At 40.6% G+C, this 71675-nt stretch overlaps 3 protein-coding genes across 5 annotated transcripts; 2 read left to right on the plus strand and 1 right to left on the minus strand.

The window, feature by feature from the left end:
- Window positions 1-6931: 6931 nt before the first annotated feature.
- USP12 (ubiquitin specific peptidase 12) lies at window positions 6932-45493 on the minus strand. 3 transcript variants are annotated; one of them, XM_082770941.1, is made up of 9 exons: window positions 45267-45493; window positions 34296-34376; window positions 28219-28432; window positions 24942-25168; window positions 20003-20079; window positions 19714-19797; window positions 15996-16193; window positions 13917-13995; window positions 6936-11941 (listed from the first exon to the last, which is right to left on the minus strand). In XM_082770941.1, the coding sequence occupies exons 1-9, from the start codon at window positions 45312-45314 to the stop codon at window positions 11840-11842; spliced, it is 1110 nt and encodes a 369-aa protein (XP_082627067.1). In that variant the 5' UTR covers window positions 45315-45493; the 3' UTR covers window positions 6936-11839. The 3 variants fall into 3 exon arrangements, with proteins under 3 accessions (XP_082627068.1, XP_082627066.1, XP_082627067.1); XM_082770940.1 differs by lacking the exon at window positions 19714-19797 and having other exon boundaries at window positions 6934-11941; window positions 45267-45458; XM_082770942.1 differs by lacking the exons at window positions 24942-25168; window positions 28219-28432 and having other exon boundaries at window positions 6932-11941; window positions 45267-45458.
- A 14544-nt stretch (window positions 45494-60037) lies between these two features.
- Window positions 60038-64568, plus strand: RPL21 (ribosomal protein L21). Its single transcript, XM_082758242.1, has 6 exons — window positions 60038-60117; window positions 61125-61203; window positions 61793-61854; window positions 62803-62915; window positions 63561-63711; window positions 64430-64568. The coding sequence occupies exons 2-6, from the start codon at window positions 61137-61139 to the stop codon at window positions 64517-64519; spliced, it is 483 nt and encodes a 160-aa protein (XP_082614368.1). The 5' UTR covers window positions 60038-60117; window positions 61125-61136; the 3' UTR covers window positions 64520-64568.
- A 4222-nt stretch (window positions 64569-68790) lies between these two features.
- RASL11A (RAS like family 11 member A) lies at window positions 68791-70674 on the plus strand. Its single transcript, XM_082751581.1, has 3 exons — window positions 68791-68997; window positions 69113-69249; window positions 69696-70674. Exons 1-3 carry the CDS (start codon window positions 68877-68879, stop codon window positions 70146-70148), a joined length of 711 nt encoding a protein of 236 aa, XP_082607707.1. The 5' UTR covers window positions 68791-68876; the 3' UTR covers window positions 70149-70674.
- The last annotated feature ends 1001 nt before the right edge of the window (window positions 70675-71675 follow it).

The raw sequence follows: 71675 nt of genomic DNA on the forward strand, positions 1-71675 counted from the left end.
ACATGGCTCAGTGGGTGACATTGGTGGTAGGGGGATGGTTGGACCAGATGGTCTTGGAGGGCTTGTCCAACCCTAATGATTCTATGATTCTACAGCGGCCAGTATTCCTCTTTGCTTACTAGTTCTAATCCAGCAGAAACACTAAATTTCATTTTAATCTTGGGGCTCTTTGAAAAGAGCACAAGAAAGGCATTAGGAAAGGCCAATATTTACATCTGGCAACCAAAACAATTTACAGAACCAAACCAAACACCAAACCCTCCAGCCAGCCAGCCATGCTGTAGCTCAGAATTGCACTTTATTAAATCAACATCATAAATGTTTATTTCAATAATTTTTCAAAGATATATACAGTTTCACAGAATTATATAAATTATTATATATTAAATTATTATAATTTGTAATCTAGTTTATTATATGGGGTTACGTGTGTGTGTGGGGAGGGGAGGGATTTTCTTCTCTAGTACCATGTATATGTACCAAAACAAACAAAAAAGGTCAACTGTATAACAAAACAGAATCAGCACAGTTCGCCAAGTACTATTAATTCAGTTCTGAAGATTTGAATTTCTATATGTAATGAACAAACTATTGGTGAGCTGTGAATGAACTAATCATGACTATGTTTGGCTGCATTCTTCAACTCAGTTTTAGTTTGAAAAATTGTTCATTTGAATTTATAAAGGAATAAAAAATGTTTTTAAAAGACTATTTAAAGAAGATAGAACTTGTCTCCCACACTTAGTATGTGAAAGCTCTTGCTGTTGATGTTGATATTTCTGTATGAATAGCATTAATCATCCATAAACACAAATCTGTGCCCACATAGGTTTGAATGCACTGTGTTATTATGGCACACTTGGAACATTTTTAAAGCTTTGACCATTGCTATTATTAGCTCCACTGATTTTAAGATGACTGGGATTTAATTATGTGAAAACTTCTTTTCTGTTATATGTAGCTGTGCATTGTCATTGCAATCTATGACATGGATCCTTTACCATATGTGAAGCTATTGAAAAATTCTTTCAATAAATCGAGCCCAAATTGTCAGGTCTATGTAAAAAGTTACACTTTCAAATTTGAATTAGACACCTATATTAAAATAACCTACGACCTTTCCAGAGACACTGAAAGTATGTAGCTACTTTTTTTTTTTTTTTTTTAAATTTTTTCTGTTAATAGTGAAAAATATTTAGCAGACAAATAGAATTTTAATTCATAGTGAGACAATTGGCTCCAGGCACTTGCATTTCAAAAGCTTTTGTTTTTAAATACATAGCCTGCTTGCCAGCATAAGAGTAGCAGTCTGAAAACATCCATGCTTAGACACTGCAGAGTTGAAGCATTTCCATGTCTGCATTCAACTTCCATTGGCACGAATGTGTCAAAATGTTTTTCAATTCCTCCTCCTGCTCTAGGAGAAACATTCAGGAACTGACAAATTTGTAGTAAATAACCCTCAAGGTGGCCATTAGCAAGAGTTGGGATTTACATATAATTATCTAAACATCCACAACAGACCAATCTGCCAAAGAAATGGAGTGCCAAATGTGAAAGCTGACTTCTAATCTCCAGATCTCCCGTCCTATAATTAAAAAAGTAGCAGCAACAATGGAAAGCCAGCACTGATCTAAGTAGACCTAGAACTTTATTCACCAAATGTAGTAATTTGTGAGAAGTATTTCATTAAATTATTAATCACGTAACTTCAAACTAATTTTAAACGAGAAAGAACTTCAGCCTCAAAATTTATGCAGACCCTGCTCGCAGAATGAGAAAAATGCTTCATTGCTCCTCATTTCACCAGAAAATGTTGCTATTTGCATAGAATCAGCTTCTCAAGGACAATGCACTGGGAGAGCTGCTGTTTTTTGAGGGTCCGTGTGCTTTTATGGAGCATTTGAAAGGTTTGAAATATTCAAGAGCACAAGCCTTCAGTACTCCTTGCTTCTGCAGCTTTTACAGTATCCTATCTGTGTTCCATATCAACAAAGGTATTTAAAATCCACAACTCCTATTAAATGTAATGATTAATTGGATTTTTCTAGTCTCTCTGCATGTTGACCCCTACAATCTTGGCTAGCCCTCGAGGGAGCTAAGCAGAAAATGCCGTGCTGCTCTTGGCACTTAAGTAAATAGCTACAAAATGTCAGAAAGTCTTTCCTATCCATGCACTGCCAGCGATGGAAATCAGAGTCAGATCACGATTTAATGAGATTATCTCCATGAGCAGATGCTAAATGCCCCTCAGTTTGAAACCACCAAATTGAGCGTGTCACAATAAGGATGACTCAAATATAAAAACCAACAAGGTTACACTTCAGTCCTAAAAGCTGCTGTACCTGTTGCACACAAGCAGAAGAACAAGCAACCAGTTTATGTAGCGTTTTACCCAGTCTTGCTGCCAACTTTGCAAGGATTTTTTTTTTTTTTGAGATTCAGTTTTTATGTGCACTTCATGTCTGGGCACAATGCCAAATGCAACAGTGATTGCAATGTCAGACTATAGGCAGGAGTCCTCCACAGGAGATTTTTGACAGCTCTCTGAAACACACACATTTTCTTGAAGGGAAACACCGAAGCAGGACTGGATTATCCAGGACTCCACAGTGACGCTCTCAGTGACTTGAAAAGGGGAAACATAACCCCCATTTTTAAAAGGAGAAAAAAGGAAGACCTGGAGAACAACAGGCCAGTCAGTCTCACCTATGTGACAGGCAAGATCATGGAGCAGATCCTCCTGGAAACTGCGCTAAGGCACATGGAAAATTAGGAGGTGGTTGGTGACAGCCAACATGGCTTTGAAAGGCTCTGGGGAGACCTTATGGTGACCCTCCAGTACCTAAAGGGGGCTACAGGAAAGCTGGGGAGGGACTCTTGGTTGGGGGGTGTAATGACAGGACAAAGGGTAACAGCTTTAAACTAAAAGAGGGTAGATTTAGACAGAATATTAGGAAGAAATTCTTATCTCAGAGGGTGGTGAGGCCCTGGCACAGGCTGCCCAGAGAAGCTGTGGATGCCCCATCCCTGGAGGTGCTCAAGGCCAGGTTGGAACTGAATGGTCATTAAGGTCCTTTCCAACCCAAACCATTCTATGAGTCTATGACACCAAGCATCCCCAGGAGGCCACATTTCTCATTTTTAAGGACATGTGGCAGCTGTTTTTTCACATTATTCCCTTTCAAAGCATTTCTAATATTGAAGATGACATTGCTGTAGTTGAATATTCACATGCTGTAGCTATTACCACAGGTATGTTAAGAAAGTTTTCCATTGAATGGCAAGCTGTGTCTTCTGATGGATTTGAATATATCTGACATACAGCACAAACATTAGAAGATGCCATTTTTGGACTTGGAGGCTCATAGTGCAGGCTGGTAGGAGGCAGCATGTTATACAGACTATCAGCCTGCACAGCTTTTTTTCTTTTGTTTTATTCTTTGCACACCCCCTCCCTCTCCCCCCAGTCTAGCAGGATGCTCATTGTTTTCAGATTTCAAGTGTAGGACTTTTTTCGTCTCCCTCTAATCCTTATTAAAAAGCTTACAACATTCCAGTTAGTTTTACTTTTAAAAGTTACCAAATTTAGCCCAAAGCAGTGTTTTGCTGCTTTATATTCTTTAACAATTACTGTTACTCACTGAAGCACGAAATTATCATGCACTGTAATTTTTCTAAATGCTGAAGTTCTTTTTTAATATATATTTGGGGAAAGAAAAGGTTGTCTTGCACACAATCCCATAATGTAAAAAGACTATAGACAGCTTAGAAACTGTAGTCATTTTTGTCTCAATTCTCCTCTGGTGAATTATGATTTTTTTCGGTTTGTAATATAAGAGGCTAATTGGTGTTTCAATATATGTGTGGAAAACAGCTCGTGGTCTCAGGCTGGGGTCCCTACCACTAATGCTTTGCAATTCAGAAAAAAAATACCAGAATCTTACATCAGAAATCTGAATATCAAAATGTAGTCTTCGATGTGGTGTTCCTGTTGTCCAAAAAAAGGGAATGCAGAGGAGCCACAGGCGGTCTCAAAGCCTTGTGTAGACCTAGCAAGCCCAGAACTGCTGAATGCAGTTGTTTTCCCAGTGTTTACTGCAGGCTCTTGGTAGCTGCTCTGGAAATATCATAGAATCATAGAATTGGGACTTTAAAGCCCACCCAGTTCCAACCCCCTGCCATGGGCAGGGACACCTCCCACCACACCAGGTTGCCCAAAGCCCCATCCAGCCTGGCCTTGAGCACCTCCAGGGATGGGGCATCCACAGCTTCTCTAGGCAGCCTGTGCCAGGGCCTCACCACCCTCATAGTCAAGATTTTCTTCCTAATAAAGTCCAAACCTCCCGTCTTTTTGTTTAAAGCCATTCCCCCTTGTCCTGTCACTGCACACCCTGAGGGAGTCAGTCCCTCCCCAGCTTTCCTGTAGGCCCCTTTAGGTACTGGAAGGCTGCTGTAAGGGTGCTGCTCTCCCCAGAGCCTTCTCTCCTCCAGGCTGAACAACCCCAGCTCCCTCAGCCTGATTTGTTAAGAGAGGTGCTGCAGCCCTCTGATAATCCTCATGGCCCTCCTCTGGACTCGCTCTTAACAATCCAGACGCTGCCCCATGTTAGATAAAGGCCCTGCTGCTGGCCAGAGCCGGGCTTATAAGAAATGTTGTTTGTGCCTCCGTGAGAGCATATTTAATAAAGGGAAAAAAAAAAAAAAAAAAAAAAAAAACCCTGCAGCTCAACAGCAGGAGGTGCTCCAGGCAGGCAGCAGCAGTTCCCCTGCGGCCCGTGGAGAGGCCCCTGGTGGAGCAGGCTGTCCCCCTGCAGCCCATGGGTCCCACATGGAGCAGATCTCCACGCTGCAGCCCCCCATGGGTGGAGGAGCCCCCGGTGGAGCAGGTGGATGTGGCCTGGAGGAGGCTGCGGCCCATGGAGAGCCCCCGCAGGAGCAGGCCCCGGGCCGGAGCTGCAGCCCGTGGAGAGGAGCCCACGCAGGAGCAGGGGGCTGGGGGGAGCTGCCGCCCACCCGTGGGGGACCCGTGCTGGAGCAGTTTGCTCCTGGGGGATGGACCCCGTGGGACGGAGCCGTGTGGGAGCAGTTCCTGAAGAGCTGCAGCCTGTGGGCAGCCCCCGCAGGCTCAGTTCGGGAAGGACGGCATCCATGGGAGGGACCCCACGGGGAGCAGGGGCAGAGAGGGACCCTGAGGGAGAGGAGAGGAAGCATCTTGGACTGACCGCAGCCCCCATTCCCCTGCGCTGGTCAGGGGGAAGAGGTTAGATGGGGGGAAGGTGTTTTTTTTTCTTTGCTTTGTTTCTCGCTTCTCTAGCTTGTTAGTAATAGGCAATAAATCTTACTCTCTCCCTACTCTGACTCTCTTTTTCTTGTCACAGTAATTGTTGAGCAATCTCCCTGTCCTATCTCAACCCTTGAGCCCTTTGTATCGTATTTTCTCCCCTTTCCCTTTAAGGAGGGGGAGTGAGAGAATGACTAAGGTGGAGCTCCACTGCCCACCCAAGTAAAACCGCACCGTGCCACCAACAAAGATGTTAAATATTGCCAGTCCCACTATTGACCCCAGAGGAACACCACTCATTACTGATCTCCACTTGGACATTGAGCTGTTGACAGCAACAGTTTGAGTGTGGCCATCCAGCCAACTCCTTACCCACCAAGTGGTCCATCCATCAAATCCATTCCTCTCCAATTAGGAGACAAGGATATCATGCCGGACAGGGTCAAATGCTGTGCACAAGTCTGGGTAGATGATACCATGGATAGAGATATCCCTCAGTAAAATTTTTGTCCTATTAGAATACACTGGGATTCCCAAATAGAGTAAGGTATCAAAGAAATCTTGGTATCTAGCTCCTAATGGATCTGTTGCTCATTCTGATAGATCCCTGATGTAATAGGGCCATGTCACCACACTGAACTCAAGCAATCTCAAAATAATTTGAAGCTACCTTCTGTAAAAGCATATCTTTCAATTTTCAGATATATTTCATGTTCTATAACAATGTTAAGGACTGCTTCCACAGTTTTTAAAAATAGGAAGAAAGGGGTACATCACGGTTGTCACATTTGTTCAATCCCATGACTTCAAAAAATCATTTTTGCTGTTGGAGAACCTTCACCACAGATGCATAGGGATTAGAAGACAAAAAACCTCCAGCTCTTTTCAATGCAAAAAAAAATCTTAAATATTGATCTAATCTCTGAAATACTGTTCACTAATTTAGCAGACATTGCCTGTATCTATGCACCTGCAGTCTTGCTTGACATGAAAGATGCAGAGAGAGGACTGACATAACGTTAGGATAATCAGTTCCTAGAAACACAAATAAATGTGCTCACATGGAAGTATAACTTGAGTTGAATGTCATTAGCACAACTCGTAACAAGACGATTAAAACAGCCTTTACAATAAAGCAACATTTAGTGAGAGTTGAAATAACATAATAATCACACTCGAAGCAGCTGATACATGATTGCTTTATGACGTGATGACATTCAGACTCTTAAGAGTCAACGCTTGACAGCAGCGAGACTTTTAGGCATTCGTGGATATTGCATCACTGAATAATATAGCATGCTAGTAAAGTATTTAGAGATCTTGAGATTTTTATTTTTTTTTCTACCTTAAAAACAGTAACAGGAAATACAAAAATGAAAAATACTCCTAGCGAAAAGCTGAAAATGCTTTCTGGATCAGACCGCTGCAAGATTATACTCCATTCAGCTGAAACATACACATAAACTGTTTCTGGAAGAGCACTAAGTAATGTAGTCATATCGACCTCACAAATATGTGTACAAGTAGAAAATTTTGAATTTAGATTTAACAAATTTTAACAAAGCACACACATATAGGCATGACTAATTAAAGCAACAGAAGCCGAGAGTATGGCTGGATGTTTTGGATACACCCTCAGCACCTGAGATCTTCATTAAATTTAATATTTTACCTTTTGGGAAATGTTGCTTTTCTATCTAGTATTGTAGGGAATAATTGCAAAGTTACTTCTCCATTTTCTCTGTAAGATCTCCACTCCGCATACTCTCTCCTGAATTGCATAACCTGTGGAATGCAGATCAAGGGCATGACTGATGATCCTTCTGTAATTAAAGCTCCCTAATGCTGCCAGCACAAGCTCTATACAAAGAGCTAGGGAGGCAGTACCTCTGCCCTTTTCTGAACCCTTAAAATCTCTTGTGAAGGCAGCAATCACAAGCTGTTAGAGGGAAAGGAAGAATATAATCATTTGAACTTTTGGGAAGAAACTGGGAGATATCCTTTAGTTCATTTCAAAGCTGATGATGTCTGCAAACAATCCTTCTTACGTATCCAAAACACACTTATACAAGCTCCCCCAAAAGGAACTCAATGACCATAATAACAGATTTCTGAGTGTTAGCCTGAAAATTAACTCACTAAAAGAAAAAAAAGAAAAAAGAAAAAGGCAGACAATTTTGCAGATGTTTTTGAACATAAGCCAAACAAAGTTTATTTCTGCCTCACCAGACTCCATCATTAAAACGGGAAACAACAGATTTCAGAGATCTCCATAGTAAAAAGATGAAGCCAGTGTTTGTTTGCATGGTAGTTGACCTGCATAGTTCAGTTATAACAACTGATCAGCAATGCTGCTGCAAAATGAACAGCCCTTGAATACAGATGATGTAGAATATTAATTTTGGCAATAATTGAGTACTTGGAGGCTTGCATATGAAGAGACAAATGTATTATACATCTCACATTACACTGTGAGAGGTTAGAGGATTTTTGAAGCCTTACAGGACAGAAACCATAAAATGTGCACATTGTATTATCAAGAGGGAAGACAAAGACTGAATTTCAAAGACATACAATCTTGAGATCAACCCAGACAAACATGGGGGGAGGGAGTGAACAACTCAGACTATAAAGCCACTCTATGAGAGCAAACAAACCACATCTGGATTATTTAAACTTCTGGAAAAAAAGTCACATAAACATTTGCAATGTAACGCTGCAACCCACAGATTTAACCCATAGTAAGATTTCTCTTGTACAGGCAATAGGAAATTTCTGTGCGAAAAGATAAGAAATAAAGCTAAGGAAGTTCTGTTAAATGAAGATTGAACATTTCACATAACAACATTTCTTTTTAAAGGGTAATCTTAATAATAACTGATCATCTTAAACCCACAGCTGAAAGACTGGACCAAATAGAACATAAAATTCTTTTCATTTTAATAAGGGAATTAAAAAAGTAACCAGAGGCCTCAGAAAAGTAACGAAGTGATAGAAACTTTCATCTTTATATGCACCAAGGAGGGCATATGCAACAGTGCTTGTGAAAATGCTGAGACAAAGACATGGGAAACAAGCCGGGATGTCCTGTCCAGCCTTAAGCTGCTGCTCCAGAAGGATGCAGATCTTTTGCAGGTCTTGTGTTAGATCTGCCAGTCCTACGCAGATGTCTCAGGGTATGGCAGTAGATCTGAAACGGCATCACATCTCTATGGACTAGCATCTGAACGTCACCTAAACCTGATTTATGAGTAACTTCTCCCAACAGAGTTCATTTTAGTCATCCATACATGAACCTGAACACCTTAAAGTCACAATTTCTGTACACTGAAAGACCATGGATGTGGTATGGTTGTCACAACTACAAATACGGCAGGGTATGATCTTTATGATTTGTTTGTAAAAAGTACATACATTCATTGCAAACAGCGGCGTATACTCCAAGTGAAAATTAACCTGATACCAAATCACACATAGATAACAAAAAGAGATTTTTACTAAAGTAATGCACCTTTTTCTGCTGATGGTGGACTCCAGTTCTTTGGTCAGTCTCTCTCTTATGCTAATACTGTAAGCACCCCTATTTTTCTTTCTGTTTCCCCTCCCACAAAGTGGCAACCGAAGAAATCAATTAGGTAACTTGAATGCACATTTTGTAGTAACATAAAGATTTTCAGAGGAAATGGAAGTCAAGAAAAAATGGTATTTCAAAACTTTCCCTCTTCTCTGCCTCAGAGATCAACAACCGACTTAAAAACTAGTTTTAGAGAAGTAAGTGCACCACCAAAAACATTACTGCCACCAAACCATTATTTGTAACAACAGAGAGAGATATAAAATGCACCATATTTAAACACGCTTCTCCCTCCATGGCTAAGGGCAGTTAACTTAATACAGGAAGCTCCAGATACTTTTTAGGTTTGAAAACACTGAAAAGCACAAAAGACAGCAGACTGACCATCGGGGCTCTGCAAAGGATGCAGTACTTACCTTTAGAGAACATACTTTATTTAATAGAAGTTTTTTGCTCCAATATACAAAATAGGGGACTGCAGTCCCAATTAACATTTACATAGGTACACAGCAAATCATTTCCACCATTTACAACAACTGACGACTTTCCCATACTCCCCTCTGTACTACAGCCAAGAAATAATCCTATAATGCTTCACATACCGATCAGTCATATTTTGCACTTCCCTGCCTCTTTTCTTTTTTTTTTTTTTTTATTTTTTAAGTTGCAGTTTCTGATAATAGTTTAATTGAGAACTTCCGATTATTTCAGCTGCACTAAAAGTAAAATGAAATATATAATTTGGAATACTATCTCAAAAACCCTATACAAAATGAAAGTCAGCGCCTTATAAAAATATGTGGCAGGAGTAAAACCAGTGAATAAAATGAAAATGTTTTGAATTTTGTTAGGGTATAAAGTATTTAGCAACTAGTCTCAGATTTTGACTACACTAAGAAAAGAAAAAAGAAAGAAAAATAACAAAAAATTGTCCATTAGCAAAAAGTAACATGACAGTTCTTTTACAATACTGTACCTTTAGTATGCAAAGGACTTCATCCTTCTAACATGCACCATTAACCAACTGGCTCACTCCTCAACCCTTTTCCCACTGAAAGCTGAAAAAAGGTGTTAAAACTACTTGAATCCCTTAAGAAAAATCCAATCCTATTTCTGCATCTCCCACAATATTTGAGCTTTACTTTACAGTGCTGGTAGTTTAATCATGATACATAATTTTATACAAAAGAATTCTAGCCAAACCAGGGCTTTAGAAACTTTGCATTTTACAAAAGCAATTTGTTACAGCATGACAGTTGCTAAATAGCCCAATTTATTTAGTGACCCTGTTAAAGATTTGTTCAACTGAGCGGATAGGTGAAGTCATTTCCTGAGCTAAAAGATACAGGTAAGTAAATAGTCAGTTATAGCAGCAGACAGGAGACATTCTTTTCAAAAGTTGTAACAGTATCAATAAAATAACCTTAGAAAACTACAATAATGTAAAAATCACTAGCTGAAGAGGGGTGACAAGGACATCCAAGACCTGATTGCCATCATCTGGAACATATATCCCCTGACTTTCCAGAAATTACATTCAGCTACTGTCAGACAAAGTACTGTTAAATGGAAGAATGTCAGTCAGATCACAGTAGTTCACATTTATTACAGATCAGGTGTTTTGTCAAGAGTTAGTTCTTAATGCTGTTTCGTAAACCTAAAGCAGGGTAAAACAGCTGGTTTCAGTGAAAAACCCTACTTTTCATTCTACTTTTAAAGGAATGCAGTATCTTCAGTCTCACTGAATTTTAAGCTTATTTCTTTTTATTACTTAGAAAAAAATATACTTGAGACCTTGAGTGGTTTTTGAGACAGTCACCCATGTTATTGGTAACATAAGTCGATCTGTTTTTAAGAAAGGGAATGATATTCTGAAAACAGCTTACTTTGATCCAAATCATTCTAATTTGCTTAGAGTACAAGATATTAATAAATGATTAAAGAACTATAAAGACTGGTATACCACCGCTGCACCATCGTTTTCTTTTGATATGCATTCTTAAAAGTCTTCTGTGTAATATTTGTTCACTTTTTTCATCCATTAATGGAAAGACGATATTCTAGTTTAATTAAATCAAGTACCTCACTTAGATACCAGTTCTTCCAGAAGGAAATCTCTCTCCTATGTTACTAATCTTTTTAAGACATTGTAGACACTGTTTTTAGAATTTATATTGGCTCTTTAACATTTTAACATAGTTTTAATTCAAATTAATATATAAAATTCTCAATACTTGTTAGAATAAAGGACAGTCAGTACACAAGATCCTAAGTTACAATAATTTATAAATAAAAATAAACTATTACAAACCAAACCTTTCCCCATACGGAGATTAAAAGCCATAATCTTGACTGATTGTTCCCGATCATACATTATAAATAACGTAAGCTTCTTCAGAGAAGCAAAACATACTTGCCTCCCTGACACCAGTTTATATCTTCAGTTAAACTACTACCATCAAGAAGGCAATTGGGCCCAGATATATCTTCTTGCTTACATGTTAACCCTCCCAGCCTCATTCTTTCAAACTTAAGCACAGGAAACTAAGTTCACAAAGAGTCCTTTACTTTTTATATGTGAAGTCTGTATAAAATACAGATTTCTAATGCTCCTATTGCACCAACCTGGCAGTGCAGTTAGAACCTGACTCAAATTCCACTGAAGTCCATGTAAGGTTCTCCAGTGAGCTTAACGGGCTTTGAATTAGGACCACAGAAACAGCATTACCTAATGGAAAGCTCCTGCAAGAGCGGTTGGTATCTCTTTTTTGCTTACGGGATGCAGTGAAGACGTGTAGTCAGCGTGATACCTGAGCAAATAAAATGGTAATGATATGAAGGTTTTAAAAATCCCAAACTCTTTGCTTAGTTGTGTGCAAACTGTGCTACCGCCCCCGGAGCTTCCTGCTTTTCTTCAGTGCTTGCTCCATTCCAAGATAGAGATGCAAGGCATAACAATCTCTCTTCGCTACAGTTCCCCCTCAATCCCGAGACTGATAGAAGAGGATGTAACCAGACTCAGAGTTCTTTGAGATGTCTGATGTCAACCCGTAGAATTCTTCAATAGCTTGTGCATCAATTTTCTGCATGTGAAAATACAAAATTTTAACGTGAGATTACCCTGCATAACATATATATCACATTACGTACCACTCTCGCTCTAAAATACGTTCTCAAACAAAAATAACTTTCACATATTAAAATAATCAAATCCCAATAATTCTTAAAGTTGCTATGTTTTCAGTCTGTCATCAACTGCACAGATGGTAGAGTACACATATGTTTATGTATGTATGTGTGTGCAATTTTAAGGATTAAGTGAACCTATGAGCGTAACCCAAGGTGCATTGTTTGTGCAAATTTCACACAGAAAAGCTTTAAGGATAACAATATCCCACTAAGACTTTGAATTCACAATGAAGAACGTATGTACAAGACATCATTTCTCACTCTAAGCAGTGTAAGCCAGTCAACTGCAGATGAGAACAGTGAGAAGGCAAAGAATGAAGGCTGACTTTTTCTTAGTTTTTCATACAAAGTTTGCTGTCATCCTGCCAGCCTGGAAAGTCTCCTATAGCCAAGATTTTTGGGGAAAGACTTAAAGTGTCTGCCAAAACCAGACATTTTTGAAATGAGTATAGTCTGGTTTTCTTGTCATCGCTTTTTATACAAAAGAAATTGAAATTAAAAGCAAGCTCTCTTGCTGTATTTTAAACCAAGGATAATTATGCTACAAACAACAAAAAGGTGGAAAGATGAACTTTCCTTCACTTAGGCAGACATTATTTAATCTCATTCCTATTATTTGAAATGAAACCTCTCTCAGGAAGGAGTAAGTCATTCCAACTTGACTAACCATGGGCCAGGTGTTACTGGTTTGGAATTGGAGAGATTGTCCCTGATATTTGTGAAATCATACGAGATCTACCACAGTGGCCTCTCTTTTCCTTGGAGGAAATTGAACTTCTGACCCTATTGAGACATTTCAATTTATGGTGTATCTTGATAAGACACAGAGGCAATCCTTCTACTTTCCCAGCAACCCTGCGTATTTCCATGTCTGTCATTTCCTGTGTGAAAAACGATCCATAACGTGGCTTGGAGATAAGACTCCTTAATACCCGTGACTTGTCCTGCCAATTAACACACTAAGCCTAATACCTGTCTCACTCATTTTTCTTCTTTTTAATTATACAGTACTTTTATAATGTAACAAAAAATGTAAACTATTCATTGTACTGGCTTAATTAAAACTAATAAAGGACATGGACAGCACAATCATACTTCTGTTCATGCGTAGGCATAAAAAAAAAGGAAGACGACAGAACAAGCAAAAAACCTAAAACAGTACAAAATACAGACATGAGCAGTTTCTGCTCTTTTCCTCAATGAAGAATAAAAAATAACTGATGAAACAGTTGACAAAGCAAAAACTGGTGAAGGGATTTTTTTGTTTGTTTGAATACCACGAATTCCTGGAAGCATGGCTAATACTAGCAAGAATACCAGAAGCAAAAGACTCCTGTTTCAGGGACTAACTTCTAGATTTTACGCTGAAACTCAGGAACTCACAGTTTGTCTACTTTGATGCTTGTTGCAGCTTTTTCTGAAACAATCCAGGACATTGTACAAAACAGATGACCAAGACTGATCTATTCCAATAATTTATAACCTCTTAGAAAATATGTACAAATACATTCCTCCAAAAAATTATTTACTCTCAGAGAAGAACTGCAATAAAACTGATTTATCTGTACCTTTATTTGCCATATACTCTGGCCACAGGATCAGCTTACTAAACAAAGGTGAAAGACAATGGCCATAGACAAAGAAGCTTCTTTTCAGAAATATACAAAACAAAATGCAATTAAACTTACTGTACAGTCAAATTGCAAGGTGCAGCTCTGCCCTCACAGTTATTGATCATTTAGATTGGGATTGAATAACTCTTCTCATTAGCGTATCAGTCTTTTTACTTTAAATAATCATGCACACAACAAGGGCTGCAAGTGCTCAGGTTGGTATGAGAATAAAGTCCAGAGTACACACAAAGCTTACCTCAACAATATCATCATCAAAAAGCAACCAAAAATCATGACTTTTCACTATTGCAATATAATGTCCTCTGTTAGGGCCACTGTAAAATAAAATTAAAAAAAGAACACAAACTATAACACATGTATGTATAAACATATTTCATTAAAATGTTTTTTTTTTTCTTGTAGAAAAGCAGTATTTAACAGTAATTGAGATGGGTACCAACACAATTTCTGCTTGCATGTTTTTTTTCCTCTGCCACTTAAATTAATTTCATAACAATGTCTCACTTATCTGTATTAAATATTGTGCTAAAAAAAGGATTATACATAACCTGAGAAATAAGCAGCACAGGCATGAAAATATAAATGAAGGGAAATAAAAGAGAGACAGAGAAGTGAAATCAAGAAATTATTCTGATGCTTCATAAGGACAGGATAGATCCCACACCAGTTCTGATCTTCATAAAGAAGAACACGTAGAGCTACTGTTCATCTACAGGCTCAATCAGGAATCTCTTCATTTGCTTGACTGCAAACAAAAACTGAATGAAACTGGCAGTTTAGATGTTTGAAGAAGCAAGGAAAGCCTCCCATTTAAACTAAAACAGCTCTAATGCACAGCTCTTCTGTTTGTGGCAGACGAGAAATTTCTCCACAACCACGACAGGAAAAAAAACTGTAAAAGTGTCTTACTAATTAATCAGATTTCAAGTAAGAAAATGATACATTTTCCAAACTAGCTGAACCTTAAAACTGAAAGTGGACAACTACTTAAAGTAGTTCTGGAACTGCCTGAACCTGCTAATGACACTCATACAATTTGTGTGTTTGTACCAGGGAGGGAAGGCTGCCATCTATGAGGGACATGTTTGCATACCAAATTACACAACCCAAAGCAAAACACAACTAACCTGACATGGCTGTGAGAATGGGTATGTTTCCAAGACTGAGCATATGTAGGGCTGTACTGCTAGAGTGATAACTCCCTGCTACTCTGCACTCTGGATCCCAAAATTGGACATTGAATTCCAGACACTGCTTGGTCAATGCAACAGAGAGACTGATAAACTGGAGCAAGGCCAGCAGCAGGCTACTGCATTTGTCAGAGAACTACAGCACCAGGTGGGGTAAGAGAGGCAATGGTCACAAAGCATGAAAAGGGAAATTCTGATGTGACATAAAGGGGAAAGAAAGTACAGTGAGAATGTTGATAGACTGAAACAAATTGCCCAAAGAGGCAGTAAAAATCCCCATTCCTAGTCATAAAACTGAACTGAGTACAGCCCTGAGCAACCTAATCAAATGTCAAAGTTAGCCCTGCTTAAAGTAGTTGACCTCACAGTATAAATTATTCTGATTCCAGATGTTAAATCATCTTTTTCCACTTTGGCGCTTTTATTTAGTCAATAAGTAGTTTGTACAGCAGCCCTAATTTAAAGACTTGAAACCGTAAGAACATTTATGGAAAACAGCAAGATCAAATTTTCTTATATCTGGGGGTGTTTTACGAAAGGTTGGATATGGTGCTTAGGGACATGGTTTAGTGGGTGTCATTGATGGTAGGGGTATGATTGGACCAGATGATCTTGGAGGGCTTTTCCAACCTTAATGATTCTATGATTCAAATACAAGTCTAACAGTCACATTCTGAAAGCAAGGAAATAAAGTAATCAACAAAACTCATACCATATATTTCAGAAAATGCTGATAAAGTCTGTAAGAAACACACAAAACACTTCATAAAGCAGTATCTATTCTAAAATTCTTTCCCCTCTCTGTTTTTTAAAATGATCCTATGATCCTTAAAAGTTATTGCTTATATGACATGGGGTGTTTTGTTTTTTTTTTTCTTTTGACATAGATAGGCTCATACAAATAAACCTATGAAATATACTGCTTCTACTTTCCACAATGAGCTGTCATGGCAACAAAGCCATATATTACCAGGATTGGTAGCATCTCTTTACAATGCTTCCCTTGCTAATAAACTTTTAAGAGATCTTTAAATGCTATTAATGACGTGGTATGGGGTGTTTTGTTTTTGTAAACACAGTTAAGCTTACACAAAAATCGCTTACATAAAATATATTGTTATTACCTTCCACAATGAACTACCACAGCAACAAGGTCATACATTCTGTCAGGATTGGTGGCATCTCCTGAGGTGTTAAATAAACGAAGCTCTAAAGGAAAAACTACTCTATAAGAGAGTTTTGTGTATCGATGCAGCTGATCCATGTATTTAAATCTCTTCAAATGGAGAGCTAGAATCATAGGAAGCTTTTTTACTTTCATCCTGAAAAACACAAACATAAAAATGCAGTATTTCCAATATTGAGCCAAATCCTTCAGCTGATATTGACTAACAGAAAACGTATCTACTGAGGTCTTTAAAAAAATTAACATGCATTAAAAAGATACTAAGATCATCAGCCATCTTAATAATACAGAACTTCCCCCTTGTTGCTAAAGTAAAGGTGGATTTTAACAATCGAGAGAATTGTAAATTTATTTAAAATAGTAGCTAAATGAAGACCCGTGAACAACTCATACAATAGTTCAGACATAAAGGCCTGTATTAGGTTTATGAAGCGAGGTTTTGGTAGTGGGAGAGCTGCAGAGGTGGCCTTTTTGAGGAGCCCAGGAGCTGCCCCACATTATATAGAAGCCACCTCCAGCGAACTCCAAAAGGAGCCCACCGCTGGCCACAACCAAACCAATAAGCAATGTTGGCTGTGCCTCTGGGAGAGCGGATTTAAGACAGGGAAAATCTGTTGTGCTACAGCAGCTGGGAAAGAGAGAAGTGAGCAGCAGCCCTGCAGCCCCCAGGTGAGTGCAGCAGGAGGGCAGGAGGTGCTCCAGGCAGGCAGCACAAGTTCCCCTGCGGCCCGTGGAGAGGCCCCTGGTGGAGCAGGCTGTCCCCCTGCAGCCCATGGGTCCCACATGGAGCAGATCTCCACGCTGCAGCCCCCCCATGGGTGGAGCCCCCATGGAGCAGGTGGATGTGGCCTGGAGGAGGCTGCAGCCCATGGAGAGCCCCCGTAGGAGCAGGCCCCGGGCCGGAGCTGCAGCCCGTGGAGAGGAGCCCACGCAGGAGCAGGGGGGCTGGGGGGAGCTGCCGCCCACCCGTGGGGGACCCGTGCTGGAGCAGTTTGCTCCTGGGGGATGGACCCCGTGGGACGGAGCCGTGTGGGAGCAGTTCCTGAAGAGCTGCAGCCTGTGGGCAGCCCCCGCAGGCTCAGTTCGGGAAGGATGGCATCCATGGGAGAGACCCCATGGGGAGCAGGGGCAGAGAGGGACCCTGAGGGAGAGGAGAGGAAGCATCTTGGACTGACCGCAGCCCCCATTCCCTGTTCCCCTGCACCACTTGGGGGGAAGAGTTAGCAGAGGGTGGATGGTGGGAAGGTGTCTTTAGTTCACTTTTAGTTCCCACTGCTCTAGTCTACCAGTGATAGGCAATAAACAATATTAATCTCCCTTACTAGTTTGCCTGTTACAGTAATCGGTGAGTGATCTCCCTCTTCTTACTCAACCCACAAAACTCTCCATTGTATTTTCTCTCCCTGTCCTTTTGAAGAGGGGGAACCAGAGCCTGCTGTGGTGGCGCTTAGCTACTTCCCAGTATCAAACCACCACAAGGCCACGTAGGACAGAATTCATTTTTAAGACATACCTCCCTCAAGCTTTTCTGAGTTCCCAAATGCAAATCCTATACCTCACTTGGTATACATTGGAGGTATTGCAACAATGTTGTTTCAGAGATCCTGTGCCAGTTGAACTTCCCAATAAATTGGCCAAGTTAAATAAGAATTTTAAAATAGGCAATACCACTTTGTCACATTTCTGTCACTCCACAAGCGTTCCTATCAAGCTGTTCATTTAACATTGCCAAGGGATACAAACAGCACACTGTTATTCAGCCTACCCGATGCTGCCAAAATAAGATAATGCTATGCTCTAAGCGCAATGATTTTGTGTACATGTTGCAGCTTCATTTTATTGAAGTCAAAGCCAGAAAGTGATAACCTAGTTTTACTGAAGACTCACTGCCCCCCTTCCCTAGTTTGAGGTATTGAGATCTCATGTCAGTGCTTACAAATCCTCATCAGCCAAACATAGCTGGCCTGGCAACAAACAGAAACTTCCACCCTCTGAGTGATCAATTTGCCCACAAAATAAAATAAAATTGCCACAAAAACAGCTACCAAGTTAGAGTGCAGTGCTTTTTGGCACAGCTTATTACCTTAGATTAGCACTGTGCAGAATTTGTCAGACTTTAGCCCTGAAAGGTAGCTCAAAAGTCTCAGCAATACAGCTCAATGAAGGCTTCAGATGTGTTCAAGACTGTATTTTCAGAATGTCAGTAAGTATGTTTGTACAACATAATCCTCTTCTAAAAGATAAGGGACTGGGGACAAAAATCTTGAAAACACACCTTCCTTTTCTTTTCTCATTAAACTTAGACTTGATAGTAACTGAAAAAAACTGCTAGACTCAAGTTTTCTCTTTGTCCTGCAAGGGAACTAGGAAATAAAATGCTGAAGGGGTGGAAGATGACAGGAGCAACTATTTTTCTGGACAGTTACTTTTTGTTATATTACTGAGATATGGATATAATTTCTGCTCCAGTTTTTTCAAAATGGAAGTCCTCTTTTTTAAAATGCAGTTGTGTTTGACAATAGGAGCTCTTTCACTGGCCAAAAATTCACTTTTTCTAGTTGAACAGACACTAACATGGATAAACTTTATGATATATAGAAGGAAGAAAATTATGACTGCAGTGAAACTGACCTTAAGGGCCACATGAAGAGTAAAGTATAAACAATAAAAGCTGTGTTTTGCCAATATATCAGTGCCTACAGTACAGGCTTATGTCAACACATCTTATTATTGGTCAGGGATCACGTTGCCTCCCACACAGAAAAAAAGCTAAGGCAACAGAAAACAACAGGACAGACCTTGCTTCACAACCCTCTCATACACATCAATTAGTAAGCTTATGCAATGTGTAAAAGCAAACTTGGCAGATGAGATATGCCAAAAGCCACGTGTTCAATCTACGGTAAACCAAATAACCAGAATCAGTGGTATAACCAGTAGAGCATGTCAGTGTTCCCATCCCTGAAGCTCATCCATATAAGCAGACAAATACTTTCTTAGGTAATAAATAAATACACAGTACACAACATCAGAGTTTTTTCAAAGGTGTAAACAAGACTAAAAGAAATATTAGACAAGAAATGTTTTTACACAAAATAAACTACAGGCTTCCATGGAACTTCAGATGCTTTTCAGGAGCACTGCCATGCAGATGTTTAGCACAGCTAATCAAAATCTCAGTTAGCAAAAAGTGTTATTACAAGCATCAGACTGAATCAGTAAAAAAAAGTGCTATCAAACTGTCTCTTGCAGCAATCGTAAAAAACATTTAATTATTTAGAGAAAAACAAGCTTAAGAAGTCCCATGAAATCAGTAAATTTTCATTACTACCCAGAATTTTTAACTAATTATTAGTAGTTTGTTTTAGCTTGTCTTTTTATCTTATCTTTGGTCTTAAGACCATTATTTTTGTCATTCTTAAAATAAATAATAGGCCTCCCAAAACACTTTACATGGATTCTCATTACTCATGGAAGTAGCCTCGATGAATTCAAGCACGAGGAATGTAACCAGGTTATTCTTAAGTGGAAGAAGAGTGAAAACAACTAAGAGAGACAGAACTTTCTCTTCATGCCTCATACACACAGAAAAGGAAATATTATAGTATTTTCAAGAAATACTTGTGTTTTTTTTTCCTTCCCTGAATCTGGTGTACCTTTTATGTGCTTCTTGCTTACTGCGACATTCTTCACAATAATATTTGTATTCACTGCACAGAGTTTCTGTATTGCTGAAACCCCTGAATAAAAAAGATAAAATTATATAGATACTAGTTTCTTACCAGAAATATATATATAAACATACATAAATAAACAGAAATATAATTTTATTACGTTTACATAAAATAAAATTTGCTACATAAAATGACTATGAGTTTTACTTCCTGCTTTTATAGTTAAAAAAACAAAGAAACAAAATATGGAAGTTCATATTTTTGTATCTACCTTAAACAGTGAGTGATTGAAGTATTCTGCTCCACATCAACTGAAAGGTCTAAGAAGTCTTCATCTTTGCTGCTTATCTGCAGGAAGAAAAGACAGGCAGATTACAGCTAAAACCTGTCACGCTAATTTACCTCTTTTTCAGCATCATTTTCTATTGATAGAATGCATCATTGCCCTTGTAATAGCTTTCAAAAATTGCTACAAGTGAAATGTCTAGGAAATGTTAGAGATTTGCGAGATCTGTTTCTGATTTTGTTCAGAAAGAAGAAGACGGAAGCGTGTATGTGTCCACGGAAGTATACAGCGCCAGTGATTATGCTGTGATTTTAGCTCAACAATAATTCCAGGTTCCTTCTACACCTCAGACTTTTTGAAAGAATATAATTACTAGGATTTTTCTCCTACATAATGCTCTCACCTCTTCTCTTCCCCTATGATTTCCTCTTATTGACAGATATGTATTTGCCTATCATAGCATTCCTAATAAAGAGCAGAAATGCTTTGAAGACTCCTGTCTAGATTCATAAGCAACAGATGACATATTTGTTGGTAAACAAGAGCTTGGGACTTAGTCTGATAGAGGCAGAACTGTGAATAACATCTACACCACTGCACACAGCATGGGAAACGAGCATGGTGCAATTAGAAAACTATGACCTTACTGCAATCATGGAAACTCGGTGGGATGAATCACACAAGTGGAACACTGGAATAAAGGTCTACAAGCTCTTCAGAAGAGACACGCAGGGAAGGAGGGGCAGGGGTGTTGCACTCTATGTTAGGGAAGAGACTGATTGAGAATCAACCGTGTTATTAAAATGTTTAGGAAACAGCAAACTGCAACCTTAGCTTTTGTCTGCTAGTGTTTCCACTTTGTATCTAGAGATACTTGGTGTCACTGGTGAGAATGTCTACTGCCTTTTATGGCTCCTACATACAAAAGTGCGTGCTTTCAGAAAAGGTGCCCAGCTGCAATTTCTTGATTGAAAGCAGCTAGAGCTAAATATCTACAAGAGAACAAATTAAGGTCATCTTTAAAACATATGAGATTTGTGTTCCCTAAGAGAAATTTCAAGCTTTTCTCTGATTATCAAGAGATGAGAAGCACACAGTTCCTAAGGGCAGCAGACATGGAGAATAAAAAGATAAATACAGCTGTTCAAGACAATTATTTCTGAAAATTAACATAATTGGGCAAATCAAAAGAAAAAAAAAACACTTATGAAATTAAGTTAAAACTTTCTCTAAATATCTATGAGAGGACTGGAGAAAGATTTGTCCCACTATTCTATAATCTTTACAAGAATAAGCATACATACACAGAAAATATGCCACTGTGCCAGTATGTATCACGTCTACAATAACATTCAAATGCTTAAGTGTAATGTTTAGACTTCCAGAATATATGCAGAAAACTTCCAAGATGTTTTTAGGGCAGGCAAAAAGAGCAACCAGCACCTTCAGCACGTTGCTCATTTCCCATTCTCAGAGTTGTAATGCAGTTTAGGTGTACGGAGACAACAATTCTTCAAAAGATGTCATTGCAAGCCACTTTCAGAATTACCAATTTGAGTTTGGAACACTAAGAACTCTGGTGCAAATCACTGTAGCCTAGGAATTAAGAATGGCTCAGAAAAAAAATCAGTTCTAGAAAACATTCTGCTGCAGTCTTCAGTGAGGACAGCTAGGATTAAGGTGCTGTGTGATCAGTGTTATTCAGACATGCAATTAAGATATTTCTTCCTTTCTTGGTCTAGTCAAAGAAAATTCCATGAAAGAATTAAAATTTCATAGGTGGCTTTATCACAAGCAGAAGCTGTAAGGGCAGGGAGGCAAGTGGGGAAGAAAAAAGGGATGTATTACAGTTGGATGAAAAGGAAGTAGGTACTTAAATCAGAAGTTTACAAAAGGAATTTTTCCATTGTTAGTGGTAATATTGATATACTGCCTTCAAGAAGCTCTCTCAGGTTAGCTGGTCATTGTGCACTTTGGATCATGAAGAACCATTACAGATTTTATTGAAAGAATAACTAAGTGGATTTTTTCCATCTAGGCTGATAACTTAGAATATGCTATTCTTCATTTTTAAGATGTTTTCATGCAGTTGTGTTTGAACAGTTAATTTATGTGTACAGTTTTACTGAAAAAAAAAAATCATTTCACACTCTAACCACGGTCTCTTCTTCTCTAGAGGTTATATTTTCCAATAAACATCACTAAATTCCTTAGACTAAAGTAATCTCATTTCAAAGCTATGTATCTCAATCATCTATAGAATGAAAGAAAACCAACCCTAGAAACAGACATGGTCATCACTTGCAGAGCAAAGCCCAGATGTATTCAAAAAGCCTTTTGAGTGCTCCTAGCACAATACATGCATCCGAACAATGATGTACCGGAGTGTTCCAATATTCTGATGAAAATGCATGGCACACTGTTCTCACATGATGGACATAATCTCCACTCAGACTGCACATCTGTAGTCTGATGGCCAACGCCACACAAAACACAAAACCCAGATGGCTGACACCCAAGGAATCTGTATTTCTTTCAGTTGGGAATTTTGCTAGCAACGTGAATCGGCTCGTGGACAAAAAAGCTTTTGCAGCTGTAAGCTCCCATGTGTGCTAAGACAGAAACTATTTTTAAATTAAGCTGAAACAAAGGGCATGATTTGTTGTGGGGGAGGGAAGAGAAAGTAGGACATAGTTAAGTCTTCGATACAACTCCTGTAGAGAGTCCACTGAGTTATTCCTTACTGCCTTCCCTCAGTCCAAAGTAGACTTTTTTATGTTGATGAATCATACCAAAACAAGAAGAAGACCACCAACTGAACTAGAAAACCCTTATCAATACCAGTCTGATGCTTTTGATCCAAGATCATTTCCCCCTTTGTCAATTCCATTATTGTATGGTTCACTGATATTCTTTCCTGAAATTTTGAGGAAAACTCTGCAAAACCAATGAACTTCTAGAATATTTTTATCAATCAGCTACAATAAAATTGTAAAATTCACTTAATCATACTTCGTATCTCTATCATGGAAGGGGGAATGCATCATGACACGAAATCACATTAAAAGAATATAAAGACAACTCACAATATGCTTTGTAACTTATTTAGTTTCTAGTGTAGCTTGACCCAAGACACAAATCCTTGTTAAAGAACCATATCTATGTTTCTGATATTCCACTGACCATATTTAAACTGAGGTTAAACCTTTAAATAGTATGTTAACTTTTTAGATCAAAGGAGGGCTAATGAGACAGTGTGTCCTGGAAAGAAGCTCTATAATCAGGACAATTAAAAATACAGTAAAATCTTTCCATGCTGGCTTTCAGGAGCATCTTAGAATATGTTCCTTCTCACATGGAAGAAAGATTGCATTTTGTATTTAAAAATGCATGAAGTTCTACATTTAAATGATAATAAAAATTCTAAGGTTATTTTCTTATCATTAATAAGCACTAAATCATCCCTTATTGCTGGGTAAGTATGCAAACTAATGCAATGTAAATCTCAAGTCATCTGCTACATGAGTTATATTCAAGTACTCCTTACATTTTAACTTATTTTTCTAAAAACAGAAGGACTCTAAATACCAACAACTTCAATAAACATTAAACCAATCCTATATACTCACTATATTTGAAAATAAGACACTATTCACAGTACTATTACCTATTTAATACGTGTAAATGTGTTTCTAAGTGCTGATTTTCAGGTCATTGTGTTTTAATTAGAAGCTGATACACTGAGTAGACAGAAGCTGATAAAATAGTTTCCCAATTGTTAGGGGTTAGAATACAAAAGCCCTAGTATACAAAAAGCAATGTGTATTAAAAAAAAAATTGGCTTGTGATAGATATTCTTTAAAATTCAAGGAGGCATAGCTGTGAACAGCCATGACATATCTTGTTCAGCAATAACGACAGATAAATAGAACCAAACAATATCAGTAAAACTCAAAATTGTGATAGGTCTGATAACTAATAAAATAATGCTGGTAAATAACATATCAGCGTTTTTTTATTGTGTTAAGGACCATACCTAAATCAAAATCCTGACAGGTATTATTCACTATGCCACAGTGAGGAAGCATAATGACATTGGTCATTAGAATAAGCTAAACTCATGTTTCAGGAAGAAAAAAACACAACACAGTTTAAAAACTAATAGAAATGTGATTGACAGTTGCCATGAGGTAATAACTAGGGAGGAGAAATGTACCAAAAAAGAAAAGATTGTAAGTGGAAATCAGCACTTAAATTACTCAAAATATCATGCTCTACTGAAGTCTGAAGTTGCATTATATATGACGTTAGTAAACTTTTTTTTTTTTTGACATCAAAAAGTGGTGGGATTTCTAGAAGACAAAAAAGAATACATGTGAAATATATAGATATAATTTGACTAATTCCTCCTTTCCAATGTCATGCTGAAATATATGCATTATGTAATTAAAGAAAATAGGTATGAAGAGCCACACAAAAAAATGCAGTCATTTAGCTTTTTACTATATCTAAGGCATAGACCGTGACAAAATTACTGTAATTTTCAAATTGTGCTGTTTTTTCTCTTTCTCAAGGAGGTAAAATTCAATTACAAGTTTTTCTCTGAAATATATTCTTTCTCTTACTGTAGAACTACTCTCAAAGAAATTTTGGTATAGCTCACTCAAAGAGGGAGTTTATTTATCAGGGTTGAGTAGCAGCAAAATACCTGTGGACAGACATTTAAGTAAAGATTACTTTTCCTGTATTTTATGGTCTTTGAGTATCCCAGTCTAATGCCTCAGTGCCAACTGGCATCCACAGTATGCTCATACAAATGTAAAATTTCTAAAGAAAGAAACTAATTTGTTAGTCTGTTAAGATAAATTCTTCATGCTTCAGAACTTTGTTTCATCATTCATGTATTAAGTAAATAAAGACTTACAGTTTCACATGTAAGACATCTGGTTTCATTTGTTAATGTTCCCTGAAAGATTTCATGAACCCAGGTTGGGTCTGGTGGGCTGTTATTTTCATTATCAATGTTGCCATTGGGTAGGCGACCATTTTGCTTCTCTTGTTTTCTTTCCTCTTGCAAAATATCCGCAATTGTATTTAATAGATAGTTTAAGAACTCATGTGCATCCTGCTGCATGTAGTTATCAAAAAGCTCTAAAAGATTAAAAATAGCAAGAAATTGGTTAGTGTTATACTACATACAAGATTTTAAAAAATGGAAATTTCAAAATCGGTCTTTGTTTCAGGTCTTGAATCATTTCACAGTAAACACTAAAATCAGTACTTCACATATTAAGCCAAAAATATAGCAGGGGGGTGGGGAGAAACTCAGCTTACATACACATAAATATCTCAACTGATCAGAATTACCAGAAAAGTGAACCATTCTGCAAGAAAACTAGAGCACTATTCTGGTAACTAAACATTGGTGTACGTATAGTGGCACCTGAAATTTTACAGATTTTAATGGTTTGGATCTCCCACAGGGGCTATGCTGTTTTAGACAAACTTAAGTCAGTGCGTTGGATAACACAGGACATCTCAAATGCCATTAGATGTTGATATTTTCACAATGAACTCAGAACTTATGACAGGAAATATTTCGTTGTTTATATATTCTATCAAAGAAGAACATGAACAGTAAATGTTAAAAACATTCCTTTATTGATTTTTACTTTTAGGGGTTTAAGGCCACCATTGCTGTCATAAATGCTTTGCTGTCAGAAATAGCAATGAAAATAAGATTCAAATGTCAGTATCTCAAGTTCTTAAACAACATTGGTTTTTGCAGATCTTTTTAAGGCAGTATTTGTAGGAGCCATGTCACATTAGCCTGAATATCTACCCAAGGCAAGAACAAACAAGCTTTTTATTAGGACTCGAAGTAATAAACAGATCTATCTTTTAAGATCTGAAATATTGCTTCTAGAGATTGGTGTATGTAGCAACTTTATTACTGGCAGACTTGTTGGACAGATAAAAACACAGTCACTATGTTTTGCAGTTCACATTGGTTTATCAACAGCTCTAAGCATAACAATCATAGAATTAATTCAGTTGATGGGAAATAGTTTCGCCGGCACATACTTGCAATGTATAGCAATACTACAGATTAAACTCTCTCACAAGTCTATTATCTTGTTTACGTTCAGACTGGTACCACCGTGAAAACAGTTTATTGTAGCCCCTTGAAATACCACCTTGAGACATCCTCTGCTTCTACAAATCCTCACTTACAGACTAAGAAAACCTAAAGGGCATTGAACCAGATTTATTAACAGATACTTCTCTCTGACCAGGAATTCTTCAAAGGAAATTCTCCTATCAGTTTAACAACCATGCTATATTATTGGCTAATATCATACATGTTTGGTTTTTTTTTAGCATTCACATCAGTTAACTGTAACTTTCAATTTGCTCTTGATAACACTAAGAGACTAGCCTTAACAAGAGGAATAGTTCTTAGAATTGGAAAGATGAATGAAGAATATCCTCAGTGATGAGTACGTTTTGAAATGAACACAGGGACTACATCAAGGCTTTACTGTTATTCACTATCATTCACGTTGATACCATCCAGGAGTAAACTTCGAACACACCAAAAAAATCCTGAGTTATTAGCAAAGTAGGGAGAACATGATGCTAATCTGTATCATTTGGTTAAACAGTGCAACAGGGCAGCCAAGAATATGAATCAAGTAGCCTATTTAATGAACTCCTACACTATTTTTGAGAAGAAAAAGTTCTACTGTGAATCTAACCACCTACAAGATCTTTATTTAATCAAGTAAATCACGGCAGAACAAGAGCTACAAGTCTCTTGAGGTAAAACACTCCAGAGGTTCCTCACCATGATACATCACAGATCTCTCGGGGATATCTGCCCAGCCAGTAAATTAACAACATTGTTCATGTTATGATTAGATGAAATTTAAGTAAACGTAACAGTATTCCTTCAGGTGGCTTCAAGGCAGTTGCTGCTTCACAGACAGTTAAGCTTTAAGGTCATTAATATATGTATGTTGGATTCAGGCTTGGAAAACAAAGATTGAATAGCAGCATTGTAGTGTGGAATACATCAAGTTTATGTTCTCAGTCATCTCCCTGGTACAGCTGGATACTGACTGGAACAGAATTTTGATTGGTATTGCATACCTATCTGATTCTTTCTTAATCCTACCCTTCTCTAACGCTCAAAACTGTGTACAATAAACTTGTAATAGTATATACAAAGTCCATGAAATCACTGCTCAACAATTTAGCCATTTAATTCAGTAGAAAAGGTGAGAGCTTCATCATTAACAGACTCAAAAAGCCAACAAAAGCTGAATTTTCACATTTTTTCTCTCTGAATATCTTCCAGTTCCTTCTCCTGTGTAGAATTTCAGTGTCATGACATAATTAAGCTTTTAAAATAATACTTTCTATAAAGAACGTAATGGTTCGTGTGTTTTGCTCTGCTTTACATTTGAACCATTCTCCCCATTTGTCATAGTCAGTCAACATTCATTAACTAACTAATGAAATAATAATGAATAATTTCCGTAAATGCATAAAAACACAAGGACACTTACTCAAGTACACTTACTGAAGAACTTAGGGATTGTTTTCTATTCTGCTTAGCTAAGACAGTTCTTTCTTCAGATAAGAAACAAGAAATGTTAAAAATCTCTGGCAATCTCTTAAAATTTGGGATATCTATTACAGCAAACAAATTAGATAAAAAACACTTAATGATTTTAAAATGCACTAATTCTTTAAAAAGTAGGTCAAGCTAAGAATTGTAAAAATGCTAACTGAATATAAAAATTCTCTGGATTTAAGCTAGATTCTTGCAGGGATGTCTCAATGTCTGCTCCATACATTCAATTTGGCATTGAATTCTACGTTCAAAGGGTAATGATCTTTTAAATACAAAATAAAAGCATTGCAGTGAATTTGGATGATAAAATTACAACTCTTAGGCAATATTAGCAGGCAAGTTAGGAGCAGCCTCTGACAATACTTTAAGTTCTACACAAAGAGAAAGAGAAGAGGATTCTCTCAAAATAGTTCCATGGTTACACCCTCATTCTAGGGTCTCCTCATTTTTACCCTACAGCACCAAGAACACTTTTCATCCCTAATAAATATGTAGGTATTCCACTATTTCAACTCCAGAACCAAATCATACTTGCTATTACACAAGAAAAAAAAAAAGTTACCATTTTCTTTTCGTAATCTTGTTATAAATTTCTTGGGAGGTATAACTCCAACTTTTTTCTTCTGGGTGGCTATACTGTGGAAAAGATCAGCTAAGCATGTAAGGAGGTTCTCTTTTTTTCTTGGTTGACTCTTGTATGCTAAGACTTTGTCTCGAAATGGGCGACAGAAATAAAGTGCCTGAAGAACTGAGTTGCAGTAGCATGTATTCCCAAACTATAAAAGAAGAGAGACATTTATTAGCTTGCATTGTATTACTATAGACAGGTAAAATTAAATCTGAAGTATGAGAAAATTCATAAGCATGGCAAATTTTCTGCAAGTCATTTATTCTTGACTTTACGATGTTAAAGCTTATTTCTGTTGTGCAAAGGATTAACAAGGACACTAAGTAAATGCAAAAAAAATAATATGTAAATTTGAACAATGCTGTATCATTTTGTCCTACCTGTAAATTTAATTAGTTAATAATATTTTGCGTTAACTTGGGTCAAAACGTGCAACAAATACCACCAATTTCACAGCTCCCAAAACATGGCCAAGTAAAAATATCTATCTATTGCATCTATCCATCTAGCCACAACAGTGAAGAACAGGCACAGCATAACCTTGTACTGTGAAGAAACTCAACTGTAAATTAAGAGAGCTGTTCAGACACTTCAGAAATTGGATTCTCCAAATCTTATTATTTGTGATCAATGTCAGAAATAACTGCTTTAACCTGTTTCTGTATTTTCAATTCTCATTTTAGGGTGACAGGATTGGCATTCCAGTTTTCTTCAAACACTGAAACGTGGCTTGTTGAGGATCTGAAGCTATGTCACAGGTGGTAGTTTCAAATGGAGATTAGAAGGAAAAGGACACACAATTTGGACATGGGCAGTCTGAAAGAGGCAGGCCACTGAATTGAAGTGGGGTAAGCAGAGTCAGCTTGAAGAGCATCCATAACTCCCTTTGTGCCAAGATGCTCTCTCTGTTCCTCTTCCCTGAATTCCTTCCAGCTCTTAGGCACTGCTTCCTTTGAGTCTTGCACTCACTGACACTGTTGCCAGCTCACCCCAACATGACAAACCTCCCCGTCACCTCTGTGAAGGCATCATGAATTGTCAGTGGTGAAAGTCGCTCTCATTTTATGCTGCCCTCCTGCAGTGAAGCCCATTATCTAACACTGAAAGTGTCAGAAGATTCTTTATAAAGCCCTCAGCAAGTAATCCAACCTTTCAGCTGCAGTCACTCAACCTGCAAATTGAAGCACATACCTACTAGGCACAGCCTGTAAAATGTGAAAATAATGTTTTTATGCTTTATATAAAAATGTTAGCATATACGGGTACCAAATTATATTGCGATGGGGAGACTGTTACACAGCAAACAGAGTCCATTTAGAGGTATTAAGAGCAGCTTCCATCAACAGAGAAAAAGCACTAAAAGCTTTTACATCTTAGGAGTAATGGGGAAGTAACTGTTTTCTGCCCTCTACCAATTGAGACAATGACAAACAAGAGCACTATGCAATTTAATCAGAAAGCTGGGAAGGAAAATGTTTTTTTTTTGTTGTTTCGTTTTGCTTTTAAAATAATGAAATATGGCTTCCTAAATACCCAAGATTCACTCAAAGAAGAAGTGTATTTTTTTAAAAAGACATGAAGAAGTCTTAAGATCTCCATATCAAAAAGTGAGGAAAATAACACCTGTTAATTTTACTTTTTAAGCCAAGGAAAAAATACGAGCTACATTAGCTTCTCTGAGGCCCAAATCCGCACTCAAACAGGTTAATGAATTTAAGAGGAAAAGAGGGATTTTTTCCTTATAGAAACAGATGAAATCATGCATTAGTTTATGTCAAATCATTTAATATTATAAGCTAGCTATTTATGACTTTAAAATTAGAAATAGCAATATACAAAAGAAACACATTAAAATGTTTAAAAAGTTCCAGTTAAATCAAATGGAAGAAGTGCTAAAAACCTCTATACCTGATGTCAAAAGATGAAAAGGTCGTAAATTAGAAATTTCGTAACATTCCCATTTCAAGAAGGCATGCTTTGATTAAAAATTAATTACAATGACAAGCATGCAGTGAGAGGCAACCAAAATATGAAGCAACAGGGAACACTGAACAAAATTGTGGAGATTAAATGCAACGTGAATGTATGTTAACCTACACGTCTATGGATTGGAACTACAAGCAAGCAGATCAATTTCATACGGTTTTCTCCAACCAAATTCAAAATGACAGCAGGCAAAAGAAGACAGTTTGAAAACAACTGCCTGAAGACAATTTTATTAGATCATGTTTATTTTTTATGTAAAGCATCAATCTCCATAGCTGCAAAACCTGATGTATTTTTTTTAAATAAAAGCTTCCGATAGGGAAATGGGGAAAAGGTGGGGAGGTTTCTCTACTAAGTAAATAGGAAACTTTGTTAAGCAAATAAATGCTGGTCTTACCATCATTATTACTTTACACCTCACTTTCCATCTTTGACTCCAACCCAAAAGCACAGCTCTAACTTCAAAAACAGCCAAGACCTTGCTGCAGTCCTCTCATCCTCCCATCATCAACTGAATAATGCCAATCTGGGCCTTTTCAGCCTCCAGATTACACATCACTTTCTAATTCTCCTCCTTCCATACTCAGCTCTCCTGCTACCTTGGTCAACTGACACCCTCCTTCTCTCCTCACTTTCCAGCTAACAAAAGCCAGTTGCCTCGGAAGCACAATACTTGTACAGAGCAATGATTGCACATCTTTTTACAATGAGAAGTTTGTAACCATAAGCTGTATGTTTTGTAGTGTTACTGTCAGCACTCCAGCACCACTCTGAAATAGGAAAATGCACAGCACTGAGCACCCATCCAGCTATTCAAAACAAGAAGGGTATTTAGCTTGGTTTATTCAAAATACAGCTGTAGGAAAACAAATGCCTTTGTAGTTTGCATCAGAGTAACAGTAGGAAAATGTAAGAAAATACAACGATGGTATTTGTTATCTTAAACTTTCAGCATGTACAGGACACTGACACTCCTCCATCTGTCCCTTTGGAGACACTTACCAGAGGCTGTATACAGGGGAGTTATCTTAACTGATATTTTCAAGTGGTTTATTGTTTGCCTCCTTGTTTCTGTGAGGACCACCTTAAGATGTACATACATAAGAAAGGCTATTTTCATAGCCCATCCCAATCTTGCTTCCTGATCCCATTCTTCTTTCCTTTGACAGCTGCACAATCTTCGCTGTTACCCCTTCAGCTTACTCAGCTGACAAAGGAGCAACGTGCTGGCTGCACTGGGACAAGTGTTGTCCACAGGTCAAGGGAGGTGATCTTTCTCTTTATTCAGCAGCAATGAATGCACACCTGGAGTGCTGTGTCTAGTTCTGGGTCCCTCAGTACAGGAGAGACACAGAGTTACTGGAGAGAGTCCAACGTAAGACCATGGAGATGATAAACAGACTAGAGAATCTCTGCTGTGAGCATAGGCTGGGAGAGCTGGGGCTGCTCAGTCTGGAGAAGAGGAGGCTCAGGGGGATCTCCTCCATGTCCCTAAATCCGTGACGGGACGGTGCAGAGAGGCCGGAGCCAGGCTCTGCTCAGTGGTGCCCAGTGCCAGGACAGGAGGCCATGGGCACAGCCGGGCACCCAGGAGGCTCCCTCTGAGCACCAGGCAGCACTGCTGTGCTGGGCGGGTGACGGAGCCCTGGCACAGGCTGCCCAGAGAGGCTGTGGGGTCTCCTCCTTGGGGAGCTCCAAAAGCTGCCTGGACGTGGGCCTGGGATACAGTGTGCCTGATTGAGCAGGGAAGTGGATTAGGTTACCTCCAGAGGTCTCTTCCAACCTCAACCCTTCTGTGATTTTATGGAAGCTGAAAAGTTTCAGCAGCATGACAAAGGTTGGCCAGAGTTGGAGAAAGGAATGAGACAGGACTGCAAATCAGCAGTTTGCCTGATAAAGCCTGGAATTATCCTTAAAAAAAATAAAATAAAAAGAAGAAAAACAAAACAAAACGAGCTAGATTTGCATTTGGAATGGTGAGACTACAGCTTTGGTAAATACCATAATACATATACCGCATTAATGTTTAGCTTATCTATTTGAGCCATGTCTACATAGGCAATCTATACTTGTTGAATCTCTTACGTAAAATCTCGCTTCAGGCAAGAAAACTTTCTCTGACCTGCTATTAAGTGTTATTCCTATGAGTTCAGTCCCTCCAGATCACACGAGGAATGCGAACTTTATTTTTCTTTGTATTTAGCATTTGGCTCTACAGGAAGCGAGAAGGAATCAGCAGCAAGTCTGACATGCACTACGGTTTGACCCCAATCGGGCAATCAGATTTAACTGAATAAAGTTCTCATGTCAGGCATTTTTAGAGGAGTTGCTACCTCTGACAGATAGTTCACAAAGATCTTCAGTTTAGTGGATGTAAATGGCAGCACTTCATGCTACCAACGTTTTGATCTTACCACTTACCTAAAATATTTCCTGCTGATTTAGTGAATGGTATTGTTCTTTCAACTGTAACCTGAATTTTCCATGTAGAGCTTTCACTTACAGAATCAAACACCCCATGAGCCACCTGTTTTCCACATGTTTAAAGTGGAAATATATCAGCATCATATACTTACCCAGCCTAACATCTGAATTGAGGTGGTTAGAGAACTGAAATTTCTAATATGTGATCTGCAGGTTGATCTCGCATTAGTTTACTGACTACTTGGGTCATTTTAAGAAGAGTTAATATAGACACATAACCAAGGTGGAAGACAAAGGCTTAAGCTGAGCCACTGTTCCCCTCCAAAAAAATAGAATAATACTTTTACACTTTATTTTACAACATGGCCAAGACAGCATAAGACCTTTGCATACTACCATAGATCATGGGACAAACTTTTAGAAGTGCTGTACTCTTGAGAGAAAGGGTGGGTAGTATCTAAGAAATCTGTTTAAGATTACTAAGAGGACATCGCAAGATTTAAATTGCCTCCTGTCCTGGCACTGGGCACCACTGAGCAGAGCCTGGCTCCATCCTCTCTGCGCCCTCCCTTCAGGGATTTAGGGACATGGAGGAGATCCCCCTGAGCCTCCTCTTCTCCAGGTTGAGCAAAATCTTATGGGGAACAGTGTACCCCCTACAATACGTATTAACACCTAAACTCTTCTATTTCATCTTTACAGAAAAAAAATAAAATAAAAAGCAATGCATCATTTTGAAGAAAATTCAACTTCCACAGGAAAGGAATAAATTACTAATTTAAGCCATGGCAGTCAAGCTGCATCTAAATCAGCTTATCAGTAAGAACATTTAATGACTGCCCAGTGGATGCCGGGATTTTAGACTCCTAAACCATCTCAGTGCTAAGAACCTAGAGGTAGAGACATACGCTGTAGTAGCAGGACAGTGTTACAAGTAATTAGTTTCACTACAAAAAGGAAGATGCTATCTCATGTAAAATCCACCTGGTTTTAGTACACACTTTCAAAAAGACCCCAAAAGAAAACCATTAATAATTTATTTCAGGCAGAACCATGCAACTTCAAACAAGATACACTTTTCATGGGTAACAGCAGAAATTAAATTTTAAATTATTCCTGAAAACTAAGAAATGAATCGAACAATTCAGTGTGTTTTTCCACACTTGCTTTCCCCTTTGGGCTCAGTATATTTTTTTAACATCTCAATAAAAATAGCAGATGTGAAGGCTTGATACTTTCAACAGCTTCACAGATTTTTTTCTTTTACTGTATTTATTCTCTTAGATTGGCAAATTACCAACTACGTGCTATATAATTCTAAACAGATTTTTCAATACTTCTACATTTTAGCTGCAAGTGGTTTAAGAACTATCTTACAATAAGTAAAATGAAATAAAATATTAAATAACTAGCCCAATTTCAACTATTATTTCAGTAACCTATTTCAACAAATACGCTGATAATTAAAATCCATTTCAGTAAGTGTGTATATTCAATGTCTGTATATTTCAATGTTTTAATTATTGACCCAGTCACAGTCTTGCAATTTAACAATCCAGTCACAGCATTTCAAAGCAATCGAGTTAGGAACTGAAACTTACATTAACCAAACCAAAATAGTGTTCATTAACTGGAAATTGTTCCGGACCAATCTCTTTCTCCAAAGCTGAGGCATTGGCGCCCTAGAAAAATCAAAAGCAGAAAAACGTTAGTGTTGCAACTATGTCCACAGGGAGTTTATCTGGTTGAGAAAAAAAAATCTAGTGATTTTTTTTCACAAGGATAAATGACTCAGATCTGAAAATTGTAAAATGAACAACTACAGCCATGAGTGGCAGTTCATACACATCAGAGACATCAAAAACACAGTCACAGCTAAGAGTCTGACCACAGCACACATCTGGGGAAAAGAGCCATTGTTCAAGCTATGTTTTGTATCATGTGTACAGACCTTAGTTATGCATTTCACATTATATTTCAATCCTGATTCTCACATATGCATGCTGGACAGTTAGTTCAAAGATTTGTATCCCCCAGGCAATCACTGATTTACTTCAATTTATCTGTGCTTGTACACACACAAGATTACTGGTCGCAGCTGTAGACCTTTCTATACCAAACCTGCATCTTCAGATCTCGGATTGTAAGGCTCAGATTTTACTGAATTTACGTATACTGAAGCAGTTCCTCTAATCAGGAGAGAGGAAGACAGAAATAAATACAGACTAAATACAGAGAATGAATGAAACACCTTCCTGCTTGTACCCCAGAGGGGGAGAGGAAGTGGAGTTTGTGATCCAGGTCAATAATCATACATGGCAAATTAAGAAAACATGTTTAATTAGTCTGTTTCTTAATCCAAATACAAGCTTATAGGCAGGATAACAGTACTCATGAATGCAGGAAAATCAGTCCTTTGAGTTCTCTGTTGATCTGCACTCTCAGGATGTTTAGATTGGCCACAAAATTGTTTAACTCGGATCTTAAAAGCAGACAGGTCACCCAGAAAGAAGCTGTGCCACAATATAATATTTACATGCTTATGTTGAAGAACCTAAAACCCTTTCACCACCAGAATTTTATTTCTACATTATCCAAAATGCCCTAGATAACATATTTCCAAATACGTTCTGTTCATGAACATCTCAAAGTAAGTTACATCATTACTGTGTGTTTTTATGCAATCACACTGTTGGTGTGCTGTATTTATTAGTTTCAGAGTGTAGCTTCTTTAATAGCAATCACATTAATATAATATTACGAAGTAAATGATAAAAGGCCAAATGATGCTTCCCTCAACAAGCATAATTCTCATACTCAAGCAATGTATCTCACACAAAGTTAAGAAATGCAGATTGTTCATAGGAAGCAGACTGGATGGTTCCACTTAAAATGAAAAATATAAAATGTTTAAACTGTTTTGTTAAATACCTTGACTTTTGTAAAACTAAAAGATAGCACAGTACAGCTAGCCTTGATGTGCATTAGAAATGCTGCAGACTTTGCCCAACACATCTGTTGGTTTTGATCCTCAAAGAGAAGTCAGAGAAAGTAACTTTGGTTACTCTGTGGTTCCAGCTGATGGCTGTAGACTAAACTGGTGCAATAAACAGTGGATTTCAAAGGAAGGAGATTTTTAAATTATTGTTATTTTTTATTTAGGGATAGAAAAACCTCTGCTCTGGAAGATTCAGAGAACAAATAACTGACTTTCTAGAGGTCTCACCCTGATTGCTTTTAGTGAAAAGCAAATATAGCCAACCCTTTGTTGCATAAAACATTAACATACATATGCCCTCTATCAAACTAACACATAAGCATGGATATTTCAATCTAAAGTCAAGCCTAAGTGAATCTTAAATAGCACATACTATAAGGTAAAAGAATCTTAAAAACAAATGCAACTCCTTCCCAACTAGTTCTTTTTGTTTGTTTTTACACAAAAGATGTAGCAAATGGCCCTGGACATAACAACAATAAAACTGAATCAAAATCACAAACTGCATTAAAAATATCAGTTAGGATTTCAAAACTGCTCTCAAACAATGATGTTTTTTGATAAGGAAAAGTTGTATAAACCCTCATTTAAGATTAAAGCGCTTCATGGCTTCTGAATATTTGGTGTTGCAGTATTATTGAAATACACCCATGAGTTCTGGCAAGGTGGATATTATTTACAAATAAATAGGAAAAAAAAAAAAAAAAAAGGAAAGGCCTTTTTATCCTATTGTTAAAATCTCTACTTCATTAAAAATAAATTCAAGGGGTTTAGGAAATTCTTTCTCTTTTCAAAGCTAGGGTGGAGTAGCTACTCTATTCTATCTTTGGAAGGGAGAATATTATGATATAAACTTTGATGTTTCTGTTTCATACAGACCTGACCACTGTCTTTAAATTTCTAGCACAATAAAGATCCCGACTTGTCAGTAAGTAAAATGTGCTACGACAGGCCTATACTAACAGTACAGTTTTCTGATTATTCAAGGCTGTTTCATTCGAGGCTTAGGCACTCACATGGTTTCAGAGCATGGCATTACTTTTGTTTGAATGCAGTTGTTTATGAATGTTTTATCAGTACAAACCAGCACGGATGTTCGATACCAATATAAAAACCCACAAGTTACTAAGACTTCCTTCTACAGCCCTCTTTTTGTCTATCATAAGAGGATGTCATCCCTCCCCACACAGTAATCACTTATCCTGTGCACAGCGTGCTGGCTGCAGGCGGGGAGGACATAGCATGCAGCAGGAGCTTGAAGAGCGTGCTGAAATAAATACATCTGGCACGTAAGAACTATTTTAAAACCTAACTAACCCTCACTCTGAGTGGTTTCCCATTTAATATCACAGTACACATTATCAGTCCCAGCTGGTAACATATCAAATACAGATCACAGAATGGTTTGGGTTGGAAGGGACCTTAAAGCCCACCCAGTCCCATCCCCCTGCCATGGGCAGGGACACCTCCCACCACACCAGGTTGCCCAAAGCCCCATCCAGCCTGGCCTTGAGCACCTCCAGGGATGGGGCATCCGCAGCTTCTCTGGACATGTAATGGGGAAGCAGTGTGACACCACCAAATAATATGGTACCATATGATATTTTGGACAAGAGGTCAGCAGTGGTTTAAAGCAGAAGTGGAGTTGTACCTTTTTACATCAGCCACGACAGATTTACTGGACTTGGGACTAATGGACTCTCAGTCTATGATGTATGATACAGAGTATAAAAGTTCTTCCTCTGTCATCTAACTGGGATACAGGAAGATCCCAAAAAGATTCTCTACTTCTTGGGGTTCACTGAACAACCCGTACAACTGGTGCTGGAAGGATGTAGTATCTTTAATCAAGTACAGCTAATTCTCCTGATTTTCAAGTTTTACAGATATAGGTTCTCTAAAAGTTCTAAAATAGACAAAAACAAAAATTCCATAACATTGAGCATTTCAACAGGAAAGGAAAAAAAATCTAACATGCCATGCAGTTATAAGATGGGTTCCCTTTCTTTTTTTCTTTTTTTTTTTTTTTTTTTAAACTTGCTAAAGCAATAACATTGCTAAGTATTTCCACTTTTATCATTGCCTTCTCTCACTGCCCCAGAGGTCACACTACTGTGGTACCGCAAGCAGTGGGTCTCAGATGCACTAATTCTAACAGCTAACATATGGATAAGCTTACAGCAGCAGATCTGGAAAGCACATCAGTGGGTGTTTATGATCTGACACACACACTAGTTGAGTTTCAGATGTTTTTTGCCAGATTGGTTTTAGACTGGCTGTGTGACTGAACACTCAGCTGTGGCTGAACTATGCTGCTTGATTTAGTTTCCACCAGAAGGAATTTAATTTGTGCACAGTAAGATGACTTCAAGATGTAAACCAAAGTATGGTAAAATTCAGATGCCTGGAGGAATCAGTTCAGAAGTGCACACTGAAACACTAATGTGAAGGCACTCAGCACTTGTCCGAAGAAAAAAAAATAAACATCTACCCTGCACTGAAGTACTGTCTAAAAACATGTCAGTGAGCAGGCAAACACGACCAGTTTTCAAGTGTCCTACCCTGTTGTTATCACCCAGCCTAGCAGACAGCTCTTCTCTTACAAAGATTGACTCACAACCAGCCTAATGTGCATTGAAGATTACACTAGTGTCAGTCTTAGAGGGAGGGGGGATGCTGATCTATCCCTTTCTAGAATAAATATCAGTTGGTAACGTGGTGGGTCATCTTCTTAGTAGTTTGCTGTAATAGTTTTATTCTTTAGATTTACCGAGTTTTAAGTTTCCTGAGTAAAACCAATGATTTAACTTTTAAAAGAAATTTCTTACCTCAAAACTTACATTTGTTGTCAACATTCTGAAGATGTCTTTCTCCCTTCACATACACTCTATGCTAGATCTTTGCCCACAATGCTTTCTACCTTACCCAAGAAGCAAGGAACAACAAAGACAAAAGGTGACTGACATAACTAACCGCGTTACATAGGTATATATAAGCCAAAATTTTCCAACTTGACTTAGCTATAGGCAAGTGAAAGAGTATTGTATTAGAAGATGCTTCCTTGTCTGTGTCACTATTGCAGCTGTACAGAATTTCCTAGTCTAAACTAATTAATGCATGGTGACTGATGGAGTCTTCTATGGTAGAAGAAATACAAAATTCTACTCTTCAAGTCAGATTTTATTAGAGTATGTAAAATCACACTTTTCCATCTCTTATATTAGTCAGGACTAAAAGCAAACAGTACAGTTACATTAAATCAGTTTATATCGGTCTGTTCAACTGCAACCAAAATGGAAACACATTTCTTATAATATTGTTTCTGGCCCAGGAAGAAGCAAAATATGCTGAGTGGGCTTCAGTACTGCTTGTTGTTAATTTATTTGCAGAAGAACATGCTCTAGCAATACACAACTTGATAATCTAATTGGATAGCTTCAGCTCATGCTTTTAAAATACTTACAAATAGTATTTTTTTCCTTAATTAATTGGTTTGAGACATAGTCCCACGTACTCTAATCATACTCAATAGTATTAACTCAATAGTCTAATTGAGTCCATAGTAAAACATCCCTGCACAGGCAAGGAAGATGATTGCACAGCATGGAATTACCTTCGCTTCCCATTCATCACGTCTACCACACCTGTCTTTTTGAGCCTCACTGGGCACACACAACATGTTTTCCTTCACAGCAGGCAGACAGACAGACAGACAGACAGTCATACTTCCTTCTGTTTTGAACACTGAAGTCAAACCTAAGGTACTCCCATACACAAAGCTGAGAATCTAAGAATTAAGGCTCTGCGCTCGGCTCTTTCATGGAATGAATCTTCAAAACACAGAAAGCTGCAATTTTTCCCAGGTTGCTGCCACACTTAAAAATGGATTTTGACTGTAACCCTCAAAGCAGAAGGAAATCATATCACAACAAATTAAACACTGCCAATGAGGTAAGCCGTATTTATCTTGTATAATTCCAGAAAATTCCCAGGATAATGCTGTTCATGGTATCTAGTGATTTTGCTACAGGTTCCTCCGATCAGATGGATTTTTGCTAGTATCAATACAACACCTTTTATGACACTTATTAAGCAGGATCCTAAAAGGCCAACACTATTACCTTCGTAGACTTCTAGTGGTTAAATTATACATGGACAAGACAGGAAGTCTGTGAGATGTATTTAAATGAGGATCTGACAGTGACCTTAGGAACCTTTCACTGCCTATAAAGACCAGGTAGTTAAAAGCATTATCCCCATGTTAAACCAAACCAAAACAAACAAACAAATCCTATCACCCAAAATAAAGAAGGGAAAAAAATACAGTAACACATCTGCTCAAAAGATTTTCTTAACTCACACTATAGTGTATTTTGAATACTCTTTTAATCCACATAAATTCCTGTTTAATAAAAAAAATGTTCCTTTCATAATTTCCTATTTTCATGTACTTATTAAAAATCTTGAATTAAAAAAAAATGGTAAAAAAATATTTTCCAGTTCTGTAATATTTATGTTAATATACCACCTCAATGTATTTATGCTAGTACATCATTTATGTTAATAAAACATTTTGGTTATATACTACAAAAGTTATCTAGGGTTGTTTTTTTGTTGTCCTGTTTTTTAAAGATCAGATAGATTTTATTTGAAATATGTCTTTTGTTAAAAGCATTTTAATTTATGAAACTTCCTAAACAAGGAAAACAAAAGTTACTCCCAATACAGGCCTTTTATCTTCCTCTTTCCTTCAACAGATTTGAGAGAGAATAACAAAGAATGGCAATTCATGGGCATTAAGCCTTTTACCACATTTTAACAGAATCATTCCTACAAGGCTTAATGCAAATTAAGACTTTCATTAAGTCTTAATTGTTGTTTTGCTAGTTTAAAAAGTAACAAAGACTACTTAAAAGACCAATCTGAATAATCAAGCTTTATGTAGTAATGGGATCAGTTGGTCCCACTGACACAGCTAAAAATTCTCACTGTTGGAAAGATGAGAGTCCAAGTTTGTATTTTATCGTTTCTTCATGCTTAGAATATACAAAATGAATGTATGTTTGCATACAAGTAAAAAGACAAAGAAACATTTATATAATTGAAATTATCCAGCTACATAATATGCAAACTAAGTAATCCTCTGTGCTGGGACAAATACTGCTTTATAGCTACACAACTTCAGTACTTTTTTCTTCATGTCTCATATTTGACATTTTTTTTCTATGTATTTAGAGTCAATTTTGTCTAAATTAATTGGTGTATTAAAATGAGCCATAAAGACAGTGTTTTAAAGAGCAAATGTGTCGACTTTTATTACTTCACAGTAACGTTACATCTACAAGAATGATGATGACAAATGCCACAACCACGGCTTGAGTCTTAGTGTCATATTCATCAAGAAAAGCTCTCCCAATTAGAAATCCAACCCATGGGTGAACCTCCCTGCAGCAGTATAAGCTCTTAACCTAACTATCTAACACACACTTCTCCAAAAATGAATGTGCCCTGCAACAAAACCAGTGCCTGAGCGCTCCAGCCTGCCGATCGAGGCAGGTCCAGGCCACGGTGCCAGAGAGCAGCAGAGCGGCTGGGAGGCAGCACATGTTCTTCATGTTGTTTCTTGCCAGCCCTGCTACATAAGCAGGGCAGACAGCCGGATAAGGAACTCCACAGCGCTGCTAATTCCTCTGTGCTACTTCACTTTAGCCCTCTCACCCACTGCTTTCCTTCCGATCACCTCCTCTCTTTGAAGCTTCCTTCCTTGCTGCTACTTGCTTCTTCCAGCATGAGTCCTCCTCACACTTTTCTGTGGAATCTCTTAAACTGATCATCAATTACTGTTGAAGTATTGTAATTTGTGTTTCAGAGGAGACGGTGCAAAGCGAAGGAGCAGCAGTGAGTACGGGACAGCCATTTCTAGCTGACTGCAAGCTCTGGCAAACATCAATTTACATTAAGCGCGGATTTCACAATCAGGCTTGAAATGCCTATTGTAAACAAACAGCTCCTTGAGCAGTAATGAAGCCTGTGTACGTACACCTACCTCAGAGTTAACTATAAGCTGCAATTAAGGGTTTTATAAAGCCTCTCCACCATGACATCTGAGGTAGGCTGCACTGCGGCCTTCCCTCAGCGGGGCGCTGGCAGGGGCTGTTCCCCTAAGCAGCCTTTCCCCACATGCGTGTACGAGCTCAGGTATCTCTGAGACCTCTTCTTCCTTGTCAAATGGGACTGAAATGGGTGCGAGGGTACTGGTGGGATAGGATAAGAAGGCAGGAAAAGGACAACAGCCAGGCATTCACTGTGATTCCCCTTACTGCTTTCAAAAACAAACCTAAAAACGAGAATTCAGACTGTAAGACGTGCAAACTCCTCACACAGAGCACACTATTACATTATAAAAGCCAGATTTACTACAAAGTATGTGTTTGATGTCAGTTTTGGGGGTTTTAATTAGTTGCTGAAGACAGTCAATGGCCAAGTACACTGACCCTGTAAATAAAACGTTAATCTAGCAGATAGAGAAGGAGCGTTTAGACAAATACCTGAAACATTAAGCAAAATCTTTTCGTGTCTAGCACTACGGTTTACAGATTAGCATCGTTTGTAAATTTCATTAAGCTTTTTCAGGTCATGCTAACATAATCAACCAGTTTCTAGAAGAAAAACAGAAAAACAAGTACTGCTACTATCCTAACTTCCTTCTCTATGTCTGAGACTGACACCTTTCAAACTACAGAGGTAACTTCTGTCCTCTCCTTACCAGCCACTACAAGGCTTGATACCTTCCACCCACTGATAAATGCTTGCTGGACTCTAGACAGCAAAAGCAAAAGTCAGAAGGACTAGATTCAACCATTATTTTATGGCGACTATAGCTCAGGGCACATATTGCTGCAGTTAACGTGGGTTATTTTACCACTTCCCAGAAATGCATTAAAAACCCAATATCATTCAGTCAGGTAAGACTTTGATTGCAGGTCAACGCGTGGATGAGGGTGAAAGGCCAGGTTCTACTTCTACTGCAAAGACATCAAAACCAACAACAAAGCCCACCTTATAACCTCATCCACTTTGCAACAAGACCAGTGACTAAACCAGGAGCAAAGGCGTTTTCCAGTGCTCTTCCACAGTCTCCAGCCATGTAATTAAGACGTATTACACCAAAAGAGCTGTGATAGAGAGAAGACCAAAGGGGTAGAACAGCAGAAAACAGCACTATGGGAAGAGCTCTGGAATAATTGATATGAACACTGGAGTATAGATAACAAACTAATGAAGGAAAAAAAGTCCCCTTTGTACACAGAACGTGCTCCTGCAAGATCATCTCTGAAGGCACTGTGGCTAACAGAGTAAAAATCCTGGACGTGATCACTCTTCGCTATATCTACACAACCTGGCAGTGCTGGAAAACCTGGTTTATTATTTTCCAGTATTCAGAGCTTGAACAACAAGGGTAAAATGCATTGAATATTAGTGAGTGAGCGGAAGCGAAACTAATTTGGGTGCAAAAAAAAAAAAAGAAAGAAGCCATAAAATGTGGGACTGAGATGGAAGAGCTTCTTCAACATCGCTCCAGACTGCAGGTGTACGTATGTGTTAGGTTTGTGTAAGCACCAACTGTCTCCTGGCAAAAATTACCTGTTACTGGTTTTGTACTATCCAAATCCAAGATGGGAAACAACAGCCTGAGAATTCTTTTAAGAGGCATGGGCAAAGGGCAGGAAAATCTTGTGAGAATTTTCAGAAAGCTGCTGAGAGCGTATCAGACGGTGGGTAGACACAACTAAGGATTGCCAGGAAAAGTATTGCTCAGCATTTATATTCCTTTTTGCTTTTGAAAAATTAATGCTTAAGCATGATTACTGTATGACTGAAAATTAAAGGAGTCATTCTGGACAACTCCAAAGTAAATATCAAGCGCTTCTTCTCACTATCTTTACTGAAATATTTATAAGCACAATCCTATATAAATTAGTGCCAAACTTTTACATCCTATTCTAGCTACCACGAGTCTCACTATTAAAGCTTAAGCATCAGAAAGGTGCAGGAAAAATCTTATACCCACAGTTTATCCACTTCAGTGCACACGGTTACGACAGGCCACAGAATATCTAATTGACATCAGAATTTCAGCTTCACAGGTATAGACGCTTTAGTTAATCATAAAATTCTTAGTTGAAAGCCTTGTTTAGGTATCGACCTGCATGCCAGTGACATATAATTTCTAATAACCACAGATACACAGAATAATCTGTAACTAGCTGCTTGGCCCATCCAGACCTACAACTTCCACACTGTGATAAGCAGAGAACCATTGTCCCGTACTGGACCTAAATGAGGGGACCAGCACTGAACCCATGCTGACACAACAGGCAGTGATCAACTGTAGGTAAAAAATGAGTTAGCTACAACTGCACTACAACCAGACTGTCCTAGCTCAAGGATCACTTTGGCTCCTCGACAGTCTTAACCTGAAATGTAAATGCTTTAGAAAATGGAAACTCCTGGTCCTACATTTGGTCCTAAGATCTTGGTGGACACCTCATGAGGTCAGGACGTCTGGCCCTAAGAGTCCAAATGAAAAGATGTGATCTCCCAGGTCACCAACACCATTACTCCAGCTGATCAGCACCCACCTGAGCAACCCCACCCCACGGGCTTATGGCCACTCATTCCAAATTCTCAGAGGCCAACTCCGAATTGCCTGTTGGAGATATTAAAGACTCTTTGCCATAAGATTTATGAAAATCATAAATCAGTTTCCAGTTCTGCACGCATCAGCATTTCCCACTCCTTGACACAATGATACATTACAATCCCCATTCAGCAAATTAGCAAATGGGAGGACACACAGAGAGTGTTTTTCCCCTAAGCCATCTCTACCCCTGTGGAAACACATTTGGGAACAAGGATTTTGATCTGTCCACAGAAGAGTTAGAAAAGAGCCCAGTGCAAGATAAATCTTGACCTGCTGACACATCTCTTCTATGACTTGCGGTGCCTTCTACTGACTAAGGGATGTTTCCTTCCCTAAATCCAGCATTCCCTCATCGGGCAGCCTACAGAGCTCCCCACCCCTCGTTACAAAGGAACTCCAGGGGAGCCTCACCACCTCTGCAAGAGAGCCACGAAGAAGCAAGCCTGCTATCGGGACCCGGAGCGATGCCCCAGTGACACCCCAATGTGTGGGATGCCACCACTCCTCCAGGTCCCCAGCACAACACCCACCTGCCAACAGCCTCTCGCCACCCCACAGCACGATCACAGTGCTCTGAGGGATGGGGACCAGCAGAAGGAAGCCACACAAAGCCACCTGAGGCAGCATCCCGGGGCTCCCCCATCCCTGTTTTTGGTACGTTTGGGGGGTCAAGCTGCTCCCCAAAGGCAGCCCAACCCCAAACACAGCCCCAATCCCAATCCCAACCCCAAACACAGCCCCAATCCCAATCCCAAACACTGATCCAATCCCAGCCTTAATCCCAGCCCCAATCCCAGTCCCTGTCCCTGTCCCAGTCCCTGTCCCTGTCCCAGTCCCTGTCCCAGCCCCAGCCCCAGCCCCGGCTCTCACCATGGTACAGATGGAGGCGATTTTGGAGACTGTCATTAGGATTTCCATCCGCCCAGCGCCATCTTCTGCCCAATCACAGCTCCGAGCCGAGCCGGGCCGGGCCGGGCCGGGCAGAGGGAGGAGGAGGAGGAGGAGGAAGAGGAGAAAAAGGAGGATGAAGGCAGCGGGGCCGGGCAGCCCGCGCCCCCCCCGCCCGCCGCGGGGACGCGCACGGCCCCAACGGCCCCAACGGCGGCCGAGGGCGCGCGGCCGCACACGCACGCGCGCACGCTCGCTCGCGCGGCCCCGCCCCGCCCCGCCGCCGAGCAGGCCCCGCCCCTCCTCCCTGGCCACGCCCCCTCTCCGGAGCCGCCGGGCACGCATGCGCAGAGGGGAGAAAAGGGGGGCGAGGCGCTTGGGGCCGTCGCCCGCCAAGATGGCGGTGGTGGGCGCGGGGTGGGTGTGAGGGCGCTTGGGGCTGCTCGCAGCACTCCAGGCGCTGCAGTTCTTAATGTTTCAACCACCTTTTTATTTATTTATTTTTTGTCAGTGCCCATAGGTTTCAATTTTAGGGGTTGCTGGGTGCAATTCTAGGGGTTGCTGTGTGGAATGGGGAGGTTTGTGTAGAGACATGTCATTTTCCCACCCCTTGGGTTCAGCTTCCTTCTCTCTCTTTTTTTTTTTTTCTTTTTTTTTTTTTTTTTTGCATTTTTTGGTGATGAAATGTGCCTGCCTCTTGGGTTCTGTTTTCTTTTTCTTTTTTTCTTTTTTTTTTTTTATTTTTTTTGGTGGTGAAGTCCGCAGCCACATTCTACATTGCTAGGGCTCCATTTCATTTTATCAGCTGAATTTGCTTTTATTCACTGAGGAACAGACTTGATATGGGGAGGAAACAGGGAGGAAGAGAACTGAGGGGAGTGAGGGCGAGCGAGCAGTTTCCTTAGTGCAGGTGCTGAAAATAAGTGGTTACCTTGTGGCATGGGGAGAATGGAATTAGGCACAAATCCCAGCTAAGCAGCAAAAGCAAACTGAAAATTGAGCTAAGGAAACTCCTCTCTCCTATCAACATCACTATAATTGCAGGTTAACTTTGGAGTGGCTTCTGCTTCCAAGCAGCAGCTGTTTGTCAAAGCCATTACTAAAGGGTCCCTCATGGGATGAGGGGTGGGGAGAGTCAAGCACAAAAGACAGACATTTGGGATCCTCTCTCCTTTTCTTAATCAGCCTCTAGATTAACAGCTCTTTGCCTTCGTTGAATCTGAGATTTGCCCAACCTAGTTTCAGACATCTCCAAAATGAAGTTGACCTGTAGAACAGGCATTTATATCAACTGCTTAAGGTGTCTGCTTGGGAACGAGGTGAATCATCTCCTAGATGTGCCTGTTTGTCTGAGGACTACAACGGAAATCTGGATGACTAGTCCAAGATGTTCATATCTGCATTAAGGAGGCCTAAAATTAGCTATGTTTCACCCTGGCTTTTTTCACATTTGGGAAACATATAGCAGATTGGGATGCATTATTATTAATGATACTATTTAATAGGACCTAGATCATAAAGACATCACTGAAAAAAAAGAAAGATATTTTAATAACTATAAATTTAAATTATGATACATCTGTGATTCCGTGGTTTTCAGAAGTAAACATTTTGTAGCAACTAAATGAATGGAAGGAAAGATTAAGTTTTCCTTCATGTGAAACATATTATTTATGTCTTTTAAAAGGTTTCTATCTGAGCTATTTATTGAAACCTGAGATATGCTCAAGCATTTCTTTTATATAATAGACATGGTCCAGAAGTGTGTATTTCATAAGTACAGTATTTGAGAAAATGAATACCTCCTGGATGACTACATTCAGAAACTGTTGCCACAGAAACAATGGGGGAGGACAGCATCAAGGGGATGAGAAATAGAAACAAAAGAAGTGGATTGGCCACCCATGAGCAAAAAGACCAAGGGAAGATGCATGTATTTGACCAGCTAGACACGCCAAGCCATCAGATACCCAGCAATTCATCTATTGAAATACAAAGCTGCAAGATCCATATTTAATAAGACTCTTTTACAGTATTAGGCTCTCTACAAAAGAGAGTCCTGTATAATGTGGAGTGGACAAGGTATGGAAAGAAGGACACCAGGACTGTATGGCAGGATGCTGTCTCCCCGGAGCAAGAATGCAAAATGTGATTGCAGTATTGCAGAATTCTACAAGATTATCTGGGAGATAATTCAGCTTGCAGCCAATAAAGTGGCACCGAGTGGAACCGTACGGGCTGTAGAAAACTGGATACTGAAACACTGTCACTGCCTATTAAAATGTGAAGAAATGATTGGACATTATCGCTTAATTGTCACAATTGGGATTTAAAGTTAAATATTCCATTATTTTGACTGGTTTGGGTAGGGTAGACTTAAGATTGTGTGTGTGTGCATACTTGAGGAGGCAGAGCTTTGAGAAGAACTACAGAGTTGATGTAATGTGTGTAGATCAGGATGGTAACTAACCCTGTCTGAGAGGAGATATCAGCTGTATCTTGTATCTCCGGGGAGAGACAAGATCCACCTGACAAAGTGAGACAAGGGCATCTTTGCCAGCCAGCCTGGACAGGAGAATTTTCAGCTGGGGACAATGGGAGGGAGGCTGTGACACATGGGGAAGAGAAGAAATGGTGATCACGGGTGGTAAGAAAATGGTGCAGCATGCTGGGAATAAGAGAGACCACAGGAACGATGAAACAGGGTGTGAGGGGCCACCCACCCCAAGGGTATGTGCACAAACGCCTACAGCCTGGGAAACCAGAGCTCTGCAGGGGTGGTGTGGTGGGAGTTCAAGATTACCTCAGTAGGCAAATTAAGCCTTCTTTAAAGGATTTTTGGAAGTCTCTGATCACAGACCCCAGGTTTTAGGGGGGATTTCAGCCCACCTGACATCTGCTACAAGCACAACACATCACAGTCATGATTTCGGAAGGGCGTCGGGGATGATTTATTGGTAGTGGATGGGCCAGCCACAGGTGGATCTGCCACTTCAGCAAGGAGGAACCAGGGGATGTGGCAATCAGTGGCTTGGTCTTCAAAGCCTTGGCCAGGAGTGGTGTTCATGATCTTGAAGAAGGAGAGCAACAGACTGCAGACACTATGCTTTAGGAGAACAGGCTTCAGGTTATTCAAGAAACTGGAAGGTGGCATCCACTGGGCAGCAGCTCTGAAGGGTGAAGTTTCTCAGGAGAGCACAAGGATGGTCCGTGCTAATCCTGAGGAAAACAGATAGATGTATTAGGATTTTCAGCTATGGGAATGCAAAACTGGTGTGCTCTGAGGAAAAGGAGTGGCTAAATGGAAAATTAAGTTAAGGTCGAGGTTATCGTAAGATCTGTATTGCTTGGTAAATTCATTCCATTCAAAGGTAGGCACAAGTAGAGTTACTCAAAAATACAGTGAGCAGGTCATACCTGCGGAGATGAGCTGTGTTATGGAGAGCAGTGACTGAATTTACAACAAAAATTAGTTTCCAGTCCAATGTTACAGCATAGATAAATAGGGGAGTCTTTGGCTGTATAACCAGGGATGTGGCAAGCAGCAAGAGACGTTGTTTTGTCTCTGCATATGGCATTGGTGAGATTCTTGTGGTAATTCTGCACCAGCATCTGGTCTCCTTGTTGTCGAAAGAATGCTGAGAGGTTGTTTGAGGCCAGAGAAAATTCTTGATGTGGGGAGACTTAAAGGACACGATCTTACTGCCTGCCTTATCAAAAAGAAGACTGGGAGGTGACCACAGAGATCTTTAATCTTGCACAGTGAGAGGCGTAACAAGAAAAAAAATATCTGTAAATCAAGCAAATTAGAATTAGAAATTACACACTTTTTAAGAGTGGATGGTGACATTAATGGTTGGGATATGCTGCTGAGAGAACTGCTGCTTTCAGCATCTCCTAAGGGTTTCAGCTGAAGAATAGGTGCTTTTCTCACAGAAATGTATTAGTTGAGTAGATAGAATTAGTTCCCTGCCCTTAAAATCTATCACACTGCATGGTGGTTGTTATTATTATATAATATTCAAATTGCCATGACACCTGGAGACACAACTCAGAGGCCAGAGCTCTTTATCAGTCCCTATATAAGACAGAGAGAGAAAATCTGTTCAATCCTCTGAAGAATTTACAATCCAAATATATAGAGGAGTGAAGAGAAAACATGGCAGGTATGAACTGCTGCTGCTCACCCCGTGCCTCTCCTTGTTTCGTAACTCATGGCTTGGCAGGAGCCCAGCTTACTCTAGGGTGTGTGTGTAGGTTGGCTTGAAAAATTGAGGAGTAGGCATGGTACACAGGTATGTTTGTTCCCGTATCGTCTATCTGCAACTGCAGGTGGTTCTGCTGAGGCTGGGGCACGTCAGGTTTTTGTTCCTGTTGGCTGATGGCAGGATTGGTCCCATGAATCTGCTTGCCCTGTCTGCTAACCAGTCAAACTACCGAGCAGCCAGACTGTGGCTGCAGTGTCTGAATGCAGACGTATTGTGTCTGTTGTCAGAGCAGTGTGTAGTATGATCACAGGATCATAACCTAACAGGACCATAGGATAATTGATGTTGGAAGGGACCTCTGGAGGTCTCTCGTCCAACCTCCTGCTCACAGCAGTCAGCTCTGAGGCCAGAAAAGCTTGCTTTCTGAATAAACCTCTTTACTTGTCCTGGAAATGTAATTTTAGATCCAGACATGATAGCACGGGGTTCTAGTCCTTGCAAAAAGATCATCTAAATTCACCGTCTGGATATTTACTGACACATAACCCAGTGAAGGTCATCCACCATCCTCATGGCAGAGTAAGCAGCCCTGCTCTGGCAATACACCTTACCTCGTGGGCAACAGGTGTTACAGGGTTTGTGCTACGAGGTAGTGGAGTGAGACATGAAAGAAATTTTTCCTCAACTTTTATGTCACGAGTCCAAGAAAACCTGAAGCTGAATGCAAATTATGCAGAACTGGAATCTTAACCCATTATGTGAGTGAAATTGGATCTTTCTTGGGAACAGCAGAGACAAACAGGAAATATATTTTAAAAGTCGTATCAAAATATCTTGTATTCACCGACAGAAGGTTAAATATCTGGATTAGTAGACTAATCTTTGTAAACTATGTTGTTGGTACATATTCAAAAATAATTATTTTCAGAGCAGCTGAATGTGCTCTCTGGGAGCCATGACTGAGGGGTGATGGCTGGCCAAGTGAATATGGGAGGATCCAGGCAAATAGTTAAAACAGGTGAGGCGATACATTTTATTCATAGTTTCAAAATAAATAGTTCAATCTTAGTTATAATCATAAACAAATTATTAATAAATTATCACAGAAAACTATACTAACTATGGAAAATTATGAAAACTATACTTGTACTAAAGACAAATATTATTTTGTTCCTTAAACTTTTCATTGGTAAATCCTGGAACATTTTACAGAGAAGTAATGAGAAGTAATCATTATTAGACCAACTTTGTAAACAGAAAACACTGGTGAAGGAGAATTATCTGGCAGAGTAAAACTGGCTCACGATGATTTATACCTTACGATAATTTCAGAAGACCAAAGCTTTCCTCAGTCATTGTGGCTTTGTTTTTAAGCAGAGAGCAATATTTGTTTCTTGCAGAGTTCACAGATAAAGATACTTGGGTACCTGCATTTTTTTTACTGCTCAGCTGATACTGGCATCTTGCCATACATATAGCTGGCAAACAGTTAACCTTTTATTACGCAAAGGATTACCAACATCCAAAAAGTTAAAAGTATAAAAGAGAAAATAAAATATGCTGCCAAACTGAATACAAATTTCCACCAACAGAACTTAAAATACACATTAGGAAGAGAGGTGTCCAACAAGGCTGTAAAATAAAATCATTTATTTGTGCTGAGATTAACAGCAGATTTGTAAAATGTTATCACACTTTGATTCTCCAGACTCCTTGAAGAACGTGGAGTTCTGCCTGAGCCTGAGAGTAATGCAGTCATTCTTAGAAAAAGAGTCCATTTATACAGTGATAATGTTCGTCATATTCTGCAAGAGAAATGTGTATAGTTTGGGTCTCCATGATCTCAATATGAAAGTACGCAAGCTAGGGATGGAAACAGCAACCGTGTGCTTTTTGACATTGTTCTGAGCATCTGCAGAGGCCTCTGCAGAATTCTTTGCAGAAATAGGGCCACAAGTATATCTAGAAATAAGGCTGTTTAATATTGTATCAAAAAACTTTCTTTTATGGATTTTTTTTTTAAAGAAAATTAAATGGATTTGATCCTTGACACAGGCACCAGGGGAACCATTGTTACCAACTCACTTCAGTTTCTCCATAGAATGAAAACCTCAGAAGTCAGTGACAGTTCCTAAGTGCGCTAAAACTAATTTGGAAAATCCATTGCCAGAGGTGAGAAGTACAGGATGCTGCTTCGGTGCGTGTGCTCCCTACCAGAGCACCAAGCAAAGCTTCCCACTGCAGTCAGAAAGACAGTATTTTTGTGATCTTTGCAGCATTTCTCCAAAAGCAAGATTAGCTGTCATGTAGTAACAACATTGACGCACAATATGACAACAGGCAGCCTCCAGGTAAGGAGCCTTTGTGTAATTTCAGCCTCCCCCACTTGGTTCTCTACAGCACCAAGATATAAAGGAAGCTGGGGAGGAGTATGTAAAGCAGCATGCATATGGCAGATAGTTACGTAGTGGAAAAAATGATCAGTAAGAAGTGGAAAAAATGCTCAATACAGCTTTGTGGAGATAATAAAATTGCTAAAGAACGTTTACTGTTAATAGCCTGTGTTTTTCATGACACTAATGGGTGGTTCATTATTTTTGTTTTAATTGAAACATATGTCACAGTTAGCAGTATTTTGTGCTTCCGCTGATCTGAAGCTATTGTTCAAGTGCGTGTTGCAATCAGTTCTCAAACAATGCTCTCTTTGTCAGCAAGACAGAAGTAGAATGATTTTGGTTTCTTCTCTTGGAAGATTTATACCCTGGAAAACCCATAGTTTCCCTCTGTACTTGCAGATGGCCAGTTAAATACTCCCATCTGGTTATACTTACAATTACTTTTCTCAACAAACTGAAAACAGGAACGTACACAGGTTATTGCATGTGCAGCAGAACTAATAAAGCTCAATTTCATATGGGCTTGTGCCCTGTGTCTTTACACTGCAGTAACCCAGGCATCTCACCTCTTTGTCCCAGATGACCCCATTGCCTCCTTCCATTTCCCCCGTGCTTTCATTTCATCTTCCCCCCTCTCAGCACTTCTTCTTGCCATTTGACCTCTATTTCCTTAGCCTTTTTTTGTCCCTTCACCTGCACTGTCCCTCTCGCATGCATAAGCTTTGGCTGCCTTAGAGGGGCACAGATACTATTTATCTCACATTACTATTTTACTTACATGTATTCCATTAAGGATTCCATAGTTGTCACAAATATTAATTAATTGATCCCTAACTGCAACTCTGATCCATAAATCTGTGCTATGATTCCCATTTTACATATGGGAAAGTCAGTCAATGTTATCCTTGGTTGGTCACAGCTTGGTCAAGTTTATCCCTTGCTAATTCCCAGTTTCACTTCTCCTTGACTTGCCATTATTTTGTTCTTTTTTGGCTGTACATATTTGTTCGGTGCAGCTGCTGTTGTCTCATGGACAGGGGTTGTCAGAGCATAGGTAACTCTCATTATGTTATCACAAGCCTTGTGATAATTTGATAGCTCCCTTCCAATGCCAGCTCCTGGGGTCAGGAGATGAGGATTACTTGAGAAAATCACTTTTTGCTTCTTACGAGTTTCTAGCTCAGTAAGCTAGAAAACCGAAAGATGTGAGAGCAGAACATTGAACATGTTCAAAACACAGTGAAAATAAAAGCACATGCATTAAAAAAAAAAAAAAAATGCAACTCTTTTAAAGCAGCTGTATCTTGTGATACCGAGGAATCGACTTCAGGTTAATGATTCAGGAAACTGTTCTGTGTAAGACTGCAAAGGCTAAGGACCATTTCACGTTTTGGAAAGAAGTCTGGCCTGCAAAAAACAAATCACTCGGTGAAGGCTGAAGCTTGCTGAGCACAAATTCCAACAAAGTCCTAGGAAAGAGTATATAATTGAGATTATAAACACATGCGAAGTGCCTGCATGCAGAGCACAGCGTGCTTTTTACTCCTGTGGTTTCTGAATTTAATTCTTCTTTTCTTCCAAGAAGAGGCTACGAAGGCAGAACACGATTTTCTTTTAGCATTCAGAAGATATGTACAAGTGCAGTAAACACAATGATGTTTGCTGAAAGACTGTTGCAATCTGCTCAGTACTTGAGTTTGCAATAACTCTAGTTACTTCATGCATTATTAAAAAGTGCATTTTGCAGCACTGTTAAAATCATGTACAACTTCGTATGTACTCACACAGCAAAGCAAATTTAATTTGGTGGAGTTTGAAGATAAAATTAAATTTGTGTTTACTGGAATTCAGCTAAGGCTAAGTAGAAAACATTCCTTTTCTTGAAATAAAACTACCAATATTTTATGAAGCCCTTTCCTTCCAACGAGACTCTTTGCCATTTCATAAGCAAAGACAATTATGTTAATGGCTCTGATTAGAACAATTAAAGAGAAATAAAAATGGCTACCTCAGATGCCAGTGAACCAGTGTAATTTCATAGAGTACTTATGAAACAGAGAATGATTCCACCAACATTTTTACTTTACTGATGTAGAGAAGTCAGAATCACAGATTAATACAATCTCTGGTACCTACAGAGGTCTTTAATTCAATCCTCTGCTAAGATTTGCTCCAGCTCAGTTTGCTCAAGACCATGTCCAGTTCAGTTTTAAATAACTCCAAGGATGTAAATTCCACCATCTCTCTGAACAACCTGGTTGAGTTTTTGACCATCCTTACATTAGAAATGTTTTCATTATTTTGAATTGGAATTTTCCCATGTTCTAACTTGTGTCCATTGCCTCATATCCTTCTCTTGCTCCATCTTCTCTACAGATGAAGTGGAAAACAGAGAGAAAATCCCCCCTTTGCCTCCTCCTCTGCTAGCTGCTAAACCCAGCTCTCTCAGCTTCTTCTCTTATGTGCTTCAGCCCCATGAACATCTCAGTGGCTCTTCACTGGGCTTGCTCTGTAAGTCTATGCTGTGTTCTGGGGAGCCCAGAACTAAAAACAGTCCTCCAGATGTGCTCTAACAAGTGCTAAAACTGTGAGAAATAAATCCTTACCATGCTGGCCAACTAGTGCCCTGGATGTAGCTGCAATAAGGGCACATTGCTATTGTCCATAAGGATCTTTTAAAAAAGCTTTTTAAAACTGGGAGTGATGTTTCCCTTTTCCCCATCACCAGGGACTTCACCTGACTGCCAGGGCTTTTCAAACGTGATGGAGAGAGGCTTGGCAGCTCCATCAACCAGTTCCCCAGGACCCTGGGATGCACGGCATCGGGCCCCACAGACTTGTACCTGTTCAGTTCCATCAGGTGGTCTCCAACCTCCAGCATTTCAGCAACAAAGCTCATATTCAGGTCTATGTAAAGCTGAATCTCTTTGCCCTCCAAATGTTAGTTTGCCTTGAAAAAAGTAATTGGTATGGCCAACCTGGCGTAGAGCTCAGGCTGAGCTTCTGTTAAAATTATACTTTATAGTGAATAAAATAGTCACATGCTAGAAATCAGATAAGCAAAAGGTAAACTAAGTGTGGCCCACACCAGCCTGCAATTTTTCCTAGTGTACTTATTTTGGCCAATCTATTTTAAAGCGATTAATGGCCAATTCTGTCCATGTCTGTTTATTCCTTATAGACATAAATTCTTTAAAGACACCAAGAGTTTTATCTGAGAAAAATCATCACTACTTAAGAACTGACTTTGTGCCACTGAAACCACCAAGAGGCCTGCTACTGCATGAGGGTTAGATTAAAAAAGTGTCCCCTAGCTCCCAGCTAGCAAGTCAAGGACAATCACTGAAACATTTATTGCCAGGGAAAAAAATCAACCCAATGACCTTTGTATTTCATGAATTGTGATCATATTCCTTAATAAGAAATGTCTCAGAACTAATCAGCGTACTATAAATAAGGTCACTGGGACTGTTGTGTACAGCTCTGATCACTGATACACAAAGAGCAATGTGTAGGAACGGGAGCAAATATGTAGTGCTTGCTGTGTGTTTGGAAGCTCCAAGAGCATGGATTATGAGGCTTAGTAAAACAAAGGTGTAAAGTGGGTATCACTCTTCTGTGTAAATAATTACAGAAAAAGAAACAGAGCAAACATAATTGATCTTCCAGCTAAAAGTACACAAAAGTTCAGCTGTAAACAAATGAACAGAAAATAACAGTATGCTCCTAATAAATATCAAGCCTCTCACTTCTTAAACTGTAACTCCCCAGAAAGATAGGAAGGGCTTAAGGGGGACTGTGAAAAATGAGATTTAAATATATATATATAATATATACATTATCAAAACAGGATGCCAACAGAAATCTCCATATTATGCAGATTTGCTGCTCACAGCAGTTCAGTTCCTCTACAGTAAAGGAGTTAAAAGGATCTGAAATTATCATCTCTGCTAGCCAATGAGTGACTAATCATCTTTACTCCAAATATATATATATATATAGCAAATCTGATGCTAACAATATGAGGAGTTGTTTTTTCCAGGTTAGATGGGTTGGACTCAGAGGAGGTTACAGAGAGACAGGTGACCTCAAAAAAATTAGTGGCACTTACAAGAAGTCTGAGGGAAAAAAAAAAGTATTAATGAAACCAGTTTCCTGAGAAGCCACTCCATTAGTGAGGGAGGAAAGGATGCTAATTGCTTTTGAAATGATGTTTCATAAACGGGAAGTTTGACAAATGGATTGTATTGTTTGGTGCCCGTGAGAAGCTGGTCTCAGTTACACGACAGGCTCTTTGTACGTTCCTAATGATTCCTAATGGCCAATAATGCGGTACTCGCATATACAAGCAGAATGCCATGTTATTCAAACAAGCAGCTGAATGACAGAATTTGTTCAGTATTTCAGATTTTATGTGGCAATCAAGAGATAATGGTGGAAAAAGGGCATTTGCTTGGCTTCAGTATCAGTCTAGCTGTATCTAGTAACACTTTGAAGCAGCAATTAATGCACAAATAACAGCAGCATACAGAAAACTTCCACCGATGTGTGATGTGCTGACCCCATCATTATTTTTGTTCTGCATATTATTATTTTTTTTTTGCCTTTCCAATGTTCTAGAAGCATATTGTCACTATTCTGCATTCCCCTCTCCATGAAATGCCTTACTGGTGATGCAGCTCGGTTACCGCACCTGCACTGGCACTTAAGCAATTCCACAGTGAGTCCACTCAAGGAGTTTGTCTGTAGTCATCTTCTTGCAAAGCGATTGCTGCTCTGATGCAAATTTTACTCACTTAAAGCTCTGACTTTTCATATTTACAGAGTGGGTTTTGTGGATGAGGAGTTGGACCAACTACCAGAAATAACCAGGCTGGTAGAACCAGAATCATTGGGAGGCTAGAGACCTGTGAAAAGGGGACAGAAGTATGACTTTGCAATGTAAGAGGATCATTTTGGAAAGAGTGAACAATGGAACAACACGATCAGCTTCAGTGGTGGCACATAACTTTGGATAGTAACTTTTTAATCAATGGCACAGGGTAAATGCAGTATGGATGGAAGCCTGCTATAGGGTAACCAGTCAACTTCATAATCTTGTTTTAATCTTTCCCATTTAGACTCTCGGTATTGCAGTGCTATCATGAGAGGAACTGCAAATTTCAATCGTCTTTATTTGACACCTAATCTCAGTTATTTCTGTTAAAATTTTGCTCCAGTCATAGTCAGTGGTGGTTTTTTTGTTTGTTTGTTTGTTTTCCCCCACATAATGAACGTGTAATGAATGTGAGACACAAGAAAACCTACACCCTACTGAAGGGGAATGTATTTCTTTTCACCTCAAAGCAATTTACAAACTCTCATTAATTTAAATTCCTTCTGCACCCCTGCTGAATAACCTAACATAAATGGAATGTCACACTCCACATCCTTGTGTATATCATTTGGTCCTCTGAGCTTAAGAACAAGACAGATCCCACTGCGCATTAGAAACTCAGTGAAGAATTCCTGACAACCCCATGTGCAGAATCGTCATAGCTCATTTATTCTGTAGAGAGCTGTTGTCCAGACAGATGCTGCAGAGAAGTGTCAGAAACAAAATGGGACTCTCCCAAAGAAGGTATCAGAATCCTGACTCTGGGAACTCAATGACCGGAAATGTTTTTCTGGTATGTTTTCAACACTAAAAAAACAAAGTGATGTTTATCTAGTCCCCACTCCTCTCACTTCCAATGGGCCCTACTTTTCAACATGCTCTCCCTAGCAACTTTCAGATTTGTTCCACCTCCAAGCCAGAAGGACTAGGATGGAAATTGGGTCTACCACAGTGTAGAAATATTTCCAGGGTACGTTAATGGGTGGAGCACCAGCCTGGGACTGGGTTTTTAGTTCTTCGTGGGTTTTTAGTTCTTCATGGGATTTTAGATCTTCATGCTAAGCTGGGTGTAGCTTAGCATGTTCACTCCAATCTTGAGGGTGGTGTTTCTGAAGTAGAACAGGCTTTTTTTTCTATACAGTGTAGGAGAAATTGGAATCAGAATCCTACAATTGCAGTTTGACCAAGGAAGAGCAGTTTAGCCTGAGTTTTTGAGGGGATGAAGCACGGCAGTAAGGGGAGCACCTGCAATGTGGAATACAGAGCTGTATCTCCCCTACATCTGCTTGCCTGCTAGCTCTGGTTTCCAGACCAGAACTCACCAAACACCTTGTGCAGCTTTATTTGCTGGAGACAAAAAATATTATTTATTATTTTGTGAGGCGCTTATAAATGCTCTGCAGTCTGAGTGCTCAGTAGGCAACAGTTTTGTGAAACTGCGTGTAGAGTGTTGGTAGATACGACAGACTTCTGGATCAAACCCAGACAGCATGGCCAGTGAATGATTCTATGATAAATTCTAAAACACAGTGGTTTCTTTGAAATATTGAGTTAATTAAGAATCCTGGGAATGTGTTCACCAAGCTGAATTTTACAAATGAGAACATCAGTGAAATTTCAAATAAACCTATTGTGCAATTTATTCGGAAAAAAAAATGTAGCAAATCTTGAATGTCTTACTTGGCCCCAAAGTAAGCAGAGTTCAATTAAGTTCGCAGTTAGTGCTCCCTTTTGAATTATATTTACCTGCCCTGTATGTTGAAATAAGTTTCAACATGTGGATTTTCTTCCCCATTCTTTCCTGCTTGATGTGGAGAAAAAAATTACCCTTTATGTAATTTACCCTTTATCATTGCCAAGAGTAGAGAGTTCAGCTCACTGAAAATATCTATCTTCCTTTATTTAATAGTGTCTTTTAGGATTTGGCTTCCTGTCTTCACTTTGCTTGATGTCTTTCCTGAAGTCTCTGTCTCTCTTGCCAATGTGCTTCTCCACTTAGGAGCTGTTCATGCTCATAACTACCTCAAGCTTGGAAAAGATCCATAGCACCTAGGCTGAAGGTATATTAAACAATACAGATTTCCACTGCATAGATACCAAGTGCTGTGAATTCTAGTTGTCATGGTACAGAACCGGAATACAATTTTTTCTAAATATAACAATATAAGAGATTTTGTGTATAGACAAGGCCTTTATCTGTCAAAACATGTCAGCCAGCTAGTTTTGCAGGTAGAACCTGATAGCACATTTAATCCTCCAAATCCATTCTTATCATCCTTAAATATTAAGCTAGCTTTAAACTGATGACAGAAAGGACTTAGGCCTAAGCCTTGCAAGACAACATTAGAGTAACTGTGAAGTTAGTCAGAGGATCAAATATGTTTTTATATATCGCTTTAAGTAATCATCACTCCCCCAAATTAAATAAGTGCTTCTTTCACTCGAAACAAGAATTCCTGCAGTAGGGCAAACTTATAGCTGAAACAAGTTTTGAACTGTCCCTGCGTGTTTGGACCAAGGGAGGGAGGCTCTCTTTTGACTCACTCCTGCCTACAGCCCGCTTCCCATTGTAATTCCTGTCTGCTCTGACATCCACGCTGCACAAACACCATGAGTCACGCTGCCAGCTCGGGAAGCTGCCCACCAGCCCGCTTCATTTGCGGGCACCACACTGCTGATGCAACCTGTGGCCGTACAGAGGCTCTTTGTTCAGGATTCGCACGTTATCTGTGTGGGAAAAAAAAAATAAATCACAGAAATTAGACATTATAGCATTTAATAATATGTACATATAAACGAACCTGAGCAGCCTCTTTACTTCTGATGGCTGAAGAATCCTGCTGGTTTGTTCCTCACGCTGGATCTTCTTGCCCAGGACCTTAATCCTGGCACCTGCGACTGACACACAGTACCAGATGGTTTGCAGCGCTGGAAACTAACGCAAAACACTTTATTTAACACCGTGAAACAACTTTTGACCACTATATTCCAAATTAACAGAAGCTATTCGTTAAGGAGCTGTATTTCAAGCTAACAAAAGCCCTACCCGGGGCGCTCAGAACCCCCCCACAGCCTCCCCGTTCACCTCAGAGCTCCCCCCACCGCCATTCCCCTCACCCCTCCCGCCCACCTTTCCCTTAGGCCCCCTCCCCCCGGCCGCCATTTTCCTCCCTCAGGCGGGCGGGAGGGTGGCTATTCTCCCGCCTGTCTCTTTCCGTCAGGCGCGCCGCGGACAGCCCCGGCGAGGCCCCCTATTTAAGCGCGGCCGCGGCGCCGGCCCCCTTCCTTTCGGGCCGCGCCGCCATTTTGTGGGCACACGCGGGGAGCGGCGCCGGGCCCACAGCGCCCGTCAGGTGCCGCCGGGGAGCGGCCGGGGGGCTCCGCTAGAGGGCTGGGGGGCTGTAGGAAGGGCCTTGAAGGGGTCGGGGGGTGAGGGGGGGAGTGGAGAGGCCGTGGGTTGGAGGCTGCGGCGTGGGGTGGCGAGTGGAGGGGTAGGCCGCGCTGCGCCGGGGGACTGCTGAGGGAAAGAGATAATAAAGGAATAAAAGAAGGAGGGTTTAGGGTAGTTTTACAGTGTAGGTCTCGTCCAGTAGGACATGGGGTGCACTAATGTGGGTGTTGAGTGCATAGTGTGAAGGGCCGGGGCTGAGGGGCGTCTGTGGTGGTGAGAGGCTCGAGATGAAGTTAAAATGCATTGCTAAAATCATAAGAAGCAACAGACTGGTTAAATTTATCATCTGTAATAGTAGTATCTGCAGTTATCTCATAATTTAGGTAGTAGAGATCTTGGTTTTTGGCAAGCCCTGTGAGGAGAGGCTGAGAGAACTGGGCTTCAGCATTCAGGGCCAAGAAGCACTTGGGGGGCACTTAACAGCTGTCATCAAGAAGATGGGGCCTGGTGCCTAATTAGGGGCACGTGACAGGAGAGATGTGTGTCATAAGGCTGAATGAGAGAGGTTATAACTAGATACAAGGAAAAACTTCTGTGTTACGAGGTGTTTGGCCTCCAAACTGGCTGTTCATCAGCCTGCCTCCATCATTGAAGGGTTTCAGCACCTGAGCAGGCAAAGCCCTGAGCCACTTGGCCCTCTCTCATAGCAGACATTGCTTTGAGGAGAGAGAAGGTGCAGGTGGTGATTTGCTATCATCCCACGTTACCTCAGCTGTGTGATTGCTCTATATAAATATTCTATTTGTTTTCTGTTAGTGTCTAATAATACTGCTTGGCCTGACCCTGATTTTTGGAAATGGCATCATTCTGAAGGCTTGAAGACTTTCTTTTTCTAAAATTCATGAAAACGTCATTAGTCAGTTTTTTAGTGAACCAGTAGTTCTGAACAGCCTTCATTCATTTTTGCAGTAATCATCCAAAATGACGAACACAAAGGGAAAGAGGAGGGGAACACGTTATATGTTCTCAAGGCCGTTCCGCAAACATGGTAAGTACGTGCTGTGGGGAGAAAAACTGCGCTAAACTACTGACCCGTTGGCTTTCAGCAGTCCCTAGGTAGTATGGATATACCAGCTTACATCAAAGGATGGGTATCTGGCAACTTGGGCCAAAACCCACAGAAAGATACACAAGTAAGCTTGTAGTCTTAGAGGTTATTTATTACTCTTTTGAGTGCTGGACAATGGTAATGGTACTATTTCTGCATTGCTTGAAAGTGAAGAAGATACGTCAAAAGTCATACTTAGTCAAAATGTACGGTTTCTTGCTTCTAAGTGATAAGTGATAGCAGCTGTATTCACAGTGAGATCATAAATAGTTGTAATGCTTTTTCAGCTTCTGCATTAGGGATGAGATTAAAATTGTAGTTTTCTTCACTTTTTTCTTTATTTTGGAAAGTGAAGAGGTAATTACTTTAAAATGTTTTTTTTTGTTGTTATTTAATTAATTTTGAATTTGAGTTTTTAAATCAGATGTTACGAAATGCGTGGTCTGTGTCTCCTCCCCTCCCGCCCCACCTTTTTATATGTGTGTGAAATTGGGAGCTTCATAGCGTCCATATTTGTGTCTCCCAACAGGAGTTGTTCCTCTGGCTACATACATGCGCATCTACAAGAAGGGCGACATAGTTGATATCAAGGTACTTTCTACAAAGCAGTGTAATTAACAACAAAAATAAAACAAACACAAAAAGCACAAATACCTGAAGCAGTGTTACCACTTCCATTTCCCTTTTTTGTGGTAGTCCTTCTGTTATTCATGTCGTATGTGTCAACACGAACAGCGGCTTCTGTTGGAGCAGTACTGGAATAACAATGCTACTGAGCCAGTATTAATGCTTCAGTGTCACGTACTTTGTGATCTACATTAGGCTGTGCTCTGTTGCTGTGTGCTCAGCTGGAAAAAAGTGAGTGAGGCACGCAATATCTAATACTTGGGTTGCTGCGTTGTGCCTGCTAGCTCACAGGAATCCCATGTGTCATTCTAGTAGATGCTGTTTCACCTGATCTGCACCTGCTACTCAGAAGAGCCATAGTTCATGCTGCATGGCTTATGCAGCATCATTTCCCATAAATCATTTTTTTTCTAGGACTTGTCATTTGAAATCATCCATACTTTCAACATGAAATTGTATTAAATTTGAGCATTTCACTAAGAATTCCTACTCTGTTGAATCCTTTAATTTCAGTTTGAAGTGCTGAGTTTTCATAACTCAGAGGTTGAAGTGTAATTTTTTTATTATTTTTTAAACTCCTGGAGAACTGTAGCATTTAGGAATTATCGCTTCTTGACATTCTGGAGCTTGATGATGATTGTCTCCTGTGATTGCTTGCTAAAGACAAAGTGATCGAATTATTTCACCGACGCTGAAAGCAACAGAATGGTCATAGAAGAATTTAGTAGTCTTCAGATACAAAATGTGTAGTTAGAAATTCTAAGGTATGAACAAAACAGGAGTGTTTTTAAATCAATCTCGAGTAATGTGGTATTTGTGCTTGAATTAACTTGTGAATGGAAAGCCCTCGACGTTGCTTGAATGTTTTAAAGCTAAAGTTGAGGCTTGATTCTCATTTTACCTCTTTAACAGGGTATGGGTACTGTTCAACAAGGTATGCCCCACAAGTGTTACCATGGCAAGACTGGAAGGGTATATAATGTCACGCAGCACGCTGTGGGCGTTATTGTTAACAAGAAGGTGAAGTAAGTAATGAAATTCCGAGCATCTAAAGTTTGTGCTGGGGGAAGTTGATCTGCAGTGGCACCCTCCTTTCACTTTGCCAGTTAGACATTTTTTTGTCTTGATTGGTCATTCAAGGTGGGTAAAGTACGTTTCCTTTTAAAACCCAAGCAAATGATGGTCGTTTGGCTTGGATCCTGTCAGAGGAAACAGTTCGTTATTCTTCTCAGCAGCACATAGTGACATTATCTAATGGGGATTTTCAGCTGACTTGCACATTTATATTGAAGGCTTTTTAAAGTACTATTTTTCAGCTTTATTCATCTTTTTGTACAATTTAGTTAGAAAAAGATACTTTTTTCCAGAAATGAGGCTAAAGTACAGTGGTGGTAGTTACTTGTCTGTATGCTCCAAGGTTAAGGTTAAAATAATTTATTCTCCAGCAATTTAAGGCTGAATTATCAGCATATTGTTATATATTAATAAGCTTTCAGTTACATAAATTAAAGCCGATTTGCATATGCAGCAATGTATTCTGAGTGATTGCCACTTAGAGAAAACTGATCTCTAATTGAGCTCATGGAGTTACGTGTGGAAATGCCATAATGCTGGCCTTGAAATGGCCTTTTTGCAAGTGCAGGAGATTAAAACCTGATTTCTTTTCTTAGGGGTAAGATTCTTGCCAAGAGAATTAATGTGCGTATTGAGCATATTAAGCATTCCAAGAGCAGAGACAGCTTCCTGCAGCGGGTGAAGGAGAATGAGAAGAAGAAAAAGGAAGCAAAGGAAAAAGGCATTTGGGTTCAACTGAAACGCCAGGTAATATTTTTATTGTAGTTGATGCACTGTTGATTCGGTTGACTAAAACATTATTCTCTTCCAAAACAACAAAACATAATGCTGCAAACTGAATTTATTTGTTAAAAAAACATTAATGAAGATGCTTACAGTACTCTGAAAAATCCAGGTCTGTTGCAAATTGTGTTGCAGGTGTCTGCTACCAGCCTCACTTAGTTTGTGTTCTTTTTGTAGGAGGTTCCTTCTTTTTCATCATTTAGGGTAGAGTGACAGCATGCAGCGTGTCTGCATCTCAGCTGTAATATTTGGTGCCTGAACAGACGTGCACTGTTCCTGGATGAAAATGATGTCCTTGGCTGTGAACAAAGGGCCAGATGCTTCCTGTTCAGAGAGTACTGTAGAGGGTTGCTAATCTGTTAAAACCTTTTAAGAATGACTTCTAGAGAAAGTAACATCTGTTTCTTCTAGAACCCCAGGCTGCATCACTTCTCGTTAACTTAGATTAGTAAATTGCAGAGGATGAAGTGTAGTTTTCTTCATTCAGCAGTGGAAGCCAAGTAAATTTTCTAGCAGATCATTTTTTTTTTTTTACAGCTAATCTTTGAAACAGTTTTTAAAGAGACAAGAAATGATAAAATTGCTGTAATGTTTATGTAGCAATGCATTAAGTGTCACAATTAATTTTGTGTAAGGCTACATCTGAGTTCGTGTTACAAGTTCTTTCTCTTTTCGTTTACAGCCTGCTCCACCAAGGGAAGCACACTTCGTGAGAACTAACGGGAAGGATCCAGAGCTGCTGGAGCCAATTCCCTATGAATTCATGGCATAATGAACATTTTGAAAAGATTAAATTAAAGATCTGTTTTTGGACAAGCGTATGCGATTGTGGCTGATTCATTTAAGTACTTTTTGAATGGATCCTTTAGAAAGCTTCTCTTAATGAAGTTTATTTAACTTGCTTTACGTGATAATTGGTCATTTAAATGACTGGCAGCTTTTGCTGGTCAGTTTGGTCACTGACAGACCATAAATTTTAGGGACGCTGAAAGTTGCTAATGCTCAGTGGTGATCATCCTTTGATTACCTAGTGGGGTAATAAGAGAGGACATCAAATATTTCACTGGCAAACTGAGAGCATATATCAAGAGCTAAGTGTCACTTGAAGAAAATGGTTTTTGAAAATAACTTGGAAAAAAATAAGGCCGTGGGCAGGCCTTTTTGTTTCATCACTGTAATGTGTAAAGGGATTCTTAGAGCATCCCCAGGCCAATAAGCATTCTTAGAAAAGAGTAGTTTAGTAACAACGCTTTTATGTCAAAACCGTGCCTTTGTCACTTGTTCTTTATTTAATGGACTGGCATAGTTCAGCACTTGGATTTTGTATGTTTATTACCTATCTGTTGGATCTAAGCGTCTGTCTGGATGTCCTAACGCATTTCTCTCATCCAATTAACTTCAGTAATGCTTCACAAAACCCTGGTGCTAGTTGCCCAGTGTTTGAGCAGAAGAACAATCAACTGTGTGCTAACCAAGGCTGGTTTTGTAAATTTTGTTTTAAGCTTGCTGAAGAATCTGCTGAAGGCAACGTGCTTAGCCTTGAAAATGCATGAACTCTAGCTTGGTGATAGTTCTGGATTATCTTTTACCTTCCGAAGTCTGATGTAAGGCACTGCATAGCTACCTCAAGTAAATGATGTAAAACTAACGTGTAGAGGTGAAATACCAGAGAAGCTGGTGATCTCAAGCACTTTGTAGGTGTCAATCACTGAAAATGACTGAACAGTCACTTGTAGGACAACTATTTTTTGAGGGGGAGTAATAAATGGAGAGATGAGGTTTATTTTTATCTTCTCAGGTGTTTCAAGCTGCATACAATCTGCTTAGAAATTGGGATTGATGCATGTTTAGCCTAACACTTGTCTTGCAGGAGGTGGAACTCCTACCTCTTAGCAGACTGATGAAGGGTGTTTTGCTGTTTTGACACGGTGGGTTAGGCATGGAGGGCGCCACCATCACCCGAAACAGGGCTGATGAATCTGTCCTAACTTTTACTGATTCATGCACTCAGCTCTTACAATCATGTGCATTTTTCTTGGAGCAGTTTGAGGTATATTCTAACCTTAGATCTTTATCAGCTTACTTGGCTTGTGAACAGCAATTTAAAATAAATATTTGTCTAGCAGGATAAGCGTTTTCCATTAGGCTTCACATCTGAAGGAGTTAAGTGGGAGGCTTTAGTGGGTGTGATCTTCGGTGCTGACCTTTTCATCAATTTCCATCCATTTCTTTTATGCCTGCTTGTCTAAGTTACCTTGGCTCTGCATTTATTTTGTGCTTCCCTGTCAAGACGCAAGTGGATCAACTAGCACCGCGATGAAAAGTTTAACAAGCACAAATTAAGCAGTGGGTAGCTTTCAACTTCTGGAACTTCCTCAGCAATTTGGGATAACAGGAGCAGGCAGCATGCAGAGGTCTCGTTTGAGAGCTGTGCTTCTGCAGACCCTGTGCATTGCGAGTTTTCCACTTAGCCCCTGTCCTTCCAAGGTCACTCGGCGGAGGGTAGATGCTCTAAATGCGTGTTTGGAATCTGCGTGGGCTGGGAGGGGAGGGAGGGGATGATTTCCTCGGTCTGGGTTCCCAGAACTGACTGAATATGAGGTTGGGTTTGTGTAGCAAGAGTCTCTATGTTTCTTCCGATCTTTGGAAGAAGCACAAACTGACAAAGGTTTAACCTTCCCTGGTTTATAGGTGCTGCCTTTTAGTCGCTGTCAGCGCGGCTGTGGTTTCCCGATGATCTCAGGTTTGGAGAAGCACAGCTCGGGTACTCGCAGACCCCTATCTGCTGTTGGAGTTGCTTAGCACGTGTTTAGCTGCCCTGTTTTTGCACGGTCCTGACAAAAGAGGGAGATCTGCGAATTGAGCAGCTGGTGAAAACTGGCTGTCATGAAACCAGCTCCTGAACTGACGTGCCTCCTTGATCCAAGAAAATCATTTTCAGTGTGCACACAAACTGCAAACTGCTGGGGAGGGGAGCAACCGCTGAGTTCAGCGTGCCTCTCTGGGAGGGTGAGGCACATCTGCTTGTGTCTGGAGTTGCAAGATCTCCCCTTCAGCTTACTCTAGGTGGGTGTTACACATCAGAGCCATTGCCCCTGTACAACACGTAGAGAGTGGAGTGCTTGTAGGCACTTCCACGCAGTGCTTGGTCTCCATTCAGGGAGCCTAATTCAGAGGTGAGGGCTGAGCTGTCTCCTGTGTCCCAGCTGGCCCAGAGGATGCCAAGAGACCACAAGGTGCAGTAGTTCCCAAAATTTTTGGTGTGGGGAGAAAGGACATGACTAAACTGGGCTCGTTTGTATGGATCCTCGTGATTCAGGGGTGCAGGGGACGCAAACTTCCCTTGTTATGGGAAGTTTTATTTTGGGGGTGGCGTTTCAATGCTCGCTGCTTTCACAGCTCCCAGCACCTGGCAGTCATCTGCCTGGACTCGTTTTCATGCCGCTCTCTCAAGGGCACGCTGAATGTGCTCTGATAGCTCTTTTATAAAGAAACGTTTAAAAATAGCCCCTGTTTGTGCACAAGGCCAGGGATGAGCGGCGCATGACAATGGGAGCGGATGACAATAGCGTGAACCTTTGGAAACCAAAAGCTTTTAGCGATGGAAGAAAATCTTGTTTACAAAAGGAAAAGCGGCATGACAGGGAGTGTTGGTGTAGAGATTTTAGAGGCAATCGGCTTCTGAGGGGAAAAATTGCCTCGTTGTTCCTGTAGGGGCTCTTGGGCACCGCAGTAACACAAATAATACACAGCGCTTCCTCCACAGCCTTAGCTGAGGGTGTTACCTGCTGTGAATCATGTGTGACTGGCTGAAGAGCCATGTGGCATCTCCATCAGGTAGAAAAACTCCGGGATTTATGGGGCACAAGGGGGAGAACTCAGGTGGGGCACAACTTTGGGGGGCAGTCGGTCCCCTGCCCGCTGTGGGGCTGTGCCCCTGGGAAGTGGGTGCTGTTCTGCCCCATCCTTTTGGTCCGTGGTGCCAGGGTTTCTTACCCTGGGGACGCTTTTGCTGTGGTGGAGCGGAGCTGGTGATGTTCTAGTGCCCTCCTCCTGATGTTTCGTGTCACTGGAGGTTTCCCAAGGAGTGCTTAGCAGGCACGGTTCCCGGGCTTTTGCCTGGACGTGGGGAGAAAGCAGGAGGGAGGGCAAGAGAAAGTAAAGAAAAACGTGACCTTTTGTCATCCCGTGGAGCTGAGAGCTGTGTCCCGCTGGAAGGGGACTGGACTAGGTGATTTTTCAAGGTCCCTTCCAATCCCTAATATCCTGTGTGCTTCTGTGAAAGGGGATGGAAATTTGCAGTGCCCAGCGTACAAAGGGCACTTGTGAAAAATGGGGAGCCTACAGCACCTCCCTTGGCACCAGCCTGCTCCCTTGCTGCCACCTCCGTGTTGTTTCCTGCTGCCTCGTGTTACCTCCCGGATAATAATAAAACCAAAGCATCCCCTAAATGAATTATTTCATTTGTAAACACTCACGTGCTGGAGATGCAGCACACTGCAGGAGCCAAGGCAACGGGTTGCACGGAGATGTGAACGTGCACCCAGCCTTTAGCAGGCTTGGGGCTAATTTACCTGCCGGGCTGTGCGATCCTTTCCCTTTTCAAGTTGCCTCCACTCCAAAAAAGCGAAGGGCTTAATCCACACCCTGGGGGCTGATAGAGAGCTTCAGTTTGGGGGCTGACCTGTAAACTTGGCTTTCTACACTGGCTGTAGAGGGATATATCCAGCTGCAGCCACGAGATCCAACCCCAAATCATTCCCCTTCTTTCATGCACCCAGCTACAGACCTGGGATCCAACCCCAAATCATTCCCCTTCTTTCCCCTCTCCATCCCCGGCTGCAGGGATAACCCATCCCGCGGGGTGATGCTGCACCCCAAACCTAACCACGACCCCCTAAACCTGCCCGGGGCGGTGCCGTGGGGTCCCCCAGCTTGTCCCAGAGAGCGGGGAGCCTTTGGGGAAGGGGCCGATGTAGGGACGGGGGAGGCGCGGAGCGGCTGCCGGGGGCCGGGCGCTGCAGCCGGGGCGGTGCCGCGCACGGAGCCGCCGCCGGAGCCTTTAAAAGGCGGTGGCTGAGGCCGAGCCGAGCCGGGCTGAGCCGAGCCGAGCCCAGCCGAGCCCCTCCATGCGCCTGCCGAGCATGTCGCAGCCCTTCTTGCTGGCGCCCATCGCCGAGTGCGCCCCGGGGCCGCCGGGCGGCGAGGTGCGGCTGGCCGTGCTGGGCGCCCGAGGCGTCGGCAAGAGCGGTGAGTGCTCTCTCCGGGGCTGCTCCGCTCCGGGATGTCCCCTCCTGTCCCTTCCCTGTCCCCCTTTTATCCCCTTTTGTCCCTCCGTCCGTCCTAACGAGCCCCTCTCTTCCAGCTCTCATCGTGCGCTTCCTGACCAAGCGCTTCATCGGGGACTACGAGCCCAACACCGGCAGCCTCTACTCCCGCCTGGTGCGCCTGGATGGCGAGCACGTCGCCGTGCAGATCCAGGACACGCCGGGTTGCCTCCAGGTACGGCCCCGCCGCCCCCCGCCCCAAAACCCTGGGAACCGGAGGGGGGAAAAAAATCTCGGCGGCTCGCTCCGGAGCCGCCCCAAATCCTGGCGGCAGCGGGTAGCTAAACAGGAGGCGGGTTTCGCTTTGAAATAAGGTTTGGGTCAAAAACTGTGATTTCTGCAGGGGCATGAGCTCGTGGTTCTGGTGGGGTTAGCTTTCAGCCCTTTTTCCTAAAAAAATAAAAAGCCCTGGGTTGGGGAGCTGGGCATGCTGCCGTCCAGCTGAGCGTGGGATGCCCCGAGTGGTGCCTCGCTTCCTTAAATTAGATCAGTTCTCTGCCACTTGAGGGCTCAGCTTTGGAGCCTGTGTTTCCTAAAAGGGAATCAGCCAGGCTCGGTCCCCTAGGACAGAGCTCAGACCTCTCGGGACGATGTCAAAGCCTTGGCTCTGTCGTGCCGCAGGTGCAGGGGGACCGCGTGCAGGTGCTGGACTCGCTGTCGAGGTGCGTGAAGTGGGCAGAGGGCTTCCTCGTGGTCTACTCCATCACGGACTACGGCAGCTACCAGGCGGTCCGAGCCCTCCATCAGCACATCCGCCAGCTCCACCCGGACGCCAGGACCCCCATCATCGTGGTGGGGAACAAAGCCGACCTCCTCCACGCCCGGCAAGTGCAGGCCAAGGAGGGACTGCAGCTGGCCAGCGACCTGGGCAGCTTGTTTTTGGAGATCTCCACCAGCGAGAACTCCCAGGGTGTGTGCGACGTGTTCCAGTACCTCTGCAAGGAGGTCAGCAAGCTGCAGCACGCCGGCGGCGCGGACAGGCGGCGGGCATCCATCATCCCCCGGCCCCGATCCCCCAACATGCAGGACCTAAAGAGACGTTTCAAACAGGCTTTGTCTTCCAAAGTCAAGTAAAGCCTCCGGGGCGACCCCATAGACTCTTTATTTTTGTAAACTAGTGAACGAATAAAACCACAAATCTTTATTTTTGTACTAATGCCAAAAGTATGGAAGTAAGTGTGTTGAAGCTTGCAGTTTCTATGTTGTTCCCTTTTGTTTGGTCTCGTAGGGTTATGTTATTTTTCAAAAAAAAAAAAAATGCTGCATAGCAACTGAGTAGATGTGGTTGGAGAAGGGGATTTTTGCCAGCAGGTTTTGATTCTATTTTTTTTTCTTTTCTTTTTTTTTTTTTTTTCTTTCTGTTTTGGGCTGGGATTTGCTGTTTTATTCTGCTGAAATGACTTTTTTTTTTGGGCGTCAGTTTCCTGCTTGTAAAATTATGATGATGATGATGATGTAACCTGCCTTTATAAAATGCTTGGAAAGCCCTTGTTGGAAAGCTTTATATGAAAGGGGAAAAAAAAAAAAAGAAAAAATAGCCTTATTAAACATGAAAAGAGAGAATTGCCTGTAAGAGTACTGCTTATAATAGGATCTCTTTCCTCCTTCAGTGACTGCTGCTTTGCTTGCACCTGTCCCCACCCGAAAGCTGACAAGCTGTTAGCAATGAGCTCTGATTTCGGATTTCTAGAGCTCTGTCCCTAACGGGAGGGCTGAGCCTCTGCTGCACATCACCGTGGGACAAAGTGCTGAGCAATCCGCGGCTGAGCTGCGTGGGGGATTGCTGCTGCTTTCTGCGGAGCCGTGTGCTAGGAGGGACTGATGCGTGGGTTCCCTTAGAGAAAATAGCTGCATTTATGAGGAATCACATCTCCCTCTTCCCCAGGGCGATTCTGTAGCCGGTTGGAAGCGGGTCAGACTTTTTCCTCCTCTTTTACGTCAGCTCTCCCACCCTACCCAAGTGATTTTTATGTATTTATTTATTTTTATTTTTTTTTTTTATTAACGTTTGCTGGCTGTCTAAGCACAGAACGTGGGTTTTGCACTTCAGATCTGCCTCCGAAGTGCGTGCGTTGTGCTGGTAAAAATAAAGCTCTGCTCCATGCTGAGCAGAAAACGTGGAAGTGGAGTAATGGCTTGCTGTCCCTGCTCCAACCTGACTCCACTACGGAGAGCAGGAGGGATGCAGCTCAAGATCTACACGGGCAGACCCAAAGCAGGGCCGCGAATTGGGCTCAAACCTCTTGAGTTAATTACTGGAAGTGCCAGAGCACGGTGACAGCCTGGACAAGGGATGTTAGTGGTTGAAATGCACTGAAAATATTTTTCTTCAGCCTGAGAAAGGCTGAAGAAAAATCCCAGGTCCACGACTCTGGGATGGGGGCTTGAGAGGAGTGGGGGCACTTGGTTAATGGGGATGGATGCCTTCGTAGTGAGCTCAAAATCAACTTCAGGGGACACAAATTCATGGGGAAATTTGAAGGGGAATTTAAAAAATCACAAAATCACAACTGGGGTATTTAGGCAGCATTTCACTATTCTGAAGATGGGGAAAACAAACTGTTTTCCAGGAAAACAAACAAACAAACAAACAAACAAAAA

The sequence above is a fragment of the Aythya marila genome, assembly GCF_965140915.1.
Source record: "Aythya marila genome assembly, chromosome: 1".
Classification (NCBI taxonomy): Eukaryota; Metazoa; Chordata; class Aves; order Anseriformes; family Anatidae; genus Aythya; species Aythya marila.

Bases quoted from the DNA above. Each gene is read 5' to 3' on its own strand.
- USP12 (XM_082770941.1), bottom strand. From the start codon at position 45,314: ATGGAAATCCTAATGACAGTCTCCAAAATCGCCTCCATCTGTACCATG. The intron at 13,996-15,995 runs GTAATAACAATA...TTTATTTTACAG, and splicing joins GTGGTAGTTCATTGTGGAAG to TGGCCCTAACAGAGGACATT. The intron at 11,942-13,916 runs GTAAGCTTTGTG...TTTCACATGCAG, and splicing joins TTGATGATGATATTGTTGAG to AAAATTGATGCACAAGCTAT.
- RPL21 (XM_082758242.1), top strand. From the start codon at position 61,137: ATGACGAACACAAAGGGAAAGAGGAGGGGAACACGTTATATGTTCTCA. The intron at 61,855-62,802 runs GTACTTTCTACA...CCTCTTTAACAG, and splicing joins GCGACATAGTTGATATCAAG to GGTATGGGTACTGTTCAACA. The intron at 62,916-63,560 runs GTAAGTAATGAA...TTCTTTTCTTAG, and splicing joins ATTGTTAACAAGAAGGTGAA to GGGTAAGATTCTTGCCAAGA.
- RASL11A (XM_082751581.1), top strand. From the start codon at position 68,877: ATGCGCCTGCCGAGCATGTCGCAGCCCTTCTTGCTGGCGCCCATCGCC. The intron at 68,998-69,112 runs GTGAGTGCTCTC...CCTCTCTTCCAG, and splicing joins CCGAGGCGTCGGCAAGAGCG to CTCTCATCGTGCGCTTCCTG. The intron at 69,250-69,695 runs GTACGGCCCCGC...GTCGTGCCGCAG, and splicing joins ACACGCCGGGTTGCCTCCAG to GTGCAGGGGGACCGCGTGCA.